At 50.7% G+C, this 70,316-nt stretch overlaps 1 protein-coding gene and 1 pseudogene across 1 annotated transcript; one reads left to right on the forward strand and one right to left on the reverse strand.

The window, feature by feature from the left end:
• The first annotated feature begins 3,815 nt into the window (after positions 1-3,815).
• On the forward strand, positions 3,816-20,422 carry MIS18A (MIS18 kinetochore protein A). Its single transcript, XM_062206115.1, has 5 exons — positions 3,816-4,160; positions 7,822-7,888; positions 11,279-11,401; positions 17,481-17,577; positions 18,467-20,422. Exons 1-5 carry the CDS (start codon positions 3,827-3,829, stop codon positions 18,545-18,547), a joined length of 702 nt encoding a protein of 233 aa, XP_062062099.1. The 5' UTR covers positions 3,816-3,826; the 3' UTR covers positions 18,548-20,422.
• A 33,058-nt stretch (positions 20,423-53,480) lies between these two features.
• On the reverse strand, positions 53,481-54,034 carry LOC133746709 (peptidyl-prolyl cis-trans isomerase A-like; annotated as a pseudogene).
• Positions 54,035-70,316: the final 16,282 nt, after the last annotated feature.

A 70,316-nucleotide genomic window follows, 5' to 3' on the forward strand; every position in this document is an offset into this window, starting at 1 on the left:
GTTGGGGGGCCACTAGGAGGCTGGGTTTACACACAAAGCCAGCCACTGCCTGGAACGTGCATTTTGGTCACCTCCGCCCTCGGAGCCCAGGTATCTGGAACGACCAGAAGGCCCAGACACTGATGCTGTGCACAGGGGCTCGGATGCACGTCCAGAGGCTCTCAGACTCCTTCCATGATGGTTGTTCCCACTCTGCCTGTGCGTTCAGCCCTTGACCTTCCACCACTCATGTGGCCCTGCTCCTTCCCAACTTTCAATACCGCATCTCAGCTCCCGCTTTCCTGCCTGCCTCCCAGCTGTCCGAACCTGTGTCTCCCAAACTGCAACTCCTAAAGCCCTACATCAAGTCTTTTTATGTTTGCGGTTTCTGAGTTTGAACTGGTCAACAGCTGCTCACCCGAATTCCTAACCTCTCCCCCCTGGTTCTCTCCTCCATGGAGTCTTCATCCTTCCTATTGGACGCTTGGTAAAGAAACCTTCCCCGTGTTCCACCGTGATTCTCTAAGGGGGCAGACAATTCTAGGCACTTCTACTGCAAACAGAATCTCAAGGAAGAAATGGTACGCTCTAGCCCAAGAGATTAGTCAACACTCCAGTCTCTGCTCCAGGATAAAAACTGTCTCCTGTCCCAGGTAGGACACAGGTAGGCCTCTGTCCTCAGAGGGGAGACGTGTAGCTCGCTCTGTTCCCCTCAGCTCACCTGCTCCCTGCTGTTTCCATTCCGGTCTAGCCTGAAATGGGCAGGAAGGGATGGGGCTGTTTTCACTTGAATCTGTTCTGTCACAACCAGGTTTTGCACAGTTTGGCCTGTCATGGTTAGAACTTTCTCTCCTGGTCCCTTGGGGAACTCCCTGCACTCCTCCCTCCCCCACCCCAGCTGCAGACCCCTGATCTTGAGTTCTCACCCCGGCCCGGGTCTCCTTCGGCTCTGTATCTCCAAGGGCTCTGCTCATAACTGGACTCACTGATGGGGGCCTTCATCTGTGCAGGTTCTCTCCTTGGGCGGACCTCAAGATTCCAGGTGATCTTCCCATTAGTAAAGTTCAACAGCTTCTTTGGCTCACCTTTGTTGTGCCATTAAAACAGCCCAAGAGCCCAACCCTCTCTCTGGCCGCCGTGTCCTTCGATGCTGGGGAGTGCAGAGGCTTTCTGCTCCCCCAAAGCCTCCTCTCAGCTGAGTCCAGACGAGGGGGCCGAAGTGCTCTACATCCTCCTCTCTTGGGGAGCAGGAGTGGAACTCAGGGCGCATCCATTGCCAAGGGGATCTTTTTTACAAAGTCATCTTGGCCACCGTTTTCTCCAAATGCTCAAGTACTGCCAAAGTGTGGGACAAGGTTTCTGAGCAGAGGGAATCGGTTCTCCAATAAGAACTCTGAGGGGCAGGTGCTGTGGCGAAGCATCCCATATGGGCGCCGGTTCGAGTCCCGGCTGCTCCACTTTCAATCCAGCTCTCTGCTGTGACCCGGGAAAGCAGTGGAAGATGCCCCAAGGGCTTGGGCCCCTGCATCCATGTGGGAGACCCGGCTCTTGGCTTCAGCCTGGCTCAACCCTGTCTGTGGCAGCCATCTGGGGAGTGAACCAGGAGATGGAAGATTTCTCTCTCTCTCTTTCAAATAAATAAATATATAAATACATCTTTAAAAAAAAAAAGAACTCTGAGGGTAAACTTTCTCACACAGACTTTGGTGTCTCACTTTTGCTTCACCTTGGATTCTCAGCCAAAACGTCAATCTTAACATACATAACAGATTATTATACCTGACTTTAATTGATAGTACAAGAGAGCAAAGCAATAGTTCAAACTGGCTTCTACAACAAAGAGAACTGTATGGCTCCCAGAACAAAAGCATTCAGAAGCGGAGCTGAGCTCCCCTGTGGCTCCCTCAGCTCCACTGCTCTCCATGTTTACAAGGTGCTTGCTGCTCAGATCCTGGGGACAAAGGGGCCATCTCTTTCGGAACAGGAGTCCCAAGGTCTACTGATTGGATGACTTAGGTCAAGTTGCTATGGTGAGCCAGCTCCAGTGGCTGGGAGGGGGATCACGTGCTCACTGGTTTAAGTCTGGGTAGGTGCTGCCCCTGCACCAGTCCCTATGGGAAAGAGAAGGGTTAGAAACCTGGGGGCCAGTTCCTGGAACTGTGATGACGAAACACTTGGACTCAAGCTTACTGGAATCGCCTATTGCAGAAGGAAGAGAGGGGAAGGGTGGGGGTGGCTGTTTGCATCTCATTGTATCCTCACCTATGACAGAGCAACTCCAAAGTTACTGCCCACACACCTAAGGACCTCACGTGGTGTGTCCGTGTCCTGCCAGAGTGCCTGAGAACAGCACAGGAAGGTCAGGCTTGACGCCACAAAAGCAGGGGGAGGAGAGAACTCAGTGGTGGGAGGAAGCCCTTTCTTCCCATCGGAAGCTAGTCAACAAGAACAAACTGCCCCTCCAAAAGCCCGCAAAGTATCAAGAGACGCAGTACGGAGCCTTATCCGAGGTGGCCTGGCAGGGCTGTTCATCTATCCAAACCAGGGCCCCGTGTCCCGCGTGCAGCGAGCCAATCGCTGACAGCAGTGGGGTGGGAGAACGCAGGTGCTCATCTTGCAACGCCCAGAGCAAGGAGCCAGGCAGCTCGTGTTCACTCCGAATGGACTCACGGTGCGAGTCTCCCAAAGCCGGGGCTGAGCAGCGAGTGAGCGGCTCACGGGTGGGCTTCTGGTTGGTCCGCGGTGCTCAGGGCCTTCCTCTGATTGGTCAGCACAGCTTTCTGAACCCACTGCGCTAGTAACGTGGGCCCTGGCTGTCTGGGGTCCGCAGCGAGACTGGTTATTGCCTTACTTGATCAGGGCCTGGCGTCCCCCTAACGCATCCCGAAACAGAGTCCAGCAGTTAGGATGTTAACCACAGAGGTGACAACGGAATTCTGGGACTTGTGACCTGGGATCCTGAGGGTCAGCCTGCCCCTGCACCACCCCTTTAAGTCAGTGAGCTTACTCTGTCGTAAGGGGTTGACCTGCGATCCCCACAGTGAAGACAGAGGAAGAGCGAGCCGAGGTGCCTGGTGTTAGCGACAAGGGATGGGTGTCCGCCTTTGCTGGCCCCGCGGGAGAGCTGGCCCCCGTGCAGGGGTGAGGAGCTTCCGGTCCCATAACCGGCCACCCTGCCGCTGCCCTCCCCGCCCCCGGAGCGCCAGCCCGAGCCATCGGGGCTCCCTCCAGGATCCTGTCCCAGGAGTTACAAGGCAAAAAGAAACCCTGCTTTCTGCCCTTCAAGGAAGGCGGGCCCCCAGGAGCCGGGAAATCAAAAGCGCAGCTCCACACACACAACGTAACCTGCCCAGCTACAGTAACCAGGGGCGGAGCTTCCGCACGCGTCTCCACGCACACTCTCAAGCCAAACCCCTCCTCACCCACGCGGAAGCCGAGCAGGTGGGGGGCCCCAGGTGACCACTGGGCACGCGAGGCCGTGGGAGGCAGGCGCGCGCTCCCATGCGCTGTTACCGACCATCGTGAAGGCATGGCCGAGACCTTCGCAATTTAATAGCGGGCCAGTCCCTTTCTCCATCAAGCCGCTCCTTTTGTAGGAGGAAAACCTAAAGCCCCCACCTCCAGCAGCACCAACTTCCTCAGGTTGGAAAACCTGGCGCATGCGCAGTGACCGCCGGGCCGGCCCAATCCCACGGCGAGCGTGCGCACTAGAGGCGGCGTGCGTCCCGCCCCTCAGGCCTCGGCGCCTTAGCGGCGGCCGCCACCACCTGGGCCCATCCGCGCATGCGCACGCACAGGGGGCGTGGTTTTCTCCCTTGACGCTCCGGGCGCGGGCGATTTGTACGTAATGGCGGGCGCCTGGTCGCCGGACTGCGGCGCAGGCTACTCCTGCTCTCGCCGTGGCCGTGACGGCAGGGCCAAGTGGAGCGAGTCCTCGTTGTTAGGCCGGCGGCTCTCGGAGGACTCGAGCCGCCACCAGCTGCTGCAGAAGTGGGCGAGCATCTGGAGCTCCGCGAGCGGCGAGGCGTCGGAGGTCGGGGCGGAGCAGGCGCCGCGCGAGGCGGCGGCGGCTGAGGAGGAGAGGCCGCTGGTGTTCCTGTGCTCCGGCTGCCGGCGGCCGCTCGGCGACTCGCTGAGCTGGGTGACCAGCCTGGAGGACGCCAACTGCATTCTGCTGCGCGGTCGGTTCTGGCGGGGCCCGGCGCGGGGTGGGGGGCGGCCGGCTCCTCAGGTGCGCCGCACCCGGGCGGCTCCTCGGGGGCTCGGGCCCTGCGCCTCGCTCGGCTGCCGAGCGACAGGTGCTTCTCGGGGGGGGGGGTGTCCCCCATCCCAGAGGAGCCAGGAGCGGATGACCGATCGGGCCGTGATGGCTTCGGGGTGCAGCCCGGCCAGGCCGCGGGACTTAGCGGGCGCCCAGATGGCGAACGGCCCCGTCGGCGGCCCAAGAGGCTGAGTGTTCAGCTAGGAGTTAGGCAGGCGCGAGTTTCCCCTTTGTTTCTGGTTCGATCCTTTCCTTCTGCGTGTTGTGGGTTTCGGGGCAGGTCTTTCGGCTTCTGCAGTTCTCCCGAGTGGGCGTAGAAGGAGCTGTTCTCCGCGGACTCGGGGTTGTTCCCGAGGACGTTCAGCTCTGCTCGCATGCTGTAAACATGTCCATGGCGCCAGCTCAGTGGTGTGTGGGCGATCAGTTCGGTACTGACGGTGGCCGCGTCCCTGGACAGCCAGCCTAGGCACGCACTGGCCGTGTGGTCCGTGGAGGTGAATCCTTTGCGCCTGTTGAAATCGACAGTGCAGAAGGCTGTAAAGGTGCGAAGGGCGTAGTCTCGTGTATGTGTCCGGATGCATTTCTTGCCCTGTGAGCATCTTTGAACGTGCGAAATCCCGAAAACACTCGCGGTTGCATGCTATGAACTGCCCTCATCTCCCCCGCACGCTTACTCTGAACACTTTTCCACGCTAGGGTAGATTTGTTTCCCTGTTAGACGCTGCTGGGTGTACCTCGCTGAGAAGCCGCTAGGCCGCTGGAGCTTGCATCCTGGCCTGCGCCGACTCGGGTGTCCTGGGCAAGCTGCCTCACCTCTCTGCCTCAGTTTGCGTCTTGTAAGAAGGCGCTGCTACTGGCGCCGGGTGCTTGGAGGGTACCGAGTTAGTGTTTGCCGCTTCCACACTGCCTTACTCCACCCCGGCCGTCTCTGGATGGGGTCTGGGCTGCGTCCAGCTTATATTGGGGTTGAGATTTTCGATGTAGGAGAAGCTCTTTTTCATAGGTGGATTTGTCTTTCTGGCTTTTTAAGAAATTATATGTCAAATATTTCATTTTATTTGTACTATGTTTTTATAGCTTTTTAAACATTTAGTCACACAGACTTTTTTTTTTTTTTTTTTTAACTTAAAAGGCAGAGTTAGAGATAGGGAGAGAGAGAGAGAGAGATATCTTCCATCTGCTGGTTCACTGCCCAAATGGCCACAGTGGCCAGAGCTGAGCTGATCTAGAGCCAGGAGCTTCTTTAGGGTCTTCCATGTGGGTACAGGGGCCCAAGCACTTGGGCCATCGTCCACTGCTTTTCCAGGCACATTAGCAGGGACCTGGATCAGAAGTGGAGGAGCCGGGATTCAGACTGGTGCTCATATGGGATGCTGGCATCCCAGGCGGTGCCTTTACCTGCCTCACCACAGCGCCAGCCCCAGGGCTCTTTATTTTGTTTTATATATAAAAATAATATTTCTTCTATAGTGTTTTTAAAAAGTATTTGAGAGAGAGAAGGGGAAGGGAGAGAGATATCTTCCATTTGCTGGTATACGCACCATCTGGCTGTAGCAGCCAGGACTGAGCCAGGCTGAAGCCAGGCGCTTCATCTGTATCTCCCATGCGGGTGCAGGGGCCCAAGGACTTGGGCTATCTTCTGCTTTTCCTAGGCCCTTAGTAGGGAGCTTGATTGGAAGTGGAGCATCTGGGACTCGAACCGGTTCCGTATGGGATGCCGGCTTCGCAGGTGGCAGCTTTACCTGCTGTGCTACAATGCTGGCCCCTACTAAGTTTGTAATAGGTTCTTGATTCACCAGCTTTGGCTAACTGCCCCCTTTCTCACCTCCCTCCTCCTTGCATTAATTTGCATTCCTTCTTGCATTAATTTGCATTTCTTCTTGCCCCGGTTTGATTTAGTTTATTGTTGTCGCTTTGTCAAGGCTTATAGTTCAGTCTTGTAGCTGTAACGTGGTCTTTAGCTTTAATGTGTACAGGAGCCTTTGTCACCCCAGTACTCACTTCTTGCGTGTATATGAAAGTTTATTAGGGGCCGGCGCCACGGCTCAACAGGCTAATCCTCCGCCTGCGGCGCCGGCACCCCAGGTTCTAGTCCCGATCAGGGCGCTGGATTCTGTCCCAGTTGCCCCTCTTCCAGGCCAGCTCTCTGCTGTGGCCCGGGAAGGCAGTGGAGGATGGCCCAAGTCCTTGGGCCCTGCACCCCATGGGAGACCAGGAGAAGCACCAGGCTCCTGCCATCGGATCAGCGCTGTGCGCCGGCTGCAGCGCACCAACCGCGGCGGCCATTGGAGGGAAGACCTTTCTCTCTGTCTCTCTCTCTCTCTCACTATCCACTCTGTCTGTCAAAAAAAGATAGAAAGTTCGTTAGCAGCGTTCCCGTTCCTCAGGTAGGTCCACTGCCGGTAGTGGTCCTCCCTTCCTTCCCGCCTTCCTCATCGCCATGGTAATGTGACGTCTGAGTGCTTGGAAAGGTCTTTATTGGCTTTGTACACGGATGCCCACTCAGTGGCGTGTACAGTTCTTGGACCCTGCTCTTTGCTTTTTCTGAGAAACAGCAGCTTGTGTAAAGGGCCTGAGGCTAGTGTGGCCAAAGGTCAGAGGAAAAATAAGGATGGAGGGAAGAGGCTAGAAAACTCAGGGCCTTGTGGGCTGCTCTAAAAGACAGGACTGCGTTCTGGGGTGCAGGGGAGAGGTAAATGATCCCCTTTGGAGAAGGCATTGGAGGAGGAGCTAGTGGGATAGTCCTTGCCAGAGGTGGCACCGGTGGTTTGGTGGCAGTGGAGGGAGACTGTGAGACGGAAGGGACAGGAGCTACCTGTGGGCTGCCTGTAGGGGAGCAGGACGCGGGGAGGAAGGACCCAGAAAGACAGCAGCCGCGTGGATGAAGGTGCAGCTTGCCGAGCTGAGGCCGGAGGAGGCATGTAGGAGGAGGTGACAGCAGGCGTGTGTTTTGGTCCCTTTATGCCTGGTGTCTCTTCTTGGTCTCCTTCTGGCCTCCTGTCTCCCCTCTTTCCTGTGTCTCGGGCAGGATCCTCCAAGAATCTGCTGCTTCTGGGGTCCAGCTGTGCCCCCTTCCCCCGTCCAAGTCGTGGTCCGCGTGGAGGATGTTTGGCTGGGGTCCTGAGGGCCCTCCTGGTTGCTTTTAGGGACTCGAGCTCTGCCCTTGGCATCTGCAGATGCGTGCACTGGCTTCGCGCTGCTGCCTTGGCTCCCACTGGGACGTGTGTCAGGCAGAGGTTCTTTGTGGTCTGGGATTTCAGGTCCTAGTTGTTCCAAGTCCCGCCGCGGATTGAATTTTCCATGCTGGTTCTGCTTACCGGTCCCAGTGTTGTTCTGGGAAGGGAAGCAAATAACTCCTCTAAGGCCGTCTTTTCCCAGAAAAATCACTGTGCGTTTCCTTTACACCCTACCTTGTGTGTGTCCGTGTGTGTGTGTGTCCGCGTGTGTGTGTCCGTGTGTGTGTGTACATGTGACTTTGGGCTCTTATTTTTTCTGGTACTTTGTGTTCTAAAATAAATGTTGATTAGCAACTCTAAATGTCTGCATATGTGTAATAACATAAACGGTGTTGCTTTCTCTAGGTGTTTCCTGTAATGTTTCTGTGGATAAGGAGCAGAAGCTCTCCAAACGTAAAGATGAAAATGGCTGGTGAGTCAGGCCGTCTGTGCGGGAGGGTGTGCCTTAGAGAAAGTGTGTTCCAAGGAAATCTTCCGTCGCGACTAGCGTCAGAACTTGGGATCAAACTGATTTCCTGGTCATCAGGATAAAGTCAGTCTCTCAGATTCATCAATTCAGTGGGGTGGTCCCTGTAGATAGTGAGATGGAAGTTTCTAGATTCCTCAAGGCCTAGCTGACGTTCCCTGTTTGGATCTTCGGGCTGAGTGCAGAAGAAGGAGGCATCTGTACTGTGAAGTCCCTGTCAAAAGATGCCCCGGCCCAGTGCACGGTCTTCATAATTGTGTGTGGCCACTCCGGTTACCAGGAGGCTTGACATGGAACATGGAGCTTTGCCGTTAGCTGTCCGTGGTGCAGGCCGGGTTCCCTACTTGGAGTTTACTTATAAGATGCTCTTCTTGTTCTTTTTCTTTCTTTCTTTCTTTTTTTTTTTTTTTCTTTTTGACAGGCAGAGTGGACAGTGAGAGAGAGAGACAGAGAGAAAGGTCTTCCTTCCGTTGGTTCACCCTCCAATGGCTGCTGCGGCCGGCGCACTGCGCTGATCCGAAGGCAGGAGCCAGGTGCTTCCCCTGGTCTCCCATGCGGGTGCAGGGCCCAAGCACTTGGGCCATCCTCCACTGCCCTCCCAGGCCACAGCAGAGAGCTGGCCTGGAAGAGGGGTAAGTGGGACAGAATCTAGCACCCCAACCGGGACTAGAACCCAGTGTGCTGGTGCTGCAAGGCAGAGGATTAGCCTATTGAGCTGCAGCGCCTGCCCTTTTTCTTATTTTTCTTTTATAAAGGTTTATTAAAGCTCATAGAGGCTTCATATATAATTGGTGGGATATTATCTAGCTATTTATTACCAGTGAGAACTTATAATTTATCAGATAGTGATTCATTTTGCTCTTTGTTGCTTTTGTTGCTACATTAGTTCAGGATGTCCCTGTGTGTCTGTAGGTGAACAGTGATGTGGGTGTAATCTGCTGTTTGAGTCCGGGATAGTTTCCTTTTGCTGGATCCCAGGAACTGATAGTCAGTGATTACAAGTGGCTCACGTCCTGAGTAGGAGTTAGAATACTTATCTAATGATTTTTTTGAAAGATTTATTATTTGAGAAGCAGAGTGACAGAGAGGAAGAAATATCTTCTATTCGCTGAGTGATGTCTTCCATCTGCTAGTTCACTCTCCAAAGGCCTGCAATAGCTGGGGCTAGGCCTGGCCAGAACCAGGAGCCAGGAACTCCACCTGGGTCTGTGAAGTCGGTGTCATGAACCCAGGTCCTTCTGCCATCATCCACTGCCTTCTAGGCGCGTTAGCAGGAAGCGCGGAGTACCAGAAGGCAGCGTAGCCAGTCAAACCAGGCTCCGATATGGGCTGCCGGCTTCCCAAGCGGTGTTGTAACCCGCTGCACCCCAGTGTCAGCCCTACAAAAGAGTAATCTTCTGTGTGTAGTCCACCTGTGTGTTTACTGCTAGATTTAAATCTCCAGTTGTGGGGCCAGTGTTATGGTGCAGGGGGTTAAGCAGTAGCCTTGGTGCTGATCCCATATCAGAGTGCCAGTGGGGTTGGTGTCTCGGCAGCTCTACTTCTGATCCAGCTCCCTACTAATGCATCTGGGAGAGCAGTAATGATGGGCCAAGTACAAGGGCCCCGGTACCTGCGTGAGACACCTGGAAGAAGCTCTTGGCTCCTGGCTTCGGATCGGCGCAGCTCCAGCCGTTGCGGCCAGTTGGGGAGAGAACCATCGGATGGAAGACCTCTCTCTCTCTCTCTTTTTTCTCTCTCTTTCTCTCTCCTTTCCTCTCTTCTCTCTTTGTGTAACGCTGACTTTCAAATAAATAAATAAATGTTTTTAGAAAAGGGAAAAAGGCCCCTGCCATGCATGTGGGAGAGCAGAACAGAGTTCTAGCTCCTGGCATCAGCCTGGCCCAGAGCTGGTTGTTGCAGACATCTGGGGAGTGAACCAACCAATGGACGATCGTACCCATCCCCCATACCCATCACTCTGCCTTTCAAATACAATTTTTTTTTTAAGTCTGAGAAAAAAGATCTCCAGTTATTAATTTGCTGTGTTAGGTCTAAAATTTTACTGCGGATTACGTACGCAGTGGCAGATTGAATGAGCCAAGTCAGCAAGGCTTTTGGAAGCGGTGATTCTAAGGCAGATTAAGGAAGACAGGTTGACAGGAAGGGAGTATATTCAGAAATGTGCAAGCCAGGCTGAGGAGTGTCCAGGATGAAGGAACAAGTCGTGGAGAGGCAGATCGAGTTATGGCCCCTCAGCCTTTGGGGCTTGCTTTGCTACTCACAGGGATGGTCTGTGTCCCTGCCAGACTAAGCTCACTCACAGTGCGTTGGTGAGCTTTCTTTAGGCTGTCATTTAACTTGAGCGGCTTTTTCTAAGCTGGGCAGTGTGTAACTTTCTGCCAGTGCGGGGGCAGGCAGAGGCCCTGGGCTGGATGCCTCTTTGTGAACCCAGGTGACCCAGTTCTGCGGTGTCTGTAAGCTGTTTCCGTGCCGTGCCGTGCCGGCAGAAGCCAGTAGTAAGGATTAGTTATTCTCTGCGACATTACGCAGGAGTTGCCTCTCCCTGCCGTTGTTGGGCTCCTTGGACAATGGCATTAAAAGGATGCGTAGAGTCTTTTTGTCTTATTTCCCAATTTTCTTTATAATCAAAGAGTTTACATTCTTTATTTTTCTTAAGATTTATTTATTGAAAGATAGCATTACGGAGAGAGGGAGAGAGAGCTTCCATACGCTGGTTCACTCCCCAATGGCCACAACAGCCAGGGCTAATTCAGGCTGAAGCCAGGACCCTGGAACTCCATCCGGGTCTTCCATGTGAGTAGCAGGAGCCCAAGCATTTGGACCATTTTCTGCCACTTTCGCAGGCACATTAGCAGGGAGCTGGATTGGAAATGGAGCAGCTGGGACTTGAACCTGTGCTCATATGGGATGCTGACATCTCAAGCGACAGCTTAACCTGCTGCTGCACAGCCCTGGCCGCAGAAGTTTGTGCTCATAACAAAAGCACTTGATGGTCTCCTCTTTCTCCTCTTCTTGTTGCCGTGTGCATGTTCCTGTCGTCAGATGTGGATGGCAGTGTGGCTGTCCTTGCATTTCTATTATAAGTATCTTTTTTTTTTTAAACTTTTATTTAATGAATATAAATTTCCAAAGTACAGCTTATGGATTATAATGGCTCCCTCCCTCCCATTATAAGTATCTTACTCTCATTTGTTTCCTTCCTTGTATGAATACATGTAACTAAACATGGTCAGAATGACAAACCTGAGCGTTGAAGTGTTTGGGTGCCAGCAGTGGGTGTTCTGTAGCAGGTTGCTGCTTTGCTTCCTAAAGTGGTGATATGTCTTTACGCAGCGTCCTCGAGACCCTGTATTGCGCTGGCTGCTCCCTCAACCTCGGCTACATATACAGATGCACCCCCAAGAGCCTGGATTACAAGAGGGACTTGTTTTGCCTCAGTGTTGAAGCCATTGAAAGGTAAGTTTGATATTTAAGTGACCACTGGGTAGCTGACCGCTCAGAAAGTTCAGTTTGCAGAGAAGTTGCTATGAAGACATCAGAGCTAAACCACTGCTTAAACGACATTTCCAGGTAAAAATTTCGGACCGTAAAGCCAGTTAATTTCTTTCTCTCTTTCTCTTTTTTTGCTTTGCTTTGCTCTGATTTTTTGATATTGAAAAAGTCAGCACTCCTAAATTGTGGCATTTTTTTTTGAGTAAAAATCTGTTCATTTGTTTTTAAAAATGGAATGAACTTGAGAAGGATTCTTTTTAAGCGATTATAGGGATCAATCTGTAGTCATTTTGTGCATTTCCATACTCCTTCCCAGTTTTAGACTCCTAGAAAATCATGAAAAAAATAGGAATTTTGACACCAGTTAGGGAAGAAGTCTTTCTGGTGTTTTGGAAAAGTAGGGGCCGGCGCTGTGGCACAGTGGGTAAAGCCACTGCCTACAGTGCTGGTATCCCATATGGGCGCTGGTTGAGTCCCGGCCACTCCACTTCCGATGTAGCTCTCTGCTATGGCCTAGGAAAGCAGTAGAAAATGGCCCAAGTCCTTGGGCCCCTGCACCCATGTGGGAGACCCAGAAGAAGCTCCTGGCTTCGGATTGGTGCAGTTCTGTCTGTTGCAGCCAATTGAGGAGTGAAGCAGTGGATGGAAGACCTCTCTCTTTCTCTCTCTCTCTCTCTCCCTCTCTCCCTCTCTCCCTCTCTCCCTCTCTCCCTCTCTCCCTCTCCCTCCCTCCCTCCCTCCCTCCCTCTTCCTCTCCCTCTCCTTCTCTCTCTGTATAACTCTGACCTCTAAATAAATAAATCTTTTAAAAAAAAGAAAAGTAGAAATACAAAGTCGAGCTATTTCCTATAGTAGCTAATTGCCTACTTTTGAGAAATGTGAAGTAATGTTTTTAAATGTCTACTCTCCATGAGTTCTTAAAGTCAGCCTGAGGAAACAGTGCTGAAGGACCCCAAATTTGGGAATCCAACGCACTCGGGTGGTCGCCCAAAGACCCAAAACTCCAGCCCAGTAGATGCAAAAGCAAGAGGATATTTATTAATACGTTTGCGCAAACGGGCTCCCCAGCACCACAGGCAGTCGAGAGAGCAAGAGAGAGCAAGAGAGCCCAGAGAGCAAGAGAGCCCGGAGCAGGGGTTACAGCAGTTTTTAAAGACAATAGCCACCTGATTAACATATGTATGTGGGGCGTTAGGTGATTAGCTACCTTGAAGGGCGATTTTAGCAAGGGAAGGGGTAAGTTTATACAATGGTCACAGAACCTTATTGCAACTCTTTTCGGGACCCCTGCCCTGCAAGTTTTATCCAGTGAGACAGTTACACAGAGCAGTTTCCCAAGGTTATTCTGCAGGCGGGTGGAGACACAGTTATCTTAAGGAATGGCTACTGTCAGCAGCCAAACTTTTTAACCCTTTACTATAATATTTTTTTTTTTTTTAATTTTTATTTTTGACAGGCAGAGTGGACAGTAGAGGGAGACAGAGAGAAAGGTCTTCCTTTTTGCCGTTGGTTCACCCTCCAATGGCCGCCACAGTAGGTGCGCTGCGGCCGGCGCACCGCGCTGATCCGATGGCAGGAGCCAGGTGCTTCTCCTGGTCTCCCATGGGGTGCAGGGCCCAAGCACTTGGGCCATCCTCCACTGCACTCCCGGGCCACAGCAGAAAGCTGGCCTGGAAGAGGGGCAACCAGGACAGGATCGGTGCCCCGACCAGGACTAGAACCTGGTGTGCCGGCGCCGCAAGGCGGAGGATTAGTCTGTTAAGCCACGGCGCCGGCCATTATAATATATATATATATTTTTTTTGACAGGCAGAGTGGATAGTGAGAGAGAGACAGAGAGGAAGGTCTTCCTTTTTGCCGTTGGTTCACCCTCCAATGGCCGCTACGGACGGCGTATCTCGCTGATCCGAAGCCAGGAGCCAGGTGCTTCTCCTGGTCTCCCTTGCGGGTGCAGGGCCCAAGCACTTGGGCCATCCTCCACTGCCTTCCCGGGCCATAGCAGAGAGCTGGCCTGGAAGAGGGGCAACCGGGATAGAGTCCGGCGCCCCAACCGGGACTAGAACCCGGTGTGCTGGCGCCGCAAGGTGGAGGATTAGCCTGTTAAGCCACGGCGCCGGCCCATTATAATATTATTTTAATATTTACTTTTAGCAGGGGTCTTACAGTGCAAATTAGGGGCTGACCACAGACATCAGCTAAAGAGTTTCAAGTGCCTTAGTGATCTTCCAATCCATTGGCCTTTCTTTGTAGGAAACAGAAAATTAATCAGTTACCCCCATACGTTTTCACCATCCTCAAGACTTCTGGGGTACCCAAGCAACCTTATGTAGCAGGAAAGAACAATTTAAGAAGAAAAGAAAGTGCCTACACTTTTCATGATTTGAATTATCTTTATCAACCTGTTGAATCTCATGGATTTACTTATTTGTTTGAAAGAGAGTGTTACAGAGAGAGAGGGAGAGACAGACAGAGATCTTCCACCTGCTGGTTCACTCCCCAAATGGCTACAATGGCTGGGGCTGGGCCAGCGCTAAAGTCAAGAACCTGGAACTCTATCTGGTCTCCCTTGTGGATGGCTAAGGCCCTGTCTTCCACTGCTTTCCCAGGCATATTAGCAGGGAGCTGGATCAGAAGCCGAGCAGCTGGGATTGAACCCACACTAATGTGGGATGCAGACTTCACAGTGGCAGCTTAAATTGCTGTGCTGTGATGCTGGCCCCTCATAGATTTTCTTTTTCAAAAATTTTAGGACAGTATTCTTTTTACTTTGCTTTCTTATCCAGGTACTCTTTCATAACTCTGATTTTGCCACCTTTTTAAAGCTAGATGGATTGGCTCCTGCTTGGGATGCCAGCATCCAATATCAGAGTGGTCCTTTGAATCCTAGTTGCTCTGTTTCTGATCCGGGTTCCTGCTAATGTGTCTTGGAAGGCAGCAAAAGATGGCTTAAGTGCATAGGTCCCTGCCGTGGGAGACCAGGGAGGAGTTCCTGGCTGCTGGCTTCATCCTGGCCCACCTTTGGCTGTTGTGGCCATTTAGGGAGTGAACCAGCAGATGGAAGGTCTCTCCCTCTCTCCCTACCTGCCTCTGTTGCTCTTTAAATAAATAAATAAATAAATAAATCCTGGAAAGAAAGACACTAGGCAGGTTTAGATCAAAATTTTGCAATCTGCAAACTAAATAGCCCTTACACAAAAGAATAGTGTGGCAGATACTGTTCTTTTTACAAAGCATCTAGGTCACTTGTTTTGGATTTATTGTATGATTAGAAGACCTGGGCCCAATTGTGCTCCCTTGATCTCCATGAGATTTTTACCAAACTTGTTGAAAACTAAATGAAGGTACAACTATAAAGGAGAAGAAATCTTAATCTAGTGGAGCTGGTACAAAACTTTAAAAAGCAGTATTTTCTGGGGATGAGCTATGTCTCAGTGGTTAAGTTGCTGCTTGGGATGTCCCCAACCCGTAGGGCAGGGCCTGGTTTGATTCTGATCCAGCTTCTTGCTGATGTGCACCCGGGAGGCAGCAGATGCTGGCTCAGGTACTTGGGTGGGTCCCTGCTCCCCACATGGGAGACACAGACTGACTTCCAGGCTCCTGGCTTTGGCCTGGGCCAGCCCTGTGTGTTGCAGGCATTTGGGGAGTGAACAGTGGATGGAAGGTTCCTGTCTTCCTCTGCCTTTCAAATAAAATGAGAGTAATTTTTTTAAAAAGGGATACGGTGTTGCAGAAGAAAATACGTGGGAGGCTTTACCGCAGGAGATCTGGTTGTCAAGGCTGTTTTTCCTGAATAGTTGGTTTTAGGAGACAGGCTACTTCTTGGGCAGAATTTTTTTTAAAAAATAAGTTTGTGTGTGTGTGTGTGTATGTGTATTTTTTAGATTTATTTATTTGAAAGGCAAAGCCAGAGAGAGAAGCAAAGCTACAGAGGGAGAGAGTGAGAGAGATAGATATTCCATGTACTGGTTCACTGCCCGAATGGCTGCAAGGGCCAGGGCAGGACAAGGCCAAAGCCAGGAGCCAGGAGCTCCTTCTGGGTCTCCCATGTGGATGCAGGAGCCTAAGGACTTGGACCATCTTCAGCTGCTTTCCTAGGTGCATTAGAGGGAGCTGGAGCACGAGTGGAACATTAGGGACTAGGACCAGCACCCAAGTGGGATGCTGGATTTGCAGGTGGTAGCTTAACCCGTTATGCCACGGCACTGGCCCCTTGAGGCGGAATTATAATGCCAGGGCTGCCCTCTGTGCCATTTATTTACAGTTTTATCAGTTGCTCGGTGCCATGTCATTTTCCCACCGCATCTTTGGTTTTCTAAGTAGGATGTCAGTTGCCTTCCACAGTTTGCGTACCACGCTATTTTCCTCTGCCTTGCCAGGCTTATTGGTAGAAAGCTGGAGCAGAGACAGAGCTGCGGGGACTCCAGCCAGCACTCCGCTGTGGGATGCCGGGAGCTGGCGCCACAGCCCTGGCCCCTCGAGTTTTCTTTGAGAGATGCTGGCATCTCCGTCCTTACTGTTTGGATGTAGCTGGTTGCCAGCCCGGAGCTGGTTTCCCTCCATTGCCAGCTGATTCCTCTGCTACTTTCTACTTTCCTAAACCATGGCATCTTGTAACAATGAGAGGCAAACACAGGGTAAGCTGGAGAGTAACTGTTACAGTTGCTGACATTTGGTTAATCAAGTGTTGACCCCCACAATTTATTACTTAAAGTCTAGTTCAGGAGCAGGTGTTTATCCTACTGGTTAAGGCAGCTGAAGTCCCTGGGTTTCTTTTATTATTATATTTTACTTTAAGATTTATTTTATTTATTTGAAAGTCAGAGTTAGAGAGAGAGGTAGAGCCAGAGAGAGAGAGAGGTCTTCCATCCACTGGTTTACTCCCCAAATGACCACAGTGGAGCTGAGCTGATCAGGAGCCAGGAGCCTCCTCAGGGTCTCTCATGTGGGTGCAGGGACTTGGGCCATCTTCTACTGCAGTCCCAGGCCATAGCAAAGAGCTGGATTGGAAGTAGAGCAGCCAGGACTCGAACTGGTGCCCATATGGGATGCCGGCACTACTGGCCAGGGCTTTCACTGCTGTGCCACAGCACCGGCCCCGAAGTCTCTGGGTTTAATTCTGAGCTCCTGATTCCAGCTTCCAGCTAATGCACACCCTGGGAGGCAGCACATAGTTGGCCCAAGTAGTTGGGTCCCTGCGACTCACGTGAGAGAACTGGATCGAGTTTCCAGCTCTGGCCATTGGGGGCACTGGGGAGTGAGACAACAGATGGGAGGTTGTGCTCTTGCTTTCTCCCCTGCACCTCTTAAGTAAAAAATTGGAAAAAAGGTCAAATTGGAAGTGGCACATGTTTCTGACGTTAGATAAAGCAAGACAGTGGAGGCTTCTTCTGGGTCCTTAGGTGGTCGAGCTATGAGTGATAATGCTTTGCCACCCAGTTTGCCTAGAGCAAGTTTATGCTAATAATGAAATGCTTGTAATACTGGAAAATTGGGATGTAGAACTGTGTAGACAAAGCCACTGTGGAGGAAGACATCATTTACGTAGTAGAGCTTCCTACATGGTTATTCTTCACAAGAATAGTTCTATTAGCTGACTTGGTGTTAATATACTAAGGCTGGCACCGTGGCTTAACAGGCTAATCCTCCGCCTTGCGGCGCTGGCACACCGGGTTCTAGTCCCGGTTGGGGCGCCGGATTCTATCCCGGTTGCCCCTCTTCCAGGCCAGCTCTCTGCTATGGCCCGGGAGTGCAGTGGAGGATGGCCCAAGTGCTTGGGCCCTGCACCCCATGGGAGACCAGGAGAAGCACCTGGCTCCTGGCTTCAGATCAGCGCGGTGCGCCGGCCGCAGCGGCCATTGGAGGGTGAACCAACAGCAAAAGGAAGACTTTTCTCTCTGTCTCTCTCTCTCACTATCCACTCTGCCTGTCCAAAAAAAAAAAAAAAAAAAAAAAAAACAAAACCTGTCTAATATACTTAAGAGTGCCATTCATTTAGTATTTGTTCCCTTAGCGCATCTTAACTTTGTTCTGTTCTGTTCCTCAGCTATATTTTGGGATCCTCTGAAAAACGGATAGCATCAGAAGATAAAGAGCTGTTTAATCTTGAAAGCAGAGTTGAAATAGAAAAGTCTCTAAAACAGGTAACTTTTTCTGCACATTTTCTATCCTTTTGTGAACAGCTTCTGTCAGTGAACGAGTGCTGTTCCACAAATAATGACTTTGTGGTGCCACCTGCTTGTGTTTTTTTTTTTTTAGCATTGATTTATTTATTTGAGAAGTAGAATTACAGGTCTTCCATCCATTGGTTCACTCCCCAAATGGCCGCAGCAGCTGGAGCTGGGCCAACCCAAAGCCAGGAGCTTCTTTTGGGTCTCCCGCGTGGGTGCAGGGGCCCACGTACTTGGGCCATCTTCTACTGCTTTCCCAGGCCATAGCAGAGAACTGGATTAGAAGAGGAGCAGCTGGGACTCAAACCGGTGCCCACAGGGGATGTTGGCTCTGCAGGCGGAGGCTTAGCTACTTTGCCGGCCCCATACCTGCTTGATCTTAACATTTCCACACTGGGAGTTCATGTTGATTTTTGGGAACCAACCATGAACTCAAGCTGATGAAGTGTAAGGAAGCCATCTCATGCCAGAATTAAAGCAGTCTATATCCCAAAACTTAAAATGGAAATCCATCTTTGAATGAAGTCACTTTTTTATTTGATCCAGTTCTTGTGGTATAAACGGCTTCACTGTTGAATGTTAACATCTTTTCATGACCAGATAGGTAAGATGGTGGGGGAGTGTTTAAAGGAACTGTAAATAGACTGTAGGTTGAGAACTACTATTAATAGAATTATGTGTGATTTATTTATTATGTCTTATTTAAATCAAATCTATGCCTCTGAGTAGTTACATCTTACAAATACTGCATAGTCAGCATGTGTAATGCGTGAAATGTTCGAAATTGTGTTAACATTGTGCATGTTAATCGCATGTGGTCCCGTGTAACTGTAGCTGTGTTTGTGTTCTCTCCGCTGGCTAGATGGAAGAGGTGCTGCAAGGCCTGCAGAAGCAGCTGTGGGAGGTGGAGTCAAAACTCTCCTCTCCCGGCTGCAAGAGCTGAGCGCTAAGTGAGCAGAGCTGGGGAGTTACCTGGACGGCTGTGTTTGATGCTAAAGAAGTGACTGTTCCCCACGTTCAAGTGTTCAAGCCATTTTACGGAATTGAAATTTAGGAGTTTTTATTTTGGTAAGAAGCTAGGATGGTTTCTGAACTGTTTTCTCCTCTGTGTCAAATTCCTTGTTCTCCATTTCCTGTTTTTTTAAGCTAACTCACTGCTGATGCTTTGGCTCGTTCTGGAACATTGAGAAAGCCTTGGAGGTTCCCGCAGCCGGAATGGCCGAACGCTCTCTGGGGAGAACGGACGCGCGCGGCCCTCTGGGGAGACGTGCCGTGTGGGTGACTTTGTCCTGTTGACTTACTGCTGCGGGCTACCAGTCTGGGAGACACGGAGTGCGGGCTGTCAGTGTGTGTAACGCAGGGCTTTCACAGAGAGAACGGGGTTATTTTTATAATGGGAAAGAGAATAAAGAGGAAAGCACAGCGCCTTAAGATCGCCTTTCACCCGGTGTCACAGATCCCGGTGCCACACCGGTGCCACAATACGTGCGCTGCTGAGCGTGGCACTGGGCACCATGGCGGCCCCTTCCTGCTGCTGGCTATGGACGGGGTGCTCCGCCTCTTCCTGGAACTTCAGAAGGCGTTCCCCAGAGGATGCTGGGTTCCCGCAGCCCGTCACAGCACAGGGCCCACGTTCAGGGGCTTGATCAGTTCACCAGTACTGGGTTCTTCTTGTGACGTCGAAACCTGCTAGTAGAACACAAGCGAGCCCTCTCGTCTCCTTGCTCACAAGCTCGCCGCCAGGTGGAACGTGGTCCCACGAAGGCAGCATCAGTCCCTGCTGGCCTCCAGACGGCCGTCCAGCCTCGGGAAGCTTGCCGGGCCCTGGCGGCACCTGTGCGAAAGCTCACTCTGAACAGGTGCGCCAGTGAGCTCACACCAGTTTCCGCTAGTTCAGCGGTCAGTGCAGGGGCCACACCCCCTAGTCCTGTGCACCTGTCCACCCTGGGCAGGCGGGGCTGTGTGCTGTTTGAAGCCAGCCACACATCACGAAGAGAGTTTCTAATCTCCATGGTGCTAATTAACAAAGCCCTCATTGGGGAGCACAAGAGAAACGTGGCTCAGGTTGCCCACGTGGCTCCCTCCCAGGGGGGCTTTGCTCCGCTCCCCACCCCTGCGTTCAGATGTGTGCACCTCCATGCCAGCCCATGCCTGCTGTGCCACACGGTCGCAGTGAGCCAAGCCTCTGAAGGCCGGTCCCTGACAGTGTCAGAGGGGCCGTCCTCAGCCTTGGCCTCCTGGGATGTCCCTGCAGGAGGGGCTTTGCCGCTGCTGTGGGAGCGGGGTCTCTGAGGCTCCCAGAGTGCCAACCTGAGGGGTCCCCACCCAGGGCCTCCCCCTCTGGGCGCCCCTGCAGGACTGGTGCTCCTGGCTCTGCATGAGGTCCCATCCTAGGGACTGGTGCTGTGGCGTAGTGGGTATGGCATCCCTTACGGGCGTCGGTTCAAATCCTGGCTGCGCCACTTCTGATCCAGCTCCCTGCTGTGGCCTGGGAATGCAGTAGAAGATGGCCCCTGCACTGGCATGGGAGACCCAGAAGAAGCTCCTGGCTCCTGGCTTTGGGTTGGCACAGCTCTGGCCGTTACAGTCATCTGGGGAGTGAACCAGTGGAAGAAAGATCTCTCTCTGCCTCTGCCTCCCTGTAACTGTGCCTTTCAAATAAATAAATAACTTAAAAAAAAAAAAAACAAACCTGTCGTAACCTGCGGGTCTGTGGGGCTCCCACACGGCCATGCCAGGGCCCCCCGTGGGACAAGTGGCTGCCTGGGCAGGGCGTGCCCGCTTGCAGGGTTCTCTGCAGGTGCTGGGCGTTTACCACGGGCAGGGCCAAGGAGCGCGGCACAGCAGCCTCAGGCGCTCCGGGCACGAAGGAGCCTCGCGTGACACTCCCTGCACTTGCCTTTTGAGGGAAGGTCCCGGATGGAGCAGTTGGAAATGGGTGGGCGGCCTGGGGAGACTCCTGGGGGTGTGTTGTGGCTGTTTGCGCGGTCGCAGCACCTGCCCTCCTGTGTCCATCAGGGAGGATCCGATAGGAGGCCTTCTGAGTCTTGAGCTCCCCTCTCTGCAGCAGATGGAGCTCTGAGTTCCCGCACTGCGTCTAGCCAGCAGTGCGTGTGAGGGCGCGTGGGGCCGGGTGAGCCCGCGGTCCCGCTGCCGCCTCTGGCCTCTTGTTGGGCAGCTCTCGGCTCAGTCTCTCGTCTCCTCCCTCTGTCCATTGCTCCCCTAGCCGTCGGTGTCCCTTGCTTGCATCACTAACGTTTGGATCCCTCTGCCCCGACCCGGTGGACACCCCGTTGTGAAGTGCGTCTTCCCATGTTGGTGGGCACTGCAAAGCACACAGCACGTGTGTGTGCACGTGTCTGTGCCTGGAGGCCTTGATCTGCCCCAGGGTGGCCTCCTGCCGTGCCTTCCACCTGCCCCTTTGCTGTATGTGCAGCTCTAGCTTGTCCTCCACAGCCCTGCTTGAATGCCACCTCCTCCAGGAGGCCCTTCCTGACTGCTCAGCAGGAAGTACTTTTCTCCCATTTCACTCCTGATGTTCCACCAGATGTTCTTGCTTCATGACTTGGGTTTTGCATTCTGGTTTTACGGGACGTTTCCTGCAGAACTAGATTCGCCTTCCCCCAAGCCCCGCCTGCCAAAACCCAGCCTGTGCAACCTTGTACACTGGGGCGCTTTTAAAGTGAGGAAAGTAATTTTCATCTCCTACCCGCTGTGTGGATCAGTTAGTATGGAGTCCCCCCCCCCCCAATCTAAACTCAGAAACACGGTGTTAGCAAGGTGTTCTAAATGGCGTTTAATATTTCAGAATTGACATAAGAATAAAAAGAAACCCAAGATGCAGTGGTGGTGTGGGGTTAGCATGACTTGTTAGCATGTAACTAGGAATTCAGGGGAGAATTACCAAATCGAATCCATTTGCATGTGTAATTACCCACCTGTGATCCGTCTACGGTCGTGCGGGTTCCATCTTTGTCCTCCCACACCATGTTAAAAATACTTTGTATTAAATGATTCTTCCCCCGTAAGCAAATACAGTGAATTCTTGGAACTGGGACGGGAGCAGAGGTGGGGCCAGGAGCGCAGCTTTGCAGGGCGAGCGCCACCCTGGGCTGTGGGAAGCCCGCAGGCCCCAGCGATCTGGCCACGAAGGGTGCTGGAAGCATCGGGCTGGGTTTGGGGAGTCTGATGAGGGGGCACGAGGTGGAGGTGCGCTTGGTGCCCGCCTGCAGGGACTGCTCCCTCCAGGCTAGCGAGGGTCTCACTCGGGCTGAGAAGGCGTCGGGGCCGGGCTGTCTTCTCCAAGGGGCGCATCCCCGGGCACGCTGCTGTAACGCAGACCCTCCCCGGGGCTCCCACGAGGCCCAGGTGTCTCCATCACGCCTCTGGCCACGATTATGAACTCCCCTGGCAGCGTGGCGATTTTTCCAGCATCCTGTGAAGCAGGACGCATGGCTCCCAGGCTGTTGGATTCGATTTGTTCCAGAGTTAGCCCACAAGGGGTCGCCTTTCTCCACATAAATGTTCATCGTGTGCAGCCCATTCAAGGCCACCGTGGGGTGGGGACTGCAGGAGCCGCCTTCCCACGGGGAGGTTGCCTCTGCTCCCGTGGAGTTGGATCCTCCACGTTTGCCACCCAGCTCCTTCCTAAAGCAGTGCTCAAGCGTTGTGCCCCCGACCAAAGCTGGCTACCCGGTTCTCCCACAGCCATTTCCCCCAAGAGTCTTATTTTACCAGGGGCGGTAATCATGGTTTCCTAGTGACTCGGGTTCATCACTAGGTCCCCGCCCCCAGTGCTTCTTGAGCCCTTAAGGGTTGTTTGCCAGTGGCTTTGGAACTGCCAGCAGAGAGGGTCAGACTTCTGAGCAGGGAGTTTCTGGTCACCTTGCTGACTACGAGACTCCCCGGGGAGCCTCCTGGAGCCACAGCGTCCCCGGGAACCACCGGGGAGCCAGTTTCCCTCCCCGTGGGCCAAGGCATCCAGCGCTTACTGTTCACCTCGGGACACTTTCCCACACCTCACTTCCAGACCTCGACAGTCGCGGCCCCCCACATCGCTGGACTCAGCCAACCACAGATGGAAAATATTCAGGGAAGAAATTGCATCTGTGCCAAGCACGTATATATTTTCTTTTTCCTTGTTGCTATGCCTCAAACAATGCAGTACTCACAGAGCGGCCAGTTGCATAGCACTTGCAGTGTGTTGATGTTACAAAGCGCACGGGAGACGGAGTGGACACTCAGCTTCGCAGTGAAGACGTCCGAGCACGCGGCTTCCAGTCCCAGTTCCGGCTCCTGGCTCCAGCTTCCTGCTAGTGCCGACTCCAGCGGGCCGTGGTCTGGGTTCCTGCTAGCCTATGGGAGACCTGGATCCCGTTCCTGGCTCCTAGTTTCCTAACTTGGGGGCACTTGGGGAGGGAACCAGTGGATGGGAGGACGCGCTCTCCCCCTCTCTCTGCCTCTCACATAACGTTTAATTTAGAAGTTTACAAGAGGATGTTCGCATGGTGCATGCAAATACTGCACACGGGACTGGAGCATCTGTGGACTTGGGTAGCTGTGGGGAGCTTGGACCCAGCCACGCTCAGATACTCAGGGACAAGTACGTATTGTACGTCCATCTTCCGTTTGATGAAACAGATTCTCTTCCTGCTTACACACTGTCATCCTCAACACAATGCAGAGGACGCAAAGTGAGGGGTCCACGAGATCCCACCGGACTGGGAGACCCGGAGCCTGGGGGTGCGTCCCGCTCTGCCTCCTGCCAGCGAGGAGCCACTGCCACTCCTGGCTCCAGCCTCATTTTCTCATCTCTGTGATGAGGAGGTTGGACGTGAGCAATCCGTGCATTTCCTTTTAAGATGGATCTAAAATGTTGTGTTAAGAACAGGATGATCAGACCGGGTGCTGTGTTGTGACGGGTGAAGCTGCCGCCTGTGACGCTGGCGTCCCATATGGGCACCGGTTTGTGTCCCAGCTGCTCTACTTCCGATTCAGCTCCCTGCTATGGCCTGGGAACAGTGGCGGAAGATGGCTCAAGGGCTTGGGCCCCTGCCACCCATGTGGGGGACCCGGATGAAGCTCCTGGCTCCTGGCTTCTGCCCTGGCCATTGTGGCCTTCTGGGGAGTGAGCCAGCAGTTGGAAGATTCTCTCTCTCTATTCTCTCTCTGACTTTCAAAATAAATAAATAAGATGATCACCCCTAATCTGAAAAATCTAAAACTGTTTCAAAGCTGAAAATTCTTCACCTGACCTCAGGCTGTGTGTACAACACAGAAGAATTTCATCCCATCACGCATGCAGATACCCTAAAAGACGGACAAATCCAAAATTGAAGATTGTGAGCGGTTTGGGTCAGGCATCCTTGGGCTGTGCTGATTTGAAATGGAACCTTGCTCTGGCAGCCGACAGAGGCTGACCAGGGTGTCTGCGGGCTGATGGCCGGCGACAAGACCTGCCCTTTGGAGAACCAAGGCCTGGAGAGAGGCTCAGGGTGGCGGCGCGCCCACGTCTGCCGCTGCTGTGTGCTTAGTGGTTGTAGGTGGCTGGCAGGTGGCGTGTCTTGAAGAAATTCATGAATCAGCGCGTGGAATTCTGAATAGAATGACAACACGGGTCCGGGAACACTTTCTTTAACAGCTCGTCTGGTCGCCAGCATTGCCCAGCATGTTAATCGCTAAAATGCCCTGATGATTTCTTTTGTTGCTGCTCACGTGGCTTCCAGTGAGCAGAAGGGATCTGTCTGGTGGTGCTCGGCTTCTCCCGGCTCGCCCCTGCCCGTCGCTGCCTGCCTTGTGCAACGTCACAGCCAACCCAAACTTAAATTAATCAGCCTTGGATGGCAGCCACGGAGGCAGGCGGGCAGACTCCCGTGGCTCCTGCCCGCCGCTGCTACCACCATCACCACCGGGCAGGGTTTCCACGGCAACGGCTGCTCTCCCTCCACAAGCAGGAAAAGCTGGGAGACCCCAGTCCTGCTGTGGCTCCAGGAGAGCCCAGTCCATTTCCGTGTCCATCTCTGTGAGCGTGCGTCTTCCACACGTCTGATTCTCCCTCATCCCCAGCGATGGCAAGTTGGAAAAGCACATTCACTCTCCATACTGCAAGGCACGCCCCGAGTGCGCGCCCGATGAAGAGGTACAGAGGGCGAACGTGCTCACGGGGAAGGGAGATTAGCATGAGCCAAGAGGCAGAGGGGGATATGGCGCCAGGGGACTGTCCCCACCCAGTGACAGTCTCATTGTGAGTAGGACAAAGACAAGAGAATTAAAGGGACGGGAGCGGTGGAAGGGGGGACTTCGAGTAATGCAGCCGGGATGACGGACATGAGCTGCCCCAGGGTCTCCAGCGAGGATGTCACTGCCCGGGAGCAGTCTTGAACAAAGGCTTCCTCGGGGAGCCCAGCGAGGCTCTGCCACACAGGATGATTCCAGGTCACCTGATGCTCTTCATTCAGGGGGGATGGGAGAGAGGACTGGGACCGTGTGGGCAGCCTGGACTGCAGCTCCGGGAGGCGGACAGAAACGAGACCAGGAGTTTTGCACTGGTTGCCTTTGCAGGAGCACCGTTTGGTGGCTGGGTCTGTGGATTTATTTATTTATTTGAGAGGCAGGATAGACAGAATCTCCCCATCCACGGGCACGCTCCTGCTACAGCTGGGGTTGGCCAGACTGAAACCTGCAGCCAGGAACTCCGACTGGGTCTCCCATGGGAGTGGCAGGGACCTAAGCATTTGAGCTGCCTCCTAGGGTGTGTGTGAGCAGGAAGCTGGAATCAAGAACAGAGCCGGGACTTGAACCCAGGCACTCTGCTATCCCAAGCGGCATCTTAACTGCTGTGCCCTGGTCAGCGGGTTTGCGGCTGGGAAGTAGAGAGTACAGGAGTGACAGCTTCGGTCCCAGAAGTGGCACTAAGGGTTCTGGGGGAAACCGCCTCAACACGGGAAACCCGAGAACCAAGTTTCTGGTGATGAGTCTTCTGTCTCCTGAAACGTGATATCGGACAAGACCCCCTAAAATTCACACTAAAATGTGGCCCCTTAAAGTTCCATAGAAATACTAGACAGGGTGCCACATGTACTACCAGAATTTGGGGTGCCATACGATTTCACCACGGGCTTATTACTAAATCCCCGATATTAATAAGCCCAAGAGGGTCCTTGCCTAATATTTGGAGAAGAATTCTAAATACCGGCACAGATAAACAAGGCAGCATGGTACGTTTTAAGCTTTTATTCAGTAAGAAAGATGCATAGGAGAGTGAGAGCTTTATTTAAGAGAAAGAGGTAATTAGGGGTTCATACCGAGCACCAGGAACCAGCCACGTGGAAGAGCATCTAGGCCAGGAAGCCTAGAGCACATGGCCCGAAGGCCATGCGCCCTGGAGGCGCGGGGCTACAGCAAGCCCCTTCCTAGCAAGACACCAGGGAGAAAGAGCAGGCCAGGCACACTGTGCCCCAGGCTTTTAACCCACTCCAAAGGGGAGTGGTCAATTAACCTGATTGGTTGGTGGGCACCCCGGTACGGCCAGGTAGGGGAATGAGGCCACACAAGGGCGTGGCCAAGGCATCAGGTAGGAGCATGAGGTCACACGGGGCGTGGTCTTCCAGTTCACAAATCCAATCAACTCCAACCTGTATGCCTGCCTACTTCAAAACGGTGCGACATGTCTGTTACACAACAAGTGAGTGAATAACCCTACAGAGCTGCCCTGTCACGCTAGTACGTACACTTACGTGCAAACACATGTTTACGCTTTAACCTGATGAGGGCTCCTGACACAGCAGTCTCGACACTTTAGAAAATACCCAAGCAATGTACTTTTACTGTGGGATGGTTAGAAGATGTAGGTTATGAAGACCATAAAATCATCCACAAGTAAAGGAAATGTGGTACAAGTATACAATAGAGTATTATTCAACCACAACAGGAAAAACAATGCCGTTCTCTCGTTTGCACTCACATGTTAAGTGACAGGTCAGGCATAGGCAGATGCCAGTGTTGTCACTCCCATGGGGACTCTAGAAAGTGGGTGGCAAAGATGAGTGGCTGCAAGAGCCCAGGACGTGGCAGGAGGGGATCGAAGGGGGGAACAGGGGTCCTGGGGGCGGTGGAGGAGGAATAATCTAACAACGCAGCATAGCAGAGTAGCTGTGGTTAAGAGTTCATGGACTATTTCAAAATGGCCCGGGGAGAGGACTGTGGGCACTCTCAGTGCACAGACATGACCGCTGTTTGCCGGTTGCCCTGGCCCGCTCATCACACTGGGTGTACTTGTAATAGATGTCACTCTGTGCCCCATAAGTGTGTACAACTGCTAATGTCTACTACAAGGAACAATACGTGTTTTTTTTTTTTTTTTAAAGATTTTATTTATTTACTTGAGAGGTACCGTTACAGACAGAGGGAGAGGCAGAGAGAAAGGTCTTTCATTCACTGGTTCACTCCCCAAATGGCCACAATGGCTGGAGCTGAATCAATCCAAAGCCAGAAGTTTCTTCTAGGTCTCCCATGCAGGTGCAGGGGCCTAAGGACTTGGGCCATCTGCTACTGCTCTCCCAGGCCATAGCAGAGAGCTGGGATGGAAGTGGAGCAGCCAGGACTCGAACTGGCACCCATATGGGGTGCCGGCACTGCAGGCAGAGGCTTAGCCCACTACGCCAGCCCAAACTAAAAATACATTTAAAAAACAAAAGCAAAAAAAAAAATCACCAGCAATTCATCCATTAAAACACTGTTAATATTTTAGTATCTATCCCTCCCCATGATTTGCTATGTGTTTTATTGATATGTAGACTTATAAAAACGACAGCTTGCTGTGCACGTTCTGTAGCTATGAGCAGTTCTCCATGGCCTCAAGCATGCTTTTACAACTTGGCTTTCATGCCCGCGTGATATTTCACGGTACTGAATAGTTCTCTCAACTGAACTCCTGGTGCGAGGACCGGGGTCGTTTTCAGACATGTTTACTGTACACAGTACGGTGTGGAACATCGTGCACGTGTGCAGCTTGCATGTGGACTGTGTGAGCTCGGTGGGATGTCTGAGCTCTGTTAAATCTGCCTGTGATTTGCTTGTGGAATGAACACACAATAAGAACGGAAAAAGACGGGTGCATGGCTTTTGGCTCTGAACCAGACATAGAACCCTGAGCAGCTCACATAACCTCACATGTTTTTCATCTTCTTATTTGTACTAGCATTATGAAAATTGGATTAATGAGTGAAATCTGTCCCTTGCACAGAATTATTGAAAGGTGGAAAGAACGTAAGGTGTGGTAAGCCTTCTGACATCATGAAGAATTCCACAGGGACTTTGGCTTTTCTTTCCAAAATGTGATTTTTTAAAAAAGACTTATTTATTTGAAAGGCAGAGTTGCAGAGAGAGAGAGAGAGAGAGAGAGTGAGAATCACACTCACACACAGATCTTACACCTGCTGGTTCACTCCCCAAATGGCTGCAACTGCTGAGGCTGGGCCAGCCCAAAGCCAGGAGCCTGAAACTCCTTCTGGGTCTCTCACATGAGTGCAGGAGCCCAAGCACTTGGGCCATCTTCTGTTGCTTTCCCGGGCACATTAGCAGGGATCTAGGTTAGAAGTAGAGCAGCGGGAATTTGAACTGGTGCTCATGTGGGATGTTGGCCCCTGAAAACACAATTTAAAACATTCTTATTATATCAATTAAAACTATTTTGTTTTTTTGACCTTCTCCAGCAAAACTGATTTTTAAAAAAGTATATTATTAATTTTCAGTTGATTTGAAAGGCAGAGAAGCAGAGAGAATGTGAGACACAAAGAGAAACAGAGACAGACAGAAGCCTCCCACCTCCTGGTTCACTCCCTAAATGCTTACGACAGCCAAGGCTGGGCCAGGCAGAAGCCAGGAACAAGGAACTCCATCCAGATCTCCCATGTAGGTGGCGGGGACCCAGGTCCTTGAGCCGTCGTCTGCTGCTTTCCCCACTGTGCAGTAGCAGGAAGCTGGAGTCAGAGAAAGGCACGGTTCTCCAGAAAAACTGATTTCTATGAACCGCCCAAGAAGCGTTGGGTTGGTGCCTGAACGTGCACTCCCAAGGAGAAGGTGGTCGAAGTGTTTTGGGTCCATCAGACAGTCCGCCTGGGCTCTGCATTGTCAAACCAAAGGCAGAGGGAGCAAAGGCTTGCAAGGGCTCCCTCTGGTGGAGGCGGACGTAGCCTTGCGATGTGGTGCTCCTGGGGAGGTGGCAGCTGTCTCTCCCCCCCCCACCCCACCCCCCACCCCCGACCTTGGCTCCCACCAGCGGGAGTCTGTGCCTGAGAGCTGGTGCTGTCAGCTCCAGAGACAGGGGCCAGCCCTGCGGTCAGAGATGACAACGGCTGTTGGAAGGGGAACCTGGAGAAAATATCTCGGGAAAGAATCCTGGGAATTCCAGCCACACTGGGGACAGGATCTGACGTGGTGGAATAGGGAAGATGAATGGGAATTTTGCAGCTTCCTTAACTCCAAGGAGACAGCCCTACACGTGGGAACTGCGCCGGGCTCGCCTGGACCCGTCCAGCACCGGTACAGTGGGATCGCAGGGGGAGCAATGCTGCTTCCCTCTGCCACTCATCCCAGCTCACAGCCTCCACGTGGGGTTCTGTGGGAAGAGGCCTGAGATGCCCCCCACTTCTTCCGTTCTCCTAAGCCGAGGGGCAGTGCGGGTGCAGCGTGATGCTCACTGCGCATCCACCAGCTGGACCAGAGAGTGGCGTGGGGCACAGGGTGGGCAGGTGGAGAGCTCCCTCCCTGGGGTGGGGCTGGGCACCTGCAGCCTGCTGCCATGGAGGCCGACTTTGTGGATTTTACCGCCAAGTCTTCAGCATCCTGAAACAAAGCGATTCCCTTCCCACCCGTGTAGGGCAATGTCCTGGGTTGGAAAATCCAAAGTGATGAAAAATATCTTGAGTTTTCCGAAACCTGCATGGAAATGCTAACGTGTTTTTCTTTTCTGGATAAGCCTATAAACTTGAACTTACTGTAGGAGGCCCATTTAAGTCCATAAAGGAGGAAGAAAAGGGTCTTTTTTTAAAATTAGTTATTTAAAAGGTAGAGTTATAAAGAGAGAAGATACAGAGAGCATGCTTCCATCCGCTGGTTCACTCCCTAAATAGCCTCAACGACTGGACCTGTACTACCAGGCTGAAGCCAGGAGCCAGGAGCTTCTTTCTGGTCTCCCACGCGGGTGCAGGGGCCCAAGCACTTGGGCCATCCTCCACTGCTTTCCCAGGCCATAGCAGAGAGCTGGATTGGAAGTGGAGCAGTCGGGTCTCGAGCCGATGCCCATATGGGATGCCGGTGTCACAGGTGGCGGCTTAACCCGTGGCATCCCAATGGTGGCCCCAAGACAGATTTTATTCTGGTTTATTCTCCTGAATCACAAGGTTGGGAAGGGATCTGCAGAAGCTCCGTTTGGGGGACCAAGGGGTTGGAGGTCAAGGTGCTGCCTGGAGCTCCCGGACTCCGGCCCATGTGGCTTTGGGAGGCTGGGGTTGGAGCATGCACCTGTTTCAAGAGCCAGCAGCGGAGAGTGAGGCAAGGGTCTGGAGAGAGGCGGTGTGGGAGAGAGGAAGGGGCCGAAGGAGGAGGGGAGAGGACTCAGTAGAGTTAGGAGCCTCCAGAATCCTCCTGCGGCTGGTTTCCCGAGGCTGTGCTCACACAGGTGAGAAGAAACTCGCTGCACAGCCTCCAACTCCCGAGGAACCTGCCACAGCCCTCCCCCGCCCCCTCCACTTCTTATTTCCCTACTAAGGAAGTGGGGAGGGGAGGGAGCTTGTGCTAGGGTTGTGCCAGAGCCGCCTGGCCATCCCATCAGTCTGGAGAGGTAGGGCTGTTCCCCTGGCACCTGCTGGGGAGCCAGAGCTGGAACGGAAGAAAATGAGCCTTTCCCATGCCGCGTGGGCTGTGGGTCGCGCGGCGTCCTGTGTTGCGAGCCCTCTGGGGAACTGGGAGAAACACAAGGGGGACAGGAGAGGGCTGCGAGTCCCATAGCCATGTGAGTGGGACTCAGGATCCTCACTGTCTGGCGGGAGGTGACTTCGCTGGGGTCGCAGCTGGCCAAAGGGAAGATGGGAGATGCTGGCTACAGGTTTGGTGTGGCAGCAGGGAAGGCTGGTTGGCCCAGAACTTGTGTGTGAGTCCAACTCTCCTTCTGCAAATGCATGTTTTTGTAGTCAAGACAACCCTAATGCAGATATTTCCACTTGGGAAAAAGAAAAATTGGGGCAAGAAATCAGGCTTCCATGAGGTTCCACTGCAGGCGTCAGTGAGACCCACGCTCTTGGTCAACTCCTGGGCTGGGTCCAGGGGGAGGGAAAGAACACGGAGTGGAGGGGATGGGATGAGAAGGACCTGGGCTTCCACCGTCTCTTTTCTGTCAGGGCAGATTTCTCCTGTGCTTCTGAGCAATGGAGGAACCAAGGATCCCTACCTCACACCGTCACAGGGAAGCTTCAGTGGAGCCCCCCCCAGCCAACCGCCATCCCCCAACCACTACTTTGCAAACTGCTTATGGCCCAGTGGTGAAGGTGCCTTGGGGCACCTGCATCCTGTATCAAAGCGGCTGGAGTGAGTTCCAGCGTCCTGCTCATGTGCACCCTAGGAGGCAGCAGCTCCGGTCCTTGGGCCCTTGCCACTCACGCAGAGACCCGGATGGAGTTCCAGAGTCCTAGCTTTGGCCTGACCCAGCCCTGGTTTTTGCAGGCGTGTGGGGAGTGAACCAGTAAGTGGAACCTCTCTCTCTCTCTCTCTCTCTCTCTCTCTTCCCTTCAAATAAAAATGAGAATGAATAAACATTGAAAACAAAAACCAAATTGCCACGTCAAAGTTAATGGCTAGAATTTCAGGTACTGGCTGGCAATCTGCTGTGTTGTTTTTCCCACTGAGGGTGGACTCTCCATGGCTCATCCCTGAAATTTCTACCACTAAAATATGGTTGTTGGTTTTGTACAAAGATTTATTTATTTATATAAAAGTAGAGCTACAGAGAGAGAGAGAGAGAGAGAGAGAGAGAGAAAGATCTTCCATTCGCTGGTTCAGTCCCCAAATGCCTGGGCAGGGCCAGACTGAAGCGTGGATCCTGGAACTCCATCTGGGTCTCCCACGTGGGTAGCAAGAATCCAAGCACTCGGGCCATCTTCTGCTGTTTTCCCAGGCACATCAGCTGGAATTTGGATCAGAAGTGGAGCAGCCAGGACTTGAACTGGCGCTTGTACGGGATACAGGCAAGTAGTGGCTTAACCTGCTGTGCCACAGTGCCGGCCCCTGAAACATAGTTAATTAGGGTTTGCATATCATACACACTCACATGTTGTCAACGAGTCCTGTTTGCCATTGTTACTGCTCTGGATGCCATGTCTGTCCTCATTGGGAAGAAGAGAGAGATGGCGCAGGCACACCTCTGTCTCTGTGGGGAGGGACGGGGCAGGGAAAGGTCTTCCATGCTCAGCCCCACTCGTCTTCATTGTTTTTAATTAAGTTTATTTATTGATTTGAAAGTCAGAGTTACAGAGAGGGAGAGATACAGATAGAGATCTTCCATCCACTGGTTCACTCCCCAGATGGCTGCAACAATCAGAATTGGGCTGATCCGAAGCCAGGAGCCAGGCTTCCCACGTGGGAACAGGGGCCCAAGCACCTGGGCCATCTTCCATTGCTTTCCCAGGCTCATTAGTAGGGAGCTGGATCAGACGTGGATCAGACGTGGAGCAGCCGGGAGTCGAACCCCACAGGGATGCTGGCGTCGCAGGCTGCGGCTTAACCTACAACGTCACACCGCCAGTCCCAGACCCGCTCCTCTTGTGGATGAGGTGTCAGAGAATGATGAGCTGCTTCCTCCTGGCTCTGGGGGGCGGTGCTGAGGCCAGGGCTTCGTGTTGACACACAAGATGGTGGGGCTGGGTCTACAGCCACTCCCCCTGCCAGCGACACTTGGATGTCTTGGTTGGCTTGGGAAGTTTCAGGAGAGCTATGCAAATGATCTCGGGTTTACTTCGGGACCTTTCCAAAGCAAGAGGGGGAAAAGTAATTTTGTTTTTATAAAGAGGAGAAGGCCGGCGCCGTGGCTTAACAGGCTAATCCTCCGCCTTGCGGCGCCGACACACCGGGTTCTAGTCCCGGTCAGGGCACCGATCCTGTCCCGGTTGCCCCTCTTCCAGGCCAGCTCTCTGCTGTGGCCAGGGAGTGCAGTGGAGGATGGCCCAGGTTCTTGGGCCCTGCACCCCATGGGAGACCAGGAGAAGCACCTGGCTCCTGCCATTGGAACAGCGTGGTGCGCCGGCCGCAGAGCGCCTACCGCGGCGGCCATTGGAGGGTGAACCAACGGCAAAAGGAAGACCTTTCTCTCTGTCTCCCTCTACTGTCCACTCTGCCTGTCAAAAATAAAATAATAAAATAAAAATAAAAATAAAAAAAAATATAAAGAGGAGAAAAATGCCCAGAAACCCTTGCCAGCCGAGTCCTTTCCCTTTGTCGCTGTTCTAGCTCCCTGATTCCTAGAACCTTCTAAGGCGAGGATGAGGCCAGTTCCCAGCAAAGCGTGGGCTGTGTCCTTTTGTTACAACACATGGAGGAAGAAGAGGAAGAGGAGGAGGAGGAAGGGGGGGGCCTTGAGGGCGTAGATCTTTTCTGGAAAATACGAGGTACTGCTTGCTGTGGTTTGCAGGTTAAATAAACACGACCCAGATGGGAGCGGTAGACAGGGTTTGTGAACCCAGGGGCCAGCGCTGGGTCTTGGTGTCTCTGAGTGAACCAGTGAGTTCCCCGGAGAGCCTGGGTTACGTCTCTGGCCTCTCTAGGTCTCAGGGGGAGCAGGGCACGAGATGAATATGTTCCTGACCCTGGTTTTATTTCTCTAGGCCCCAGTCGTTTGAACAGGCAGCACAGTCATCTGTGTTTTGGTCTCCAGCCGGCATATTCGTCCGTGAGTCCAACTCCATTGAACAACTTGTGCTGAGCTCCTAGCTCCCAGCTGAGCCCTGCAGAGGGAGGTGGAAGAACTCCAGCATCCAGGACAGCATGGCGAGGGCAAAGGGCACAGGCACGCAGCCCTGTGACCTTGGACTGGCTACTCAACATCATTACCTTCACGGTCCGCAGGATGGAACAATAAAACCTCGTGGGGAAACTGCACCATGTCAGAACACAGACACACACACACACACACACACCATGGTTGACTTCCTCTGGGTTGTAAGAAAACCCACTCTGAACAGATTCAACCAAGAAAGGGAAATTCTTGGCAGGATGCTGGAGTTTTCCTGGAATTCACTGGAAAGTTTAGCACAGGAGGCCCCAGGGAGGGCAGGGAGGGGCTGTCCTGGGGATCTCAGCAGTGGAGTGGGGGGGGGGTCTTCCCGCCAGAGACCCCACTAGTACGACTCTGCACACAGTACTGCTCTCTGCAGCTCTCTCCGTTCTGGCTCCTGCCATGGAGAGTGTTTGGCTCAGCTGGTGCCGGCCAGGGGCAGGCTGTGAGTATGGAAGGCTGAGCAGGATGGGAAGCGGATGCTGTGACCCTGGGCTTGAGCTCCCGTCGCAGAAATACAGACGGGCGGCTCATGGTCCTGGAGACGGCAAGTCAGGGCTGGAAGCGTGGGCAGGCTTGGTTTCTCCCGAGCTGGCAGATGGCCGCAGTCTCCCTGTGCCTTCTCAATGGTTTCCCCTCCGTGTGTGTCTGAGCCCAAAACTCCTCTTACTATAAGGACAGCAGCCATATTGGATGAGGGCCCACCATAAAGACTTCAATTTAACATGATTGCCATTCTTTTTAAATGATTTTTTGTTTATTTGGAAGGCAGAGTTACAGAGAGGTAGAGGCAGAGAGAGAGAGAGAGAGGTCTTCTATCCACTGGTTTACTCCCCAGATGGCTGCAATGGCCAGAGCTGTGCTGATCTGAAGCCAGGAGCCAGGAGTTTCTTCTGGGTCTCTCATGTGGGTGCAGGGACTCAAGGACTTGGGCCATCTTCTACTGCTTTCCCAGGCCATGGCAGAGAGCTGGTTCAGAAGTGGAGCAGCTGGGACTCAAATTGGCACCCATACAGGATGCCACTACTATAGGTGGCGGCTTTACCTGCTTCGCCACAGCACCGGCCCCATCCATTATTTATTTTTAAAAAATTTATTTTATTTATTTGAGAGAGAGAGAGAGAAGAGAGAGGGAAGCAGAGATCCCCAAATGGTCATAATAGCCAGGTTTGGGTAAGACTGAGACCAGGATCCTGTGTCTCCATCCAGGTCCCATGAAGGTGGCAGGGGCCCAAGCACCTGGGCCATCCTCTGCTGCTTTCCTAGGTGCATTGGCAGGGAGCTGGATTGGAAGTGGAGCAGCCGAGAATGGAACCAGCAGCCCAATATGGATGCTGGCATTGCAAGCAGCAGCTTAGCTAGCTGCACCACAGCACGGGTCCCCTTGATTATCTTTCCAAAGCCTGTATCTCCAGATACAATCATTTTGAGGTATGAGAGCTGATGAATTGTTTTGGGGCTCACAATTCATAACAACACCTCTAATTTGTTGGGAAGACAGTTCCCACTGTAGCAACGTCCCTAGCCTGGTGCCAGGAACACGGTCACCTCTTAAATGTTGGTGCTCTCTGCAAACCACTGCGCTCCTCCCCTGTGCCATCAGGGAATTCATCCCCCTCCAGGTGCCTGGAGCTGTGAAACAAGTCCTGAGCAGAACTGGGGTTCTGGAGTTTGGGGATCTGGTCGGGGTTGTGCCTTCCAAGAGGGTAAGAGATGTCAGCGTTTGAGGGGTCAGTTTTCTCCTCTATAGGATGGGATGAAGGACCAAAGCACACTGGACACAGTGATCCGTGACTCCAAGCCTCACACGGGTTAAGGGCAGGGTGCCAGTGTGTGGAGTAAGTAATTGGCCTTGGCCAGAGCGATGGGGAAGATTTTTGTGCGTGTTTGGAACGGAGTATTTCCCATCATTTTGGTTTGGGCTAGAGCCAGGCGTCATCCATGATCGACCAGCTCATTGTGGTCAAAAGCAACTCTTTTTTTTTTTTTTTTTTTTTTTTCTGGGAAAAAAAGTATTCTGCCTTTCCACACCACAGCTACACCTGCTTCAGGGGGACGGCTCCCCCTCGGTGGTTTCCTGCCTCCCCAGCCACATCTCCAGTAGTCTCTGCCGGGGGCTGCTTGCACAGCTCCGGGTCACTGCCAAGTACAGAGAGAAGCCAGAGAAAGGATCTTCCAGGACGCTGGCGACAGGCAAAGGAGTCGGAAAAGTCGGACAGAAGCACTTGGAGAAGGGAGACCCCCCCACCCCGGCCCCAGCTGTTTCTCTGGGGGCTCCTCCCAGGACACTGGCTGGGCTGATGGCCGGGCCTTTCCTCCCCACTCAGAACCTCCTGTTGGGGTGTGAGGGGCTCAATGGCTCACGCTCTGTCCCCTCTGCCCGGATCTTAACCCAACTGAGGTACAGAAACAGGAAGGAGGCTGGGGCGCAGTGACGGTTTCCTAGTGCAAGCCCCAGAATCTCACAGCTGTGGGCGGTGGGAGGGGACAAAGGCAGTGCTGTGGCCCCGACCCTGGTGGGGCTGAACCCCAAAGACGAGTGTGGGATGGGGAGCTGAGCTACGCTGGCTCAGGCGCTCATCCCAGCAAATGAACCTGGGGTGGCTGCTGTGTTCTGGAAGTTTGTCCCCCAAGGGTTTCCAGGGTGGAGCCGCCGCGATGTCGGTGGAACTTCTACAAGGTGGGGCCCAGCGGGAGGTAATTAGGTCAGGAGTCATTGCTCTGGGAGTGGATTGAGCCCACTGAGCGAGTGTCTATGAGAATGGGTTGTACCACAAAGAGTGATCCCTGCTGTATCCTGCCTTCCTGTCTCACCACAGGACCTCCTACACACACACATGCACACACACATGGGTGCACAATCATGAACACATATGCACACACAGACACATGACAGCCCTGGGATGCCATCCGCCATGTGATCCTCACCAGAGGGAAGCAGAAGCTGGCACCATGCTCTTGGACTTCTGGAGTGGTAAGGAAATTAAACCTTTCTTCTTCATTTTAATTTGAAAGGCAGAGAGCGAGAGGAGAGCGAGAGCGAGAGAGATTTTCATTGGTTCACTTCCCAAATGACCAAAGCCAGGAGTCTGGAACTCCATTCTGGTCTCTCCCAGGTGTGTGGGGGCCCAAACTCTTGAGCCACGGACCACTGCTTTCCAAACTGGATCAGAAGCGGGAGCAACCGGGACTCGAACCGGCGCTGTGACGCGGGACACTGGCGTGGCAGGCAGAGGCTTAGCTCACTGCGCCAAGACACGGACCTCTGTTCTTTACAGATTGCGCAGGGGCGGGAACGTTGTGGAAACACTGGGACACAGACAGGAGCAGGGGCAGAGAGCTGCCTGGGGGTTGGGCTAGTGGAGGAAGGATGAGGAACCGGGAAGGGACACTGACCGTCCGCGCTGCAGAGTCGCCCGCTGGGGGCGCTCCGGTGCGAGGAGCCCACGGAAGCTCTGGGACGACAGAGCAGGTGTTCCCGCGCGGGCACCAGAGCCGCACTCGTCCTGCCTTCGGAGGGCTTTTGGTTTGCGAGTCACCAGGAATTCTTCCCTGCCTTCATCCCTGGCTGCAGCTCCCCTTCTGTGCCCAGAGCCTCCCTCTTTGACGGCGCTTCCCCCCAAATATTCCTCTTCGATGCAGAGTCAGGACGTGAGCCCTTCACACCACCCGTGGGGTGCCCAGGAGACGTAAAAGGCCCCTCTTCCCACGGGAGGACCCAGCTGCTGTGGCTTTCAGAAGAGCCAGCAGAGACGGCTTCTGTCCTCTGTCCCCTGCCTGTGTAGACCAAACACATCAACACAGACTTTCGGTCTCCCACTGTCATGAATGAGGCCACCTCCCATCAGTAGGTGGGGCGACCACAGTCAGAGTGCGGGCTCAGTGGCTTCCTGTTTTATAGTAGGACCCTACCGTGATGCAGTAAGGGGTCACCTACGCATTTGATAGGGTCGTGAAATTAAAGGTGTCAGCCTTCACCTCTGGTTCCATGATCAGCTGATCAACTTAAGTTTATTCTGGGGGCCGGCGCTGTGGTGTAGCAGGTAAAGCCACCACCTGCAGTGCGTGCATCCCGTATGGATGCTGGTTCGAGACCCGGCTGCTCCACTTCTGATCCAGCTCTGTGCTGTGGCCTGGGAAAGCAGTAGAAGATGGCCCAAGAGCTTGGGTCCCTACACCCGCACGGGAGACCCAGAAGAAGCTCCTGGCTCCTGGCTTTGGATTGGCCCAGCTCCGGCCATTGCAGCCATTTGGGGAGTGAACCAGCGGATGGAAGACCTGTCTCTTTGTCTCTACCGCTCTGTAACTCTGCGTTTCAAATAATAATAATAACAATAATAACAATAATAATAATAATACCACCCTTACCGTTGTGATACCGTGCACTTCTCTCTGCCCGGGAATGCCTCCTGTTCTTTTGCTGCCGCTCTCCTCCTCGTCCCCGTTTCCTCCTCTGCCACTGTGGTTTTCCTGCTGAGGATATTACGTGATGGGAGCCACGCAGCCCGAGGCGGTTCACGCCCGCCTTCTCTCCCCTTAGCACAATGCTTTGTGATCATCTGTGTTATCGCGCCGGTTGGTAGCTGGTTGGTTCCTTTTCATCACTCAGGGCGACGCTGTGAGTGAACAAGCTGCAGTTCAGCCGCTCACCACGTGGTGGACCTGGGGCGCTTTTCTGGCTGCTGACTTTGAATGCACAGCGCTTCCAGTGAAATTTGCATACTCATGTTTGAGTGGACAGAGGCTTCGGCTTCTCCTTACATTCCTAACAGAAGGATTGCTGGGCCATCTGAGAAGTTTCCGTTTAACTTAGAAGACTTTTCTAGGGGATTTTTTTTTTTTTTTTTTGCCAGACAGTGAGAGAGAGAGACAGAGAGAAAGGTCTTTCTTCCGTTGGTTCACCCCTCAAATGGCCGCTATGGCTGGATCTGAAGCCAGGAGCCAGGTGCTTCCTCCTGGTCTCCCATGCGGGTGCAAGGCCCAAGCACTTGGGCCATCTTGCACTGCCTTCCCCAGGCCACAGCAGAGAGCTGGATTGGAAGAGGAGCAACCGGGACTAGTACCCTTCGCCCCAACTGGGACTAGAACCTGGGGTGCCGGCACCGCAGGTGGAGGATTAGCCAAGTGAGCTGAGGCGCTGACCTCTAGGGGATTCTTATCAACCACTTTTTAAGGCTTTAATTTTATGTACATGGTGGCATCTCATAGTCATTTTATCTTTTTTGTTTTATTTATTTATTTATTTATTTAACTCATTTGAAGGTAAAGAGACAGAGAGAGGGACAAAGACAGACAGACAAAGATCCTCCATCTGCTGGTTCACTTTCCAAATGCCCACAACAGCCGTGACAGGGCCAGGCTGAGGCCGGGGGTAGGAACTCAGTCCTGGTCTCCCGTGTGGGTGGTGAGGACTCAACCCCTTGAGCCGGCCTCTGCGGCTTTCCCAGGTGCTTCAGTGAGGAGCTGGATCAGAAGCAGAGCAGCTGGGACTGACACTGGCGCCTAAGCCGCTGCACCACAGCGCTAGCCCTCCTCCTCTGCTTCCGTCGGAAAAGTGGAAAGGTTGATGTTTCCCATCTCAGTTGGTGATCTGTTCTGAATGGTTTCGGGTACAAAGGCAGGTTGAGGCTGGTTTGCTTTATTTTTGCCTACAGGTGTCTGATTGTGTGAAGCCCCCCTTTGTCCTCTGCATTGCTTGTGTGCCTTGGTTAAAGTCAGTTGCTTGTGTTTCTGTGGGTCAGTTTCTAGCTCCTCGTCTTTGTTCCGCCATTATACCCTGATCTGCGGAGACAGGAAAACAAGCAAATGGTCCACGCCTTCGTTAGCACTCAGCTCCCTCCTTCCCTGTAAGCCGTGTCTTCACACTCCCGGGTTGAACGGGTCCTCCTCGGTTGGGTCTTTGCTGTCCCTGTCCTTTCAGCATGGCCTACCACGCTGCGACTCTCTGGAGGGCAGGGCTGGTGACTTCCCTCCCCGTAAGCCCAGCGTGGGCCCCGTCCTGCTCTCGCTGGCTGAATGCAGGCCACGTGCAGGGAGACCGGCAAGAGGGTGCATTTAGGAGCAGAGTTTCTGGGCACGGAGCGGATTTCCCACACGAGCACAGGTCTTGCTTTGCTGGGGCACAGAGGTGAAAAGCATCTTTCTTTTTAAAGATAGACCCGAGGGCTATGACTTTTTTTTTTTTCCTGGCCGTCCAAATGAAATCATTATAGACGTCCCATGGGAAAGCATTTGCATGCTTTCATACGTAAGACTGCCTGTTCCAGGCCATACAAGAAGGTGAGCGTTGAATGTGGGGCTGCTTTTTCTCTCTGAAACGTCACTGCGCAGGCGTGGGCCTCCCTCGCCCAGTGGGGGACTGTGCCTTGCCCCAGGGAGCTCAGCCCGTCTCAGGCTGCTTCTTGCTGCTGTGAAGAGTCTGTCTGTTAAGAGCTGAATTAACTGTCCAGGACCAACCCACAGAATTGCTTGGAGCCATGGCGAGGTTTCCCCTGGGAAGCCTCTGAGTTGCCAAGGGTTGCGCGTGAGTCTTCCTGCACCTGCTGGGGAGGAGAGAGCGCCAGACACCCTGCCCGAGAAGCCCCAGTTCCTGCTCTGATGTTTCTCCCAACTCTGCTCCAGAGGTCTGGTTTGGTAGACAGGTGATGAGCCTGGAGAAGCAGGCTCTGAGTCTTCAGAAATTCTCAAGACTCGGTGAGGGGTGACACAGGGACGGATTCTGAGAACTACATCATGAGGCCACTTTGTCGCTGTGCGAATGTCATGGAATGTTCTCATGCAGGCTCAAGATGGCTGCCCCTGGTGGCATGTGTGATCTTACCCAGCCCCTGTCACATAACGATCTGGGGGAGCGAGGCTGCCTGTGACTGTGCCCGGGACACTGCCCAGCGTCCTGGCTCACCGTCTTCCCTTGCTGTCACCATGAGTGCTGGCCTCTCATCTTCTCCAGCATTGCTAACAACTTGCTTCTTCAAATCCAGCAAGTCTCAGACACTGGAGTGTTTGCTTTGAACTTGAAGTTCTATTTGCATAGTAACCACCCCGAATGATTTACTTGAAATCAATTATGTTTCATTTTCAGAGCAACGGAATTACGTTGGAGAGTTAGGAGTAGGTGAGTGCCATTTAGAAGTGGACTTTGAGAACATACTAACATAAAATCACCATAGCCTCTCTAAAAAGCCAAATATGACCCTAACATTGATTGGTTGACTTTTTGATTTAAATATTTATTTGAAAATCAGAGAGAGGGAGACAGAGAGAGAGAGAGAGAGAGAGAGAGAGAGAGAGAGAGAAAGAGATCTTCCATCCACTGGCTTACTTCCCAAATGGCTGCAAAAGCCAGAACTGGGACAATTGGAGGCCAGGAGCCAGGAACTTCTTCCAGGCCTCCTTTGTGGGTGCAGGGGCCCAAGCACTTGGCCGTCTTCTGCTGCTTTCCCAGGCCATTAGCAGGGAGCTGAATTGGAAGTGGAGCAGCTGGGGCTCAAGCTGGCGCCCCTATGGGATGCTGGTGCCACAAGTGGTAACCTTACAGCATTGGCCCTAAACTGGGCAACTTTGAACAATGAGCATTTATGTCTCACAGTGCTGGGGCCCGGAAGTCTGAGCCCCAGAGCCCGGCAGACTTGCTGTCTGGTCTCCTCTCCCCTCACCGTGCTGCCTTCGTGCCGTGTGGGAGAGACCAGCTCTGGCCTCTTTAGCTCCTTATAAGGGCTCACATCCCATTCCCAAGGGCCCCATCCTCGCCACCGCATCACCTGCCGAAGGCTCCACCTCTCACACCCCCACATTGGCAGGGGATCTCAACACCCGGACTGGGGGCTCACAGCAGGCCCTAATTGGTCAGCTGGGTGATCCATCAGCCTCGGCTCTGCTGGCCTCCAGTGCACCCTTGCGTGATGGCATTGGTATCCCTGCGTGTCCCCCCAGCATGGGGGCCCATCGCTCCAGCATGATCCCTAAGGACCACCGCACACCTGCAGCCTGAGAGATACCGGACGCCTGTCGCCTCAGTTACCACCTTCCCTTCCATGGTACCAAGACGAAACAGAAGTCTGGGGCCCAGGACACATGACTGGGAATAACCCACCAATCAAAATGCCTGTGTGTTTCTTTGAAGCCACGAAAAGATGTGCTTCTTAGGAAAATGCCCTTGGCATGTACTTTTTTTTTTTTTTTAAAGATTTATTTTATTTATTGAAAGTCAGAGTTACAGAGAGAGGTAGAGCCAGAGAAAGAGAGAGGTCTTCTATCTGATGGTTCTCTCCCCCAGATGACTGCAATGGCTGGAGCTGAGCTGATCTGAAGCCAGGAGCTTCTTCTGGGTCTCCCACACAGGTGCAGGGGCCCAAGGACTTGGGCCATCTTCTACTGCTTTCCCAGGCCACAGCAGAGAGCTGGATCGGAAGTGAAGCAGCCAGGTCTTGAACTCCCACCATATAGGATGCTGGTGTTGCAGACTGGGGCTTTAACCTGCTGCTCACTGTGCCACATGCTGGCCTGAATTCAAATGGATTTTTTTTTTTTTTTTTTTTGCACCGTAAATGAAAGCAGACATGATAGTGAAGCACATCTGTGCTGGTATAATTTCGCCCATTTGTTAGTGTTCTATCCAGTACAGATGTTTGCTAGTTTTATACCCAGCAGTGGTGTCCAACAGGCTTCACCTCACAGGTCGGCTCTGTGTGAGTGGTAGCGGCTGACGGGCCACGGTGTTCAGAAGGGTTCTGCAGTGTGTGTCGTGGGTAGGGGTCCCTAAAGCAGAACCTGAGTCAGGGACTTAGATATGCTGGGTTTATCAAAGGAGGACTCTTTGGAGGAAGTTGAGTTAGGGAAACCAGAGAGGGCAGGGAAGGAGCTCCGTGAAGAGGTGCTCTCAGCTACAGTCTAGCTCCAACATTATCCCACGGGGAGCTTTGGATTTGAATCACACCTCAGACCTGGTCCCGCCTCGAGGCCAGAGGGCTGGGCTTTTGTACCATTTGTACCATTTGTTCATCAGTTGTTGTTTGGAGCCTGCCTTAGGTTAGGGCAGCTCTCTGGAGATGAGGGTGACTGGAGTCCCTAGCAGTCAGCATGTGTGGCAGCTGGAGACAGGTGCACCTGCTGATCAAGGGATCTGGCTGAGACACCAACAGCATCTCCTCCTTTGCATTGTCCCTCAGGGGGCGATTATTGTGAACCTTTGGCCATGTCTGCCATGGGTGTGGGGGCTCTTTCTGTAGATACTCACGCTGGGAGAAGAGAAGAGCCAAGGCTGAAACAGGTGCTGCTCCATGTGCCGATCCGAAGCCAGGAGCCTGAAGCTTCTTTCAGGTCCTCCCACATGGGTGCAGGGGCCCAAGGACTTGGGCCATCTTCTACTGCTTTCCCAGGCCATAGCAGAGAGCTGGATCAGAAGTGGAGCAGCTGGGTCTCGAACCGGCACCCATATAGGATGCTGGCACTGCAGGCAGCGGCTTAACCTGATACGCCACAGCGCCAGCCCCAGCTTTTACCTTTAAAAAAAGAATTATTTGTTTATTTGAAAGGCAGAATTAAGAGAGAGAGAGAGAGAGATATCTTTCATCCACCAGTTCACTTCCCAGATGGCTACAATGGTCAATTCTTGGCTTGGAACTAACTCCAGGTCTCTCATGTGGGTGGCAGGGGCCCAAGCACTTGGGCCATCTTCTGCTGCTTTCCCAGGTGCATTAGTAAGGAGCTGGATTGGAAGTGGAGCAGCCGGGACTCCAGCTAGCACTCTGACACGGGATGCCTGTGTCACATGGTAGCAGAACCTGGTGTGCCACGATGCTGCTTCCTGGTTTTTACTTAATGTCTCTTTTCTGTCCAAGGAGCTCATCCAGGCCACTGAATTACATTTGGCGGCCCCTCTCCTTGGGCTTCTCTCCGGTGAGTTTCCCTGGCTTGCCTTGTGTTTTGATGACCTTGGTAGGTTCGAGGCGTGTGTGCTGGTGGGGAGTTCTGTAGAACGTTCTTCACTCTGTGCTGCCCTTGAACTGGGACCCACACTGAGTCTGGCATTTTCCTCCTTGGATCCGTTGGCCATGGTCAGGGGTAGGGCGGGGGCAGAACGAAGTCACCAGGGGCCACCATGATCTTCAGCCGCCTCATTTATTGCCTACAACCCTGGTACCCCTCCTGGAAAAATTAGGTGACCAGAGTCACAGTTCCCAGGAGGTTATTAGCTGTGCTCCAGACGGTAACGGAAGCAGTGCAGGATAGATGGCCAAGATCAAGCAGTTAGAGAGAAGACACTCAGATGAGTCAGATCAGAATCAAAGATGTGGCTATGCAGACTTTAATCTCTGTCCCTAAGCTTAAAACAAGCCAGGGGGCTGGAAATTCCTGCCCCGTTGCTAATCATCTTGATTACAGTATCACTGCACAAGCGATTTTTTTCCATCAACAAAATGATAAACCCTCAAACGATAGATTCCTACTGATTACAAGATACCATTAATCCATTGTTTCTTTTGTTCTCTCTCCCCACCCCCACCCTGAAGAGGACAGAATAATAGCCGTGCAAAATCCTTGGTTAAAAAGCAACTGCCGAGGAAAATCCCGAAGTGCAGTGCGTTTCTCAGCTGCTGATTGTCACAGCAAAGAGCGGTGAGGCTCACCGGACCGAGCTGAACTCACTGACCTTGTGGACTCCTGCCCTCACGCAGAAAACCAAGAACTCATCCAGGACAGCGGTGGAGCGCTAGCCTGCTCACGGGCACCTGCGGCTCTCCCGCGTGGACTAGGACGCTTCCGGGAACTTAGACTACTGTTTCTTTGTGACTGCATCTCGTTTGCAAATAGAAGCGACTCCGTGGCACACAGACGGCAAAACTGGACCACGGATGCGATCATTTTCAGATTCTCAATTCTGTCCTCCTCTGATGTAATACTTGGCAGAGAAGAAAGTGAAAGGCAATACGAGATTTTTAAAATTTTCATTTTCATTAGTTTTTAACGATTCAGTGTGCTTTGTTGATATGATTCTAAGAATATAATGATATTCTCTTCCTCCCTCTGTCCCTCCCTCCCATTCTCTCCCTCCTACCCTCCTCTCTTCTCCCTGTCTTTTTTAGTTTTTGAGATAATAATCTAAATTTATATTACAGTAGAAAGCATAATACTTTACCGAATAAGAAGTTTAACAAGTAAAAAGCAAAAGACCCTAGTTTAGTGGGGTAGAGACAATGGCTACAAACAACAATTGAATGGGAAAATGACCATTCACCCATACACAGTGTTAGGAAAATGGCACAGTCTGATCTATGGCGCGATCTACACCCTGACACCATCTTAGGCTCTAGCCCCCGCCGCCATTGCTGGAAGCCAGGTGGCCACAAGGCCCAGCCACAGAAGTCAGCCCCACCCCCATCCTAATGGGATTTGCTGCTCCTACTTCCCTGCCTGTCCCCACTGTGAAGTTTTAAAAGGCCCTGTTCCTAAACACGTGGCTCTCTCGCTTGCTCGTTCTCTCTCTGTCTTTTCCTCTCTCTCCTTTCCTCTTCTCTCTCTCTTACTCTCTCTTTCTCCTTCTTCGCCCCTTCCCTCTGGTCTGCTGGGTTTTCCCCCAATAAACTCTTTCCCTTACTCCGGTGCTTGGTGTGTTTTGTGGTGGCCTTACACACAGTACGTTTGAAAGTAATCATAGATCATTGGAACTACTATAGTAGTATAACATTTTTAACCATTAGTTTCACAAAGGCATGAAACAAAGTTTTACAAAACTATGTTTGTAGCAATACTGATACACAAGACAATTCTTTCTCCCTCCTCCTCCTCCTCCTCCTTCTTCTTCTTCAAGATTTATTTATTTCAAAGTCAGAGTTACACAGAGAGAGGAGAGGCAGAGAGAGAGAGAGAGGTCTTCCATCTGATGGTTCACTCCCCAATTGTCTGCAACAGCCAGAGCTGTGCCGATCTGAAGCCAGGAGCCAGGAGCTTCCTCCAGGTCTCCCGTGTGGGTGCAGGGGCCCAAGGACTTGGGCCATCTTCCACTGCTTTCCCAGGCCATAGCAGAGAGCTGGACAGGAAGTGGAGCAGCCAGGTCTCAAACTGGCTCCCATATGGGATGCCGGCACTGCAGGCCAGAGCATTAACCAGCTGCACCACAGTGTCGGCCCTCCTCCTCCTCCTCCTTTTGCTTGTTTTTAAAATTTAGCTCCCACATATAAGGGAGAACACGTGGTGTCTGTCTTTCTGGGTCTGGCTTATTTCCCTCAATATGATGTCCTCCAGGTGTGTCCATTTTGCTGCAAATGATAGAATTTCATTCTTTTTGATAGCCGGATAATATTCCATTGTGCATGTGCACTGTATGTGCTTCATCCATCCATCTGGTGATGGACACCTTGGTTGATCCCAAATTCGGGCTATTGTGACAGTGCTGCTGTGAACACGGTGGTGCAGGTGTCTCTTTGATTCATGTGTTCAAGTCTGTTGGGTGCACCCCCAGCTGTGGGATTGCTGGATCAATTGGCAAGTCTATTTCTGGTTTTTAAAGAAATCCCCACACTGTTTTCCTCCATGGCTGTGCTAATTCACGTTTCCACCAACAACGGGTGAGAGTTTCCCTTTGTCCACATTTAGCCGTTCTGACAGGGGTGAGGTGCTATCTCACCGTGGTTTTGATTTGCATTTCCCTGATGGCTAGTGATCCTGAGCATTTTTTCATATATTTGTTGGTCATTTGTATTTCTTTTGGGAACTGTCTATTGAAGCACTTTGCCCATTTCTCAGCTGGATTTTTTTTTTTTTTTTTTTGCTGTTGAGTGTTTTAAGTTGGTGATATATTTAGGATATAAAACTTTTGTCAGATAGGGGTGTGCAAATATTTTTTCCCATTCTGTTGGATGTATCTTCACTCTGTTGATTCCTTTGCTGTAAAATTCTTCGGAGTTTGATATAGTCGCTTTTTTTTTTTTTTTTTTCAGTTTTGCTTTTGTTGCCTGTGCTTTGGGGTCTTATCCAACAAGTTGTCCCCTACACCAATGTCTTGGAGTGTTTCCCCTATGGTTCCTTCCAGAAACTTCATAGTCTCAGTCTTGAATTGAGGTCTTTGATTCATCTTGAGTTGGTTTTTGTATATGGTGAGGGGTTGGATCTAATTTCGTTCTTCTACATATATAAATCTAGTTTTGCCAGCACCATTTGTTGAAGAGATTATCCTTACTCCACTGTATGCTGTAGGCACTTTTGTCAACAATCAGTTGGCTGCATGCATGTGGATTAATTTCTGGGCTCTCTAGTCTGTTCCATTGATCTGTGTATCAGTTTTTATGCCAGTTCCATGCCGTTTTACTTACTATAGCTCTATAGTATGCTTTGAAGTCAGGTATTTTGATGCCTCCAGCTTGATTTTTCTTGTTCAGGATCACTTTGGCTATTCTGGGTCTTTTGTGATTCCATAAGAATCGTAGGATTGCTTTCTCTAGTTCTGTAAAGAATGCCATTGGTATTGTAATAGGGATTGCACTGAGTCTGTGGATTGGATTAGGTAGTATAGGCATTCTGTTGATTCTTCTGATCCATGAGCAAGGAATATCTTTCCATTTTTTTGTGTCTTTGATGATTTCTTTCATCAATGTTTGACAATTTTGATTGTGGAGATCTTTTGCTTCTTTGGTTAACTTTATTCCTAAATATTTGCTATTTTGTGGCTATTTTGAATGAGATTTCTTTCTTTATTTCTCTTTCTGTGAGTTCATCATTAACAAACAAAAAAAGCTACCTTTTTGTGTTTATTTTGTAACCTGTAACTTCACTGAATTGTTTTATCAATTCTAACAGCTTTTTAAAAAAGATTTATTTATTTTACTTGAAAAATTTATTTATTTTACACAGAGAGAGAAGGAGAGGCAGAGAGAGAGAGAGAGAGGTCTTCCATTCGCTGGTTCACTTCCCAATTAGCCACAACAGCTGGGGCTGTGCCGATCTGAAGCCAGAAGCCAGAGCTTCTTCCAGGTCTCCCACATGGGTACAGGGGCCCAAGGACTTGGGCCATCTTCTATTGCTTTCCCAGGCCATAGCAGAGAGCTGGATCGGAAGTGGAGCAGCCAGGACTAGAACCGATGCCCCTATATGGGATGCCGGCACTGCAGGCGGCAGCTTTACCTGCTACCCCACAACACCGGCCCCTAGTCAATGGTTTTTACTTCATCTGTAAAAGTTGTGAAGCTATCACCACAATTGGCTTTCTTGTCACTTGTTCAAGAAACAAATCCAATCCCATATCTTTCAGCAGTTACTTCTGATTTTCCCCTCTTCCCCAGTCCTAGGCTAGCACGAATCTACTTCCTGTCTCTGCATGTATGTGGTCTTTTATGACAGGTTTCTTTTACTAACATAATGCTTTCAAGATTCCTCCCTGTTGTCACAGGTTTCAGCACTTCATTGCTTTTTCAATGCTGAATACTATTCCACTTGTGGGCGAATTGCACTGTACTTGTGCACACGGCAGGGGTGGGCGTTGGGGCATCTTTATTTGTTAGCACTAGGAACAATGCTGCTAGGAACCTTTGTGTGCAGCTGCATGGCTTGCTGATGGGGACCCCTCCCGAGAAATGTGGGCTAGGGGATTTTGTCATGGTGCCACTGTCACTGCGTGTGCTTGGGCAACCTCGATGGTGCGGGGCAGTCAAAGGTGTGGCTGCTGTAATGTGCATACTGTTTTATAGGGAAGTTTTTTTTTTAATAAGGAGAAGGAGAACACTCATTAAAGTAATGAAAAAGTCTGGGGAAGTCCATACATAAACCAGCCAGAGCCGCTCACTAACATTGCCCAGTGCTAGGCACTGTGCATACCAGGACCTGCTGTCCTTCACTTGGACTGGAGGCTCAGGAGGTTTGCTCTGTGAGAGGTGTTGATACCAAGAAGATGTCATCCTTGTCAGACCCAAAGTGAGAGCCCAGAAGCTGCGAAGAGAAAGAACTCAAGCCTGCCTGTCTGAGGTCAGTGCTTTCACAAGGATTTTCTGAAAGCCCCACAAGAAATGCCTTAGTATTCTGCACATACCCCATGCTGTGCAGGCCTCACCCTGCTTGCATCTGGCTTAGTTCACTCAGTAAAGGTCCTCCAGGCTCATTGACATTGTTGCATGTGGCAGGATCATTTTCCTTGTCAAGGAAGATTAATGTCTGTCTGTCTATCTATCTATCTATCTATCTATCTATCTATCTATCTATCTCTACATCAATTGTCTATCCCTCTCTCTATCATCCATCTATCTATAATATCTATCTCTATCTATCTACATCAATTGTCTATCCATCTATCATCCATCTATTTTTTCTTTTTTCTTTTCTTTTTTTTTGACAGAGTGGATAGTGAGAGAGAGAGAGAGAGACAGAGAGAAAGGTCTTCCTTTTTGCCACTGGTTCACCCTCCAATGGCCGCTGCAGCCAGCGCATCTCGCTGATCCGAAGCCAGGAGCCAGGTGCTTCTCCTGGTCTCTCATGCAGGTGCAGGGCCCAAGGACTTGGGCCGTCCTCCACTGCACTCCCGGGCCATAGCAGAGAACTGGCCTGGAAGAGGGGCAACCAGGATAGAATCCGGCGCCCCAACCGGGACTAGAACCCGGTGTGCCGGCACCGCAAGGTGGAGGATTAGCCTGTTAAGCCATGGCGCCGGCTATCATCCATCTATCTATAATAACTATCTATCTATCTATCTATCTATCTATCTATCTATCTATATCTATCATCTATCTAAACAATGTCATTACCCATTCATCTGTTTATAGACACTAGGTTGTTTCCGTATTTTGGCTCTAGTGAGTAACGGACACAGCAAACACGGGAGAGCACACATCTCTGCTAGGTACTGATTTCATTTCTTTTGAGTATAGGCTTGGCAGAGAGATTGTTGAGTCACATGGTAACTCTTATTTTAAGGAACTTCCAGACTGTTTTGAAAAGTGGCAACACCAGTTTACATTGACACAATATAGATATACAGGTTCCAGTTTCCCCACATTCTTGCCAACACTTGTTATCTTTTTGTTTCTAGCCACCTTAGTGGGTATAAAGTTTTATCTCATTGTGGGTTTTTTTTTTTAACATTTATTTCATTTATTTGGAAGGCAGAGTTTCTAGAGAGAGGGAGACAGAGATATTACATCTGCTGGTTCACTCCCCAAATGGCACAATGGTTGGGGCTTGGTCAAGCTGAAGCCAGGAACCAGGAGCCCCATCTGAGTCGCCTATGTGGGTAGCAGGGGCCTAACTACTGGGGCAATCTTCTACTGTTTTCCCAGGAAAATTAGCAAGGAAACAGATTGCAAGTAGAGCAGCTGGGACTGGAATTGGTGCCCATATGGGATGCTTGCACCACAATACTGGCTCCTCATTGTGGTTTTGATTTGCATCCCACTAATAACTAGTTGAGTATCTTTTCATGTGTTTATTGGACATTTGTATATCTTGGTATTCTGACATTTTTATCTTTTTATTATTGAGTTGTAAGAATTTTTGTATATTGTAGTATAAGTACCTTATCAGATATGTGGTTTGCAAATATCCTTCCTCTATTTTGTTGTTTTTCTTCTCACTAGTTTTGTGATGCCCTTTGAACAACAACAATATTTTAATCAATGCAGTCATGTTTATATATTTTTTACTTTTGTTACTTGTGTTTTTGATGTCATATCTTAGAAGTCAGTGCTAATTTAAAGGCGCAGAGACTTACCCACATGTTTTCTTGTAAGAGTTAGTTTTAGTTCTTGCATTTAGGTCTTTGATTCATTTTCAGTTCATTTTCATATATGGAATGAGGTAGGGGTCCAGTTTCATTCATTTACATTGGTTCAGCACAACTTAGTGAAAGGATTATTCTCTTTGTTGAGTTGTTGGCACTCTAGTTAAAAACCAATTGAGAATGAGTGTGAGGGATTCTCAGTTCTGTTCCATTGATTCATCTGTCTATCCTCATGCCAGTTCCACACGGTTTTGTTTTCTGTTGCTTGTAGTAGGTTTTAAAACCAAAAGGGGAGAACGGTCCAACTCTATTCTTCATTTCCATGTGCATTTTCACATCAGCTTATCAGTATCTGCAACGAAAGAAGCTGGAATTTTAATAGGAATTGAATTGAATCTATAGATCTGTAGGTCAATCTGACAAGTGCTGCCGTCTTAACGATGCTGTCTTTCAATCCACAAATATGTGATATCTTTCCATCTATTTAGACCTTCAATTCCTTTCTATAATTTTTATAATTTTCACTGTACAAATCTTACACTTCTTTTGTTAAATTTACTCTTAAGTATTTTGTTCTTTTGATGTTATTATAAATAGAATTTTTTTTTGACAGGCAGAGTTAGTGAGAGAGAGAGAGACAGAGAGAAAAGTCCTCCTTTTTCCGTTGGTTCACTCCCCAAATGGCCACTATGGTTGGCGTGCTGCACTGATCTGAAGCCAGGAGCCAGGTGCTTCCTCCTGGTCTCCCATGCGGGTGCAGGGCCCAAGGACCTGGGCCATCCTCCACTGCACTCCCGGGCCACAGCAGAGAGCTGGACTGGAAGAGGAGCAACCGGGACAGAATCTGGCGCCCGAACCGGGACTAGAACCTGGGGTGCCGGCGCCGCAAGGCGGAGGATTAGCCTAGTGAGCCGCAGCGCTGGCCAATAGAATTACTTTTAATCTAATTCTCAAATTTCAGGCCGGCACTGCGGCTCACTAGGCTAATCCTCCGCCTTGCGGCGCCAGCACACCGGGTTCTAGTCCCGGTCGGGGCGCCGGATTCTATCCCGGTTGCCCCTCTTCCAGGCCAGCTCTCTGCTGTGGCCTGGGAGTGCAGTGGAGGATGGCCCAGGTCCTTGGGCCCTGCACCCCATGGGAGACCAGGAGAAGCACCTGGCTCCTGCCTTCGGATCAGCGTGGTGTGCCGGCCGCGGCGGCCATTGGAGGGTGAACCAACGGCAAAGGAAGACCTTTCTCTCTGTCTCTCTCTCTCACTGTCCACTCTGGCTGTCAAAAAAAAAAAAAAAAAATCTCAAATTTCATTATAGTGTATAAAAATATAAGTGATTTTTTATATTGATCTTGTATCCTGCAACCGTGTTGAGTTGTTTATTGCTTTAACAGGTTGTTGTTTTTGTATATGTGTGAATTTCTTAGGATTTTCTGTACACAAAATCATGTCATCTGTCAATAGTGATAATTCTAGTTTCTTTCCAATCTGAATACCTTTGTTTTTCTTGCCTAGCCTACTAATAAAACGTTGAATGGATTGGAGAGGGTGGAATCCTTGTCTTATCCCTCATCAAACAGGAAAAGCTTGTCTTTCCACATTAAAGTTGACACTATCTTTTTTGTAGATATTATTTATCAAGTTGAGAAAGTTTCTTCCTATTATTAGTTTACTGAGAGTTTTTACATGAAAGATTGTTGATTTTGCCAAATGTTTTCTTTCTGTGTCTTTTGAGATGACCATGTGGCTTTGTTGTTTATCCTGTAATATGGTGCATTCCATTGATTGTTTTTTATGTTAAACATGCATGTATTCCTGGAATAAATCTTATTTGGTTCTAATGTACACACCGTTTTATACATTGTTGGGTTTGGCTCTCTACTCTACTGTTGAGAAGTTTGCATCTCTATACATAAGAGGTACTGATAATTTTCTTTTCTTATGATGTCGTTAGTTTTTGTATAAAGTTATGTTGGAAATGTTTCCTCTTTTCTATTTCTTGAAAGAATTTGTGAAGTATTGCTGTTAAATCTTTAAACTTTGGATAGAATTCATCAGTGAAGCCATCAGGTAAGTTTTTTTCTTACAGTGCTAAGTTTTCTCTTTTTTTGTGGAAGGTTTCTTTGCTTTTTAATTCAATTTCTGTATTTCTTATGAGCCTATTCCGATTTTCTATTTTTTCTTGAGTTTGAGTATTTTATTTTTCTATGTCTATTTTTATCTATCTATGTCCATTTTATGTAAATTGTCTAATTCTTGGCATACAATTGTGTGTTTTTTTCCCCTATAATTCTGTTTATTTGTAAGCTCAATAGTAATGTCTCCTATTACATTCCAAATTTTAGCCATTTGAATCTTCTTTTTTCTTGTCTAGTTTCTTGTTCATTTAAAAAAATATTTGTCCACTGTATTGCTCTTTTCAAAGGCCACCGTTTGGTTTCGTTGATTTTTATCGATTGTTGGTCTACTCTCCATTTCATTTATTTCATACTTCCTTCCTCCTCCTGCTGCAGGTTGAGTCTGTTCTTTTCCCAATCTCTTAAGGTAGAAGGTAGCTGTTGATTTGAAGTCTTTCTTACTTTGTTTTAGTTGAAGGCAGAGTGACAGAGCGAGCAGGAGAAAGAGGTCTTCCATTTGCTGGTTCACTCTCTGAATGGCCACAACAGCCAGGGCTGGGCCAGGCTGAAGTCAGGAGCCAAGAACTCCATTTTGGCCTCCACCATGGGTCACAGGGGCCCAAGTGCATCATCACTCTCTTCCCAGCACATTAGCAGGGAGCTGGATGGGAAGCTGAGCAGCAGGAACTTTGAACTATTGCTCAACTATGGGATACCAGCTTTGCAAGCGGTGGCTTAACCTAATGCCCCAGCTCTGTCTGTCTTCTTTTTTAATATAGGCAGCTACAACTATAAATTTCCCAGTCATTGCTTTATTTGTGTCCTGAAGGTATGTTATGACTTTGTGGAGTTTTTTTTGTTTAGTTTTTATTTCCTAATCATAACTTTCACTCTGCAACCCTAGACTTGGAAGGGAGTAAACAGAACAAACCAAGGAACTACAAGGAGAGTCCGATTATAGCCACCATAGGCAGGTAGGATGGAGGGGTGCTCTCCTGATAAGATAAAGCAGAAGTCAGGTGTGTGTTAGAGTCCTCCACAGTCAGCAGTGGTCCTCTCCTCGCTGGTCTTGCCATTCTCAATCCAAAGTGCTCCATGGCTTCTACAATACTGATGCCCTCTTTCACTCTGCTGAAGGTCACCATATGTTTGCTGTCCAATCATTCGGTCTTGGCAGTGCCAATGAAAAACTGGAAACCATTTGTGTTGGGTACAGCATTTGCCATGAGTGAGATGTGAGGACCTACATGCTTTAAGACGAAGCTATCATCATCAAATGTCTCTTCATAGGTGGACTTGTCCCCAGTGTCATTATGGTGTGCAGAGTCACCAGCCTGGCACACAATCCCTGGAATACCCCTGTGGAAGCAGGGACCATTATAACCAAATCCTTCCTCTCCAGGGCTCAGAGCACAGAAGTTTTCTGCTGTCTTTGGAATTTTGTCTGAGACTAGCTTCAAGGAGATATGACCCAAGGGCTCGTTGCCAATGCTGATGTCAAAGAGGACGGTGGGGTGGATCGTAGCTGAAGGTAGGCAGCTCAGGGTGACAACAAAGCTTATGATTTTGTTTTCATTCATCTCAGAATAGTTTTCAGGTTCTCTTGGGCTTTCTTTTTTGACCTATTGATTTTCTAGAAATGTGCTGTTTAAATCCTCCATATTTTTGGATTTGCTAAAGTTATTCCTGTTACTTATTTTTCATTTCATTTTATTGTGATTGGAGAACATACTTTATATGGCTTCAATCAATTTAAGCGTATCAAGTCTTATGGCCTGCAACACTCTATTTTTGAGATTGTTCCATGTGCAGCTGACAGAAATGTGTATTCTGGAATATTCTACAAATATCTGTTAGGTTTGGTCAGTTTGTGGTGCTGTTCAAGTCCTCTGTCTCCGTGTTTGTCTTCCATCTAGTTGCTTTGTACATTTTTGAAAGTGGAGTTTGAAGTCGCAACTGTAATTATTGACTTGTCTATTTCTTCCTTCTTATCTATTCTTTTCATCAGTTTTTGCTTTATTTGTTTTAGGGACCTGTTTTTACATGTACCTATGTTTATAGGTATTGTATCTCCTTTTAAAAAATATTTTATTTATTTATTTGAGAAGTAGAGTCACAAAGAGAGGGAGAGACAGAGTTGGTTCACTTCACAAATGGCTGCAATGGCTGGAGCTGAGCTGAGCTGATCTGAAGCCAGGAGCTAGGAGCCAGGAGCTTCTTCCAGGTCTCCCATGTGGATGCAAGGACCCAAGCACTTGGGCCATCTTCTACTGCCTTCTCAGGCCACAGCAGAGAGCTGGATCAGAAGTGGAGCAGCCGGGACTTGAACCCACGCCCATATGGGATGCTGGTGCTGCAGGTGGAGGCTTAGCTCACGATGCCATAGCACAGGCTCTGTATTGCATCTTCTTAGTGGAGTGACATTTTCTCAGTATAAAGTGATCTTTAACTCTAGCAATCATTTTTCTCAGCACCCTTCTTTTAAAGAATGTATTTTATGTCTATTATACCACATTGCAAGTTTTAAACACTGACATATGCCTTCTTAGTAAGATAAAGACAAAAAAGTTTTTTAGAGATGAAGTGTTCCATCAGTTAGTCTTCAAACATTATTGCACTTTCAACATTCATAATGTGAAAAAACATTCATGAAATTATCTGCAAATAACACCTTTAAGCAGAAACGACTTCCTAAATTGTTTATTAGGTGTGAATTTTGCAAACAGTGCTTGCATGAGTGTTAACCATGTTGCTGGAGAGTTTTGTGCCTTCTCCAGGCTGTATAACGAGAGCCATCATCGGTGTGGTAGACCTCGGCCCCTTTCCAAGGCATGAAGTCCTGCATATGTCAGCCCACTCATTTCCTTGTGCTTGTGAACTGGTTTGGTGACCCACTGGATGCCAGAATTTCTTCTGAACACTTTACAGATTGGATCAATGAGGATAACCTCAAAGAATTTGCACGTGGATACCCTGACCAACCTGGTAAGGATTCAGGACTCTCAGAGCCCCCACAGTGGCATCCAGCTCATTCCTCGGCAACCGGCTGAAGACTTTTTGCACACTGCAGCTGCTCAGCGCCGGGACGTGTACCCTGGGGTGCGCTTGGCCACAGTGCGTGCACCCTGAAGAACTGGGTGCACACGCTCATCCTGTCTTTCGTATTTATCTGCATAGTAACCTTTGCTGCTGCTTTTTATGTCATCACGTGGATGCGAGCTACTCTTTGGTGTCCTTTCGTTGCAGCTGGAGAGCTCTTGTTAGCATATCTTTCAGCGCAAGACTGCGAATGACAAATTCTTATCTTGATGTCTTAATTTCTCCTTCATTTGAAGGCCTGTTTTGCTGAACATAGGGTTTTTGGTTGACAAGCTTTTGTTGTTGTTCTTGATGAAGACTCTGATTATGTTATCATCCTATTTCCTTCTGGATGCTATGGCTTCTGGTGAAGTTAACCTTGAACATAAGTCACTTCCGTCAATGCGTTCGGTGTTCTCTCTTTGTCTTTTGATGGCTTGATTATGATGATCTATGTGAGAATTCCTTCAAGTTTATTCTACTTGAATGTTCTTGGATGTGAGGATTGATGAAGGTCTTTTAGCAACTTTGGGAAGGTTTCAGCCATTATTTCTTCAACCATTCTTGCTCACCCTTTCTTGTTGTTCTCTGCGTTAGGAATCCCTGTTACATGTGTGTTGGTTCTGTATGCTCTGTTCATTATTTTTTCTTTTATTTTTCTGTGAGTCAGACTGAATAGCTGGCCCATTTTCAAGCATGTTCTTTCTTTCTTCTGCCAGTTGAAATCTGCTCTTGAGCAAATTTTTTTTAAAAGATTTATTTGAAAGGCAGAGAGAGACAGAGCGAGAAGGACACACACACACACACACACACAGATTGTTCACTCCCTAATGGCTACAACAGCCGGGGCTGGGCAAGGCGGAAGCCAGGAGCCAGGGACTCCATCCTGGTCTCCCCGGTGGGTGGCAGTGGCCCAAGAGGGCCATCATGTGCTTCTTTCTCAGGCTCATTTGGAGGGAGCAGCAGGGACTCGAACTGAGTGCTGACATTGTGAACAGTAGCTTAACCCACCGTACCACATCACTGGGATTGTGTCTATTGGTAGTTTCCACGCGGCGGACTATCATTTGGGTACTGCCTTTAAGTTCTTTAGATTGTCTTCAGCTTTTAAAACAGTTAAAACAGCCGATTTAAAGTCCTCATCTTGTGTTTCTGAGAGACAGCTGTGTTGACTGCTTCTCATCCTGTGTTACTCATGTGTTTTCTTGTTCATCGTGTGGCTCATTATTCTCCCCTGGCGCCAGCAGTATGGAAAACCAAGGCCTTTAAATAACATGGCAGTTCTGGAAATCAGACTTCGAGCCCCTCCACAGTTTGTTTTTCTTGTTATTGGTTGTTTGTGTTGTTGGTTGTGTAGTGACTTTGTGAAATCTGTTTTGTGTTTTTCCGGTCACGTGTGGCCGCTGAACTCTCTCCTCATTGTCTCAGTGGCATGCTGATGAGCACACAGGTGTTTATTTCTTAAGTGCCTGGAGCCTGAGTTTCCCTTCTTCACACGTGTGTGTGCGTGTATGTGTGTGTGTGGAGTGTGCACACCTTGCACTGTAAGCCAAGCAGCTGACAACTTTGCCCTGGTCTTTACTTCTTGCTTTCAGAGCTCCTGCCCAGGGTGCTGTGAATGTGTGTGACTTTTTTTCAATTCCCAGGAATATGGCAGAGTTTCCTGGGAACAAATTTCCCAGTTTTTCCTTTTGTATTTTTTGGAAGGTTTATTGCATGCCTGTTATCCATCGCCTTGGACAGCAGGATGAGAAACAATAGTCCCTAACTGTTTGTGACAAATGTCCTTGGAAGATAAGTTTGTTGGGGACAGCACTGTGCGTAGTAGGTTAAACCTCCACCTGCAGCGCCAACATCCCATAAAGGCACCAGTTCGAGTCCTGGCAGTTCCACTTACAATCTAGCTCCCTGCTAATGAGCCTGGGAAGGCAGCAGAGGATGGCACAAGTGCTTGGAGCCCTGCACCCACACGGGAGACCCGGATGAAGCTCCTGGTTCCTGGCTTCAGCCTGGCCCAGCCCTGGTCATTGTGGCCATCTGGAGAGTGAATCAGTGGGTGGAAGACCTCTCTCTCTATCTCTGTATCTCTCTCTCTCTCTCTCTCTCTCCTCTCTCTCTCTCTTTTTAACTCTGCCTTTCAAATAAATAAAATAAATCTTTTTAAAAATTTATTTGACAGAGTTAGTGAGAGAGAGAAGCAGAGAGAAAGGTCTTCCTTCTGTTGGTTCACCCCCCAAATGGCCACTACGGCCTGAGCTACACCGATCCGAAGCCAGGAGCCAGGTGCCTTTCCTGGTCTCCCACATGGGTGCAGGGGCCCAAGCACTTGGGCCATCCTCCACTGCACCCCCAGGCCACAGCAGAGAGCTGGACTGGAAGAGAAGCAACCGGGACTAGAACCCGGCGCCCATATGGGATGCCGGCGCTGCAGGCGCAGAATTAACCTAGTGTGCCACAGCGCCGGCCCCAATAAAATAAATCTTTAAAACAATAAAATTTAATTAAAAAAAAGAAAAGGCTGCTTGCACTGGGAGCGCTCTGAGCCACATCCAATACAGACAGCTGTGACAACGGGGCCTCCCCAGAACCGACGGGCCAAATAAGGCCGTTCCGCGGGAATGGGGCTCTAAAGGGGGCTCCAATCGTGTTCTCCCCTCCAGTGGCTCTCACACTGCCGGCTTTCCCTGTGGTTGGTTGGCTGCTGGTTTTTAAGGGTACTGCAATTCTGGGAGTGGCAGATGGGAGCGCGACAAGTTAAAATGCCACAGAGCTCTCTGTTCTTACAAGAGTCGGCACTTTTTCTTGAATAAGTGTGTCCCAGATTGCTGCAAGCATTTGGTAAATTTCAGCATTTCTGGAGGATTTGATTCTATGTTCTTTTAGTCTATGTTTCTGCTGATCTCTGTGGGAGACAGGATCTCCGAAGTCCTTAGCTCACCATCTTTGCTGCCCGGCCTCTTCCCTGATGCCCTTTCATGATGATGGTGCCAGAAAGTTTTGGAAGGTCATCTTAGCATCTTTGGACCTTTCTTGTCATGGTCTAAAATGTTATATTCTGGGGCCGGTGCTGTGGTGTAGTAGGTTAAGTCTTCACTTACGGTGCCAGCATCCCATATGGGCGCCAGTTCAAGTCCTGGCTGCTCCTCTTCCCATCCAGCTCCCTGCCAATGGCCCGAGAAAGCAGTAGAAGATGGCCCAAGTGTGTGGGCCTCTGCACCTGAGTGGGAATCCCAGAAGAAGCTCCTGGCTCCTGACTTCAGATCAGCCCAGCTCCAGCCGTTGCGACCAACTTGGGGTGAAACAGCAGATGGAAGACCTTTCTCTCTGTCTCCTCCTCTATCTGTAACTCTGCCTCTCAAATAAATAAAGAAATAAATCTTTTTTTTAAATGTCATGTTCTATCCTGAAAAGTTTTGGCTTGCATGGAGTTACAAACAATGGGGACCGCCCCCACCTCCGCCAATCCATTCATATACCAAACCCTGCCTCTCGGTGTTTGCCTCCAATCTTCGGATCAGTCTGTGTTCCTGGAACCAGATCATCCCAGGCCAGAGAAGCAAGTGACTAAGGGCTGTTTGGAGTGAGCCAGGGGCTTCTTCCTGATGCTCTTCAGGACAACACACACGCAAGAAAGGCACGAGTGTGCCAAACGTCCCCACAAAACAAGATGCCTCGACACAGCCTGCCTCTAATTGCCTTTCACCGCTGCCTTGGTCCCGGCTAAGGTGACAGTTCCCGCCTGGCCCTGGCTTCCCTCCCACCCTGGACTTCATATTCCTGGTGACATCAGCATACTAAGTCAACTCCCCGGTGCTTCGCCTCTCGGCTTGCCAGGAAGTGAACTTCGCTGGGAAGTGGCCATCTCTCCCTTTTAGGAACAGTCTGCGGAGACACTGTGACCTACCATACCTGCTGGAGGCTGCCCCACAGTGCTGCCCTCCGGGAAGCTTTGGTGGGGAAATGACTGGGCGTGGGCAAGGTGAGTGCAGGAGGCAGCATGGGCTGAGGGCCGCTGACCGGCCTTGCTGGGACCCTGGTGTGCAATGTGCCCATGGCGGGTTTTCAGATCGCATTAGGCTCTGGCTGTCAGCAGGCTGGATGAGCAATGGCACAACTCTCAAGAGCTCTTCTGCTTGGCAGCCCCAGGGGGCCTGAGCCCCCGGAGTCCCTGTTTGCACCTGAAGCCCTGCTTGGTTCATTCCCTGTGGCTGCCCCTTTCCACCTGCCACCCCCAGCTGCTTCCAGGTGTGCCTCCACGTCTCCCGAACCCAGCGAGCCAGCATAGCTTGGCATGCAGCCCCAGGCCTGACCTCATATTAGAATCATCTGGGGAAATTTTTTACCTACCAAGGCCTGGCTCCAGCTGCAGGTCAATTCAGTGAGGGGAAGACTAAGGGTCTGAGCAGGTGAATGGAGTCCTCGCGTGGTACAGCTGGTGAATGGAGGGGCAGGGACCAGCCCCGGGCACCCTGACTCTCAGCCCAGCGCTCCTTGCTCTATTGCGAATACACTCTTCCCTTGATCTCTGTGAGGGGTTGGTTCCAGCACCCCTGCAGATACCCAAACCCACAGGTGCTCAAGTCCTTTATAGAAAGTGGTGCAGATGGGTGGGTGTTGTGGTTCAGTGGCTCAAGCTGTTGCTTAGATATCCAAGTCCCGGGTTCAAGTCCCACCTACTCTGTGCTGCTGCTCCAGCTCCCTGCTAATGCACCTGGGAGGGAGCAGATGACGTCTCAATTACTTGGGTCACTACCACCCACGTGGGAGACCTGGATAGAGTCTGGGATCCTGGCTTCAGCCTGGCCCAGCCCTGGCTGTTGCAGGCATCTAGGGAGGGAATCGGTAGATGAAATACTCTTTTCTTTCTCTCTGCCTCTCCCCATCTCTCTGCCACTTTCCAATAAATCTTAAAAATTAAAAGATGCAGTATTTGCATATAACCTATACACATCCTCCCTTATACTTTCCTTATTTTACAATTCGTTTTCCTTTTGTTTGTAAGACAGCGAGATCTCCCATCTACTGGTACATTCCCCGAATGTCCACAATAGCCATTGGTCCCTGGATAACAGGGACCTAATACTTGGATCATCACTTGTTACCTCCCAGGCCGTATGTTACTAGGATGCTGGATCTGGAAGTGGATTGAAGACTTGAAGCAGATGCTTCCGTAGGAAACACAGGCATCCCACACAGCGACGTAACAGTGGTCCAGACACCTGCCCCTCCTCACACTCCGAATCACTACTTACATTTCTTCCAGATGATCGTGCACAAGTTATCAATTAGATCACTTGTAATATTTAACACAGTGTACATGCTTTGTAAATCATTGCTCCACTGTATTGTTCAGGGGATAATGAGAAAAAAGTCTGTGTATGTTCAGTACAGATGCAATTTTGAAAAATAAATACCGTTTAGTCCATGGTCAGTGGAATCCGAGGACGTAGACCTTGGGGACCCCAAGGGCCGACTGTATCACTGTTGTCACTGACATTATTTCTGTATCCAAATTTACCTCCCAGCCTCCCCAGCCTGTCAAGGGTTTATTCTTAAATATGATAATGGGGATTTCTTTAATTCAGCATTTTAAAAAGCTTAATGGATATTTTGCCTTCATCTGTCATTTGAACATATTGGCTGCTACTGACATGGCTGTGCTCCTTGGAGAAGAGAGGTGGCGTGTGTGGTCACCCAGGGGAGCGAGCGAGTGAAGCCGCCAGCTATGGCTGGTGAGTGGCAGGCTCACTGGAGGGCTCCCTGCTCTTTCCCAGGGGCCCAGAAAAAGGAATGGAGATGGAACAGAAGGGTTCCTTCCATGCGCCCTGGGGAAGGCCCAATAATGGCTCCCCAAAGATGTCTACACCCTCGTCTCCCAAAACCGTTAACTACCCTGGGTATTCTGGTGGGCCCAGTGGGATCCCAAGGGTCCTTGTTAGGAGAGAAACACTCATGACCATGGTAGAAGATTGGGGTGAGACGGCCACGAACCAAGGAATACAGGTGGCCTCTTGAAGCCAGAAAATGTGGGGCAGTGGAGTCTCCTCTGAGATGCCAGAAAGAACCCAGTTGTTCAGAAAGAACTTGGTACCAGCCCAGTATGGTTCTGGACCCCTGACCTTGAGAGCCTTTGAATGATCCCTGGTTATAGTCTTCACAATGCTGTGGGTTGCTGTTTTCTTAGTTAACAAAACTAATACTTGAATATGGTGCACACTTTGAAGGGGAGAAAAGGGTGCACAGTGCACCTCTCCCATCTCCAGCCCCAGCCACTGACCCTCCCCCTGGCTAGGAGGAACGGCAGTAGCCGTTGCTGGGGTATTTCCAGGGCTGGGCTGAGTGCACACAGTGTGTACGCACACAAGAGCAAAGTTCGTGAAGACACAACACTGTACACTTTCCCTTAGCTTAGACTTCTTATTATGATGGAGCCAATTCTAGACCAGAATGCACAGTGCTGAGTCTTCCTTTTTTATTTTTTAATTTATGAGAGAGAGAGAGAGAGCGAGAGAGCTCCTTCCACAGGTTCACTTCTCACGGCCCCTCTCCATGGCTGAGACTGGGATCCAGGATCTCTCCTGTGGGTAGCTAGACTCCAATCGCTGAGCCATTACAACTGCCTCCCAGAATCTACACTAGCAGGAAGCTGGGGACAGGAGCCGGTGCTGGGACTCAAACTCAGGCACTCTGATGTGCGACTGTCGTGTCTTAGTCATTAAGTTAAGTGCCACCCTGATTTGTCATTTTTTTTTTAAAGATTTTATTTATTTATTTGAGAGATAAAGACAGAGAGGGAGAGACAAAGAGAGAGAGAGGTCTTCACCCACTGGTTCACTCCCCAAAAGGCCACAATGGCTAGGCTGGAGCTGGGCCAATCTGAAGCCAGGAGCTAGGAGTCAGCAGATTTTCCAGGTCTCCTACGTGGGTTCAGGGGCCCAAGCACTTGGGCCATCTTCTGCTGCTTTCCCAGGCCATGTGCAGAGAGTTGGGTTGGAAGAGGAGCAGCTGGGACTAGAACCGGCGTTCGTATGAACCATAGCTCACTATGCCACAGTGCCAGCCCCTGATTCATCTGTTTAATGGCAGCATTGGTCCCTCTGCACCTGACTGTCCCATTTATATATCGATTCACTCTGTGTGGACATTTTAGTTTTCTCTAGCCTCTTTTTAGTTCAAATAATCCTGCAATTATCCTACTAACACTACATTACGTGTGTGTACGAGGGTACTTTAAAAGTTCATGGAAAAACTGAATGAAAAGATAGGTTGATTTTGGTGCAAAAAATTGTTAAATCCATGCATAATTTTTTCATAATATGCATTTCCATAACCCTTTTGAAGACCCCTTATATGCAAAGATTTCAAATATTTTTTATACCGAAATGAACTCCTAAAAGTCCACCTCCCAGATAAAACCCTACAGAAAGGATGGCTCAGCCAAAGGGTACGTGTGCTTTCTTGTTTCAACAGAAAACAGCTGAGCTGCTGCTAAAACCTTAAAGGGTGGAAGCAGTTCCCCTTCCAGCAGCAACCTTTGAAAGCGTCGCTTCCCCAGCCCCAGCCCCAGCCCCAGCCCTTGCCCACAGGATGTGTTATCTGCCTTGCTCTTCTCCATTCTCCTGGAGACCTTGACCAACTCTGAACGTGGAGACTGGAGAAGTCACCAGTGCCCATGCCTGGAAGGCTCCCTGTCCCGTGTCCTTGGCCACTGAACACCTGAGACCAGCCCGCACCTGCCCCTGGGTCCTCCTGGGAGTGCAGGTGCAAGCTTACCTTCCCAGCGGCTTCCTCAGCGGCCTGCTTCTTGGCTGGACGACATGCGGGGCCTCGGAGCAGGCGAGGCCGAGTGCGGGGCGTTTGAGGACAGGACGGCAAGCGCAGGCTGCCGCGGGTTCCCGGGGAGGAGAGAGATGCAGGCATGACTGCATTTTCAGGACACATCACAGTCACGCCTCCCGACTGCTCCGCGTCTGACACGCATCAAACCTCTCTTGGTAATCTGAATAACAACTTTACGTAAGCGCAAGTCATCCGGTTATCTCACACACACACACACACACACACAATGTGCCAGCTTGCTCGGGTGTTAGCTCTTCCTCTCTGACTTGATTCGCCACTGTCTTGTCTCTTGCTGGCTGGTTTATTTCACAAGTAGCATAGCCAGCTCATACAAAGTCTCTGATGTATTCAACAATATATTTTTTTAAAGATTTATTTATTAATTTGAAAGGCAGAGAGAGTGGGAGGGAAAGAGGGAGGGAGAGGGAGGGGGAGAGAGAGAGAGAGAGAGACAGAAAGCCCACTGGTTTATTCCCCAAATGGCCACAGTGGCCTGGACTGGGCCAGGCCAAAGCCAGGAGCCTGGAACTCCATCTGGGTCTCCCACATGTGTGGCAGCACCCAAGCACCTGTGCCATCTTCCACTGCTTTCCCAGGCACGTTAGCAGGGAGCTGAATTGGGAGTGGAACAGCTGGGACTCGAACCAGTGCCTGTATGCGATGCCGATGTCGCAGGTGGTGGCTTAGCCCACTGTGCCACCAGAGCCCCAGGGCTCTGGGTGACGATGGTTTGACTTACACCGGCGCTGCCCATTCAGCAGAAACCAGAGCAGGCGTTGCAGCTGCGGTCAGCTCTGAGGTTATGGGAGGCCCAGGGGACTCTACAGTGTGCTCATTGCTAAGCAGGGAATGGCTGGTGTGTTTCACCTCTGATGGGTTTACGGGGACGTAGCCCCATCACAAGCGAGGAACATGACCCCAGTCTGCTGCAATCAGAATGCACTGGGAGAGGTGGAGTGTGGGCTCAGAGCATCCCTCGGTGGAGGTTGGGATGGAGAAGCCTGGGAGAGGAGAGACTGGAGTCTTGGGTCTTATCTACTCTCCAGGAAGCTGAAAGGGATTCTTTCAATGTAGGTGAGGATAGAATAACCCAGATTGGACTACGCTCTCCGTATGCATTTTTTTTTTTCAGTGGTTTTCTCTATTATGGCGACATCTGGGGAAAGTCTGGCCTCCTAGTCAGCCAGAGGAACTGGCACCCAGCAAGAGAAGTTTCTAGTCTCCTCCCCCTGAGACTTTGCCCCCAGTTACGACTCAGAGCAGGTAGGGAGGGCTCTGAGCTCTGTCCCTTGGGCAGCTTGCACACAGGGCCGTGGGGAGCGGCTGCCATCTCCGGAGACAGAGCTTGTCACTGGGGGCAGGCGCCCCAGATGTCAGGGAGAGGACACAGCGGGAGAGAGTGTGGCCGAGGGCGAGAAGAGAGATGGACGTGAAGGAAGAGTAGCGGTCCCCTCTGGCCCCCTTCCCCCATGCAGGCTCCTGCCCATGGGCCAGCTGGCGTGGGCCACTAACGGCTGGACAAAGAAGCACCAAGTGGGCTCGAGGAAGACCCAGGAAAGTCCCCTCTCCCTTGCCCACTCCCCAGTCGTTGGATTTAGTGGAAGGGAAGAAAGCTGGGGTAGGAGGTGAGGATCAACCCCGCACTGACGGGAGCAGGACGGGGGTAGAAGGACGCGGCAGCCACAGGCCTGCGCATGAGGAGCCAGGAGCCAGCAGCAGCTGATCAGCTGTCAATGCTTCTGTGGGCGTGGTGGGCGTCCCATGTCAGTGCTCGTTCCAGGCCTGGCTGCTCCACTTCTGACTCAGCTGCCTGCTAGTGTGCCTGGGAAGGCAGCAGATGATGGCCCAAGAACTTGGGTCCCTGCCACTCATGTGCAAAACCTGGATGGAGCTCTTGGCTCGGACCCAACCTGGGCAGTTGCAGGCTTTTGGGGAGTGACCCAGAGGATGGAAGATCTCTCTCTGTCTCCCTCTCTCCCTCTCTCCCTCTCTCTGCCACACTGCCTTCCAAAGAAATAAATGCATCTTTTAAAAAAGCAAGTGGGCCAGATTGTTCACCCAACGACAATGTCAACCTGAAGCTTTCCTTAGCCCCACATCAAAGATGAGCAAGGGCACGCTGAGGCCGCTCAAACAATAAATGCAAATGGCTGACAAGGGTGAGGAGCTCCTCCCCATCTGGGTACCCAAGCCTGCAAACCAGGATGGTTTCTGTTGTCTCCCAAATTGTGCAAGTTAAATAATTTCCAGTATCGATGAAGTATAATAATAATAATAGTGGTATTATTAATAATAACAGCAAACATGGGGCTTAGTATGAACTAAGATTTTTTTTTAAAGAGTACTCTTTTTTTAAAAAAAATTATTTATTTATTTATTTGAAAGTCAGAGTTACATAGAGAAGCAGAGGCAGAGAGAGAGGGAGAGAGAGATCTTTCTTCCACTGGTTCACTCCCCAGATGGCCGCAACGGCCAGAGCTGTGCAGATCTGAAACCAGGAGCCAGGAGCTTCTTCTGGGTCTCCCATGCAGGGGCTCAAGGGCCATCTTCCCCAGCTTTCCCAGGCCATAGTAGAGAGCTGGATCAGAAGTGGAGCAGCTGGGACTCGAACCAGAGCCTATATGGGATGCCGGTACTGCAGGCGGCAGCTTTACCTGCTGCGCCACAGTGCCAGCCCTGCTAAGACTTTTTAAAAACCATTTTTGCAAGGAGCAACTCATTTATTTCTCCTGAAAATTCTACGAGGTGGAGATTGCTATTACTCCCATGGCGAGGGAGTACCACCTGGCAAGGCCCAGGGACCGCTTGAGGTCACTCTGATCAGAAGGGAGTGCCAGCGCCGCCCCACGGAGCCCTTGGCTTCCACGGCTTCTTCCAGATGAAGCCTTCCAGGGGCTCCGTTGGGGCCAACATCGCTGCCTCTGGTTGTGAGAGGACCACTTGCCTTGGAGTCCAGTGTCTCAGCACCCCCAACCCCCCATTCCGTAGCCTTGGACGTGTTGGGCAACTTTTCTCTGACTCTGGGGTTTTCCACTTGAACAAGAGAGATGATGCTGCCCATCTCACAGAGGATTGGACAGGTCGAGTACAACGATCTAGAGTCGTAGGCAGGGGCTAAGACTGCATCCCCTGCTTTGTGGATCTCTGTTCATTGAGAAGTGGGCTTGTGTGTCTAAGAAAGACCTCAGAGGGTCCATTTAACTTGTGAGAAACACAAGACTAAATAAACTGTGGCAAATTGTCCCCAACGTGCTTCAACGTGCGCTAAGCTTTCTTTAGAGTACTTCCCCATCGTATCTAGGAATGCTTCCAGTTTTAGCATCCTATGATTCTTCTTATTTTCAGAATTTATTCACATCTAGAGAATTCCATTAAAAATAAGTAACACTTAAAGCCACACTTTACTAAATGAATTTCCTTTTATGTGAGCTGCTCTGTATAGATAAAACACCTCCCTCTAGGAAGAGGGTTACTGCAAGAACTTGGTTGTCAGCGGTTTTGGTGTAAGAAGAGAATCTGACCGGCAGCTGAGCCTTTTCTGACTATTTTTAGACAAAAGGAGTTTGTCCAGTGCGCGGCTCAGTCTCCTGCATTGCAGGGGATACTTGGTGGTGAGACCTGCACGCCTTGGCTCAGCCTACAGGACGAACCCTTGATGTCGTCACAAACTCTGTGCCACCGACAACCAACAAGATTTGGGGTGGTATAGAATGAAGCACTTTAAAATTATTTATTTGTAAGGCAGAGTGAGGGGGGTGGGTAGAGAGAGATATATTCATCTGCTGGTTCGCTCCCCAAATGCCTGCAACAGCCAGCCAGGGTTGGGTCAGGCTGAAGCCAGCAGCCGGGAACTCAGTCTAGGTCTTCCACCCAGGTGGCAGGAGCTCATGCACTTGGGCCGTCACCTGCTGCCTCCCTGGATGCACATTAGCAAGAGGCTGATTGGAGGAGGAGCTGGGACTTGATCCCAGGCACTGTGACCTGGGATGTGGGCACACCAAGGAGCAGCTAACCCTACTGTGCCCTGACGCCCACCCTTTCGCAAGCTGAGTTATTTAAGAGGCCTAGAAGGTCACGACTCGTGTAAATTAGTAGCTCTCAAACTTTTAGGGCAGGAGTGGGGAAACTTTTTTCTGCCAAGGGCCTTGTGGACATTCATCCCATCATTCACAGCCATACAAAGATGATCGGCTTAAAAATTAGCCTGCTATGGGTTTATTGAATTTTAAGACCCGCCTGTGGTTGCCTTGGCTGGGCCAGACAAAATGATTTCGGGGACCTTAGATGGTCTATGGGCCAGATGTTCCCCCATCCTGTGGCAGTCACAGAACTTTTGAGAACTTGATAAAGGTTAGGGAGAGTCTGTTCAGAAAAATACATGTGTATATAAAAGTTTATATGCAATTTGGACCTTCTCTAGATTGAGAATCAAGAGGGGGGAGAGAAGGAGAGAGAGATAGAGATAGAGAGAGGAGAGATAATAAATACATTAGGAAGACTAGGAAGGGGGCTTTTAGCCTAGGGGCTAGAATACCCACAGCCCACCTTGGAGCACCTGGATTTAATAGCTCCTAACTCCAGCATCCCACCAATGCAGACTCTGGGGGGCAGCGGTGATGTTTCAAGTAAATTGGTTCCTGCTGCCCATGTGGGAGACCTGGGTCCGGTCCTAGATGTTGTGAGCATTTGGGATGTGAACCATGATGAGAGCTCTTTGCCTTTCCATATGTGTCTCTCTCTGCCTCTCAAATAACAAAAAATACACTACAATTTTGGCTAGTGTGACTTCTGTATTGAAGTCTTAAACTTAAACTTGGAGCTCATGTAGGACTGGATATAATCTGCAGAATCCGGTGCCAAATGACAATGTGAGTCCCGTTGTTCAAAAACGAAGAGACACGGGGCCGGGGTTTTGGTACAGCAGATTAAGCTGCTACCTGCGATGCTGGCATCCCACATGGGAGTGCTGGGGTTTGAGTCCCGGCTGCTCTGCTTCTGTTTCAGCTCCCTGCTGATGTGCCTGGGAAAGCAGTGGGAGACGGCCCACATTCTTGGGCCTCTGACACCCACATGGGAGACGCAGATGGAGTTCCAGGCTCCTGGCTTTGGCCTGTGGCTGTTGCAGACATTTGAGAAGTGAACCAGCAGGTGGAAGATTCTCTCTCTGTCTCTCCCTCTTTTTCTGTCTCTTTGCCTTTCAAATAAGTCTTTAAAAACAAAACAAAACACCAAAAAATAATTATAACAGAGCACGAGAGCAAGTCTGGGCCATTCTGAGTGTGGGGTCAGAGTGACAGCAGGGACTGCAGGCTCACAGCCACGCTGGGCACCTGAAACCCAGGGCTGCGGTGGGCACTGACCATCTGTTTTTGGAACCATAGCCTTAAAGGATGGGCTACCCTGCACTGATAGACATTTGGTGAACCTGGTATAACTTTCACATACATTTCAACATTATCTTCATATTTATGGTAGCTAAGCACACACACACACACACACACGAAAAACACAAATGTAAAAAAAGCCCACAAAATCCAGTCTGTCTCCTAGCTTATGCCAGTGCTGAGGTGTCAGTGGGAGACACAGTAGCCCCCTCTGCGGTAGACAGCTGTGGGCAGATTGGCAGGAAACACAGCCCTTCGGAAGGCCACGCCTCCGGGCAGGCGGCTCCACCAGGTCAACTGTGCTGGGGTGTCTGAAGTGTGACCCCTTTAACACTTTTATATGTGTCAGGCTCTCACAGGCATATGGCACTTAATAAATAAACATTTCCCCCCTGAACCTACCACCTTCCACCCTCATGCTTCTGTCCGGGGCTTTCCACCCTTGCTGCTTTGCAATTTTTGGATTTATCCGTTTTTATCATTGTCTGTTGACTTCCTAAAGTAGGCCTCTGTTGGGTGTAGAAGCTCAATCTTTATGGAACATGCCCTGTATTTGGCTAATATCCCGTCTTCCTAAGACAGAAGTCATAAAATATAGTGTTCTCCATTTCCCTTAAAGCTGAGGTGCAGGAATCTAACTTAGATGCACCTGCTCGAGATTTTGATACCTAAGTGAGCATGTGGGAAAGGAGCCTGCTCAGGAAGGAGTCTTCTAGCCACTGTGGTGGCGGAAGGCTTGGCTTATGCAGAGCTATAAGGGCAGAGTCTCCGATACATGGTCCAGGTGTAAGTGGTATAATGTCAGCTGCCATTGCTGGCACCAGGCACAGTGGGGCGGTCACCCGTGCCGTCCTGTAGTGTGGCTAGGAATTGTTCTCACAAATTCTGGAGAGGTCTCCTGATACCCTTTCCCAAGCTCGTTTCCTGCTTTAAGAAGCCAGGGTAGGGGTCAGCATTGTGGCACATCAGGTTAAGCTGCCCCTAGTAACACTGGTATCCTGAATCAGAGTGTCCTTGGGGTCCCGACTGCTCCACTTCCTATCCAGCTCCCTGTTAATGTGCCTGGGAAAGCAGTGGAGGATGGCCCAAGTCCTTGGGCTTCTGCCACCCAAATGGGAGGCCTGGGGGAGTTCCTGGCTCCCAACTTCAGCCCAGCCTAACTCTGCCTCTTGCAGCCCTTCAGCGAGTATACCAGCAGATGGAAGATCTCTCTCTCTCTCTCTCTCTCTCTCTCTCTCTCTCTCTCTTTCTCTCTCTCCTTCTCTCTCTGTCACTCTGCCTTTCAAAATAAATCTTAAAAACAAAAAGAAAGGAAAAGAAGCCAGGGTGGAGTCTGTTGTGTGCAACCTAGAGCCTTGACTTCGACACTCACAGAGGAAGCTGTGGCTCTCACCCTTCTCTCTGTCTCTGGTTATGATGCTTCTTCATTGTTGGCTACTTCAGTCTTTGGTGTTTACATTATTGTGACCATGTAAGTGTTCACTGCTGAGTGACCTTATATATTGTGTGTAGAAGCCGTTAAAATAGGAGTTCTTGTTTTCTTTCTCAATTCAGGCTGTAC

The sequence above is a fragment of the Lepus europaeus genome, chromosome 2 (assembly GCF_033115175.1).
Source record: "Lepus europaeus isolate LE1 chromosome 2, mLepTim1.pri, whole genome shotgun sequence".
Lineage (NCBI taxonomy): Eukaryota > Metazoa > Chordata > Mammalia > Lagomorpha > Leporidae > Lepus > Lepus europaeus.

Excerpts from the sequence above, each read along its gene's own strand:
- MIS18A (XM_062206115.1), top strand. The coding sequence starts at position 3,827 with ATGGCGGGCGCCTGGTCGCCGGACTGCGGCGCAGGCTACTCCTGCTCT. Across the intron at positions 4,161-7,821 it reads CAACTGCATTCTGCTGCGCG|GTGTTTCCTGTAATGTTTCT; the intron begins GTCGGTTCTGGC and ends TGCTTTCTCTAG. Across the intron at positions 11,402-17,480 it reads AGTGTTGAAGCCATTGAAAG|CTATATTTTGGGATCCTCTG; the intron begins GTAAGTTTGATA and ends TCTGTTCCTCAG.